The sequence below is a fragment of the Aspergillus affinis genome, assembly GCF_023601865.1.
Source record: "Aspergillus affinis strain CMG 70 chromosome Unknown NODE_54_length_210522_cov_88_772862, whole genome shotgun sequence".
In the NCBI taxonomy this organism is placed as follows: domain Eukaryota; kingdom Fungi; phylum Ascomycota; class Eurotiomycetes; order Eurotiales; family Aspergillaceae; genus Aspergillus; species Aspergillus affinis.
In genome coordinates, this window is record NW_026515835.1 from 1 (window position 1) to 69,319 (window position 69,319).

The 69,319-nt window shown below is 48.3% G+C and overlaps 16 protein-coding genes across 16 annotated transcripts; 9 read left to right on the forward strand and 7 right to left on the reverse strand.

The window, feature by feature from the left end:
• On the forward strand, positions 1-567 carry KD926_008365 (WD40 repeat domain-containing protein; the record flags this gene model as incomplete). Its single annotated transcript, XM_053101081.1, has 1 exon — positions 1-567. A coding segment is annotated over one exon (567 nt), but the record flags the coding sequence as incomplete, so codon positions are not given.
• A 3,884-nt stretch (positions 568-4,451) lies between these two features.
• On the forward strand, positions 4,452-5,042 carry KD926_008366 (putative Catalytic activity: biphenyl-2; the record flags this gene model as incomplete). Its single annotated transcript, XM_053101082.1, has 4 exons — positions 4,452-4,634; positions 4,697-4,816; positions 4,868-4,959; positions 5,024-5,042. 4 exons carry the CDS (start codon positions 4,452-4,454, stop codon positions 5,040-5,042), a joined length of 414 nt encoding a protein of 137 aa, XP_052955257.1.
• Positions 5,043-8,680: 3,638 nt separating this feature from the next.
• On the forward strand, positions 8,681-14,004 carry KD926_008367 (OPT oligopeptide transporter; the record flags this gene model as incomplete). The annotated part of the gene is made up of 10 exons (XM_053101085.1): positions 8,681-8,962; positions 9,027-9,587; positions 9,656-9,772; positions 9,831-10,112; positions 10,165-10,428; positions 10,485-10,662; positions 10,719-11,008; positions 11,075-11,310; positions 11,916-12,000; positions 12,370-14,004. 10 exons carry the CDS (start codon positions 8,681-8,683, stop codon positions 14,002-14,004), a joined length of 3,930 nt encoding a protein of 1,309 aa, XP_052955258.1.
• Positions 14,005-14,383: 379 nt separating this feature from the next.
• KD926_008368 (putative secretory lipase) lies at positions 14,384-15,862 on the reverse strand (the record flags this gene model as incomplete). Its single annotated transcript, XM_053101086.1, has 1 exon — positions 14,384-15,862. The coding sequence occupies one exon, from the start codon at positions 15,860-15,862 to the stop codon at positions 14,384-14,386; it is 1,479 nt and encodes a 492-aa protein (XP_052955259.1).
• A 686-nt stretch (positions 15,863-16,548) lies between these two features.
• On the forward strand, positions 16,549-17,370 carry KD926_008369 (germin family protein; the record flags this gene model as incomplete). Its single annotated transcript, XM_053101087.1, has 3 exons — positions 16,549-16,688; positions 16,747-16,889; positions 16,943-17,370. The coding sequence occupies 3 exons, from the start codon at positions 16,549-16,551 to the stop codon at positions 17,368-17,370; spliced, it is 711 nt and encodes a 236-aa protein (XP_052955260.1).
• A 920-nt stretch (positions 17,371-18,290) lies between these two features.
• KD926_008370 (ankyrin) lies at positions 18,291-24,480 on the forward strand (the record flags this gene model as incomplete). The annotated part of the gene is made up of 2 exons (XM_053101088.1): positions 18,291-18,423; positions 18,491-24,480. 2 exons carry the CDS (start codon positions 18,291-18,293, stop codon positions 24,478-24,480), a joined length of 6,123 nt encoding a protein of 2,040 aa, XP_052955261.1.
• A 1,260-nt stretch (positions 24,481-25,740) lies between these two features.
• Positions 25,741-29,347, forward strand: KD926_008371 (uncharacterized protein; the record flags this gene model as incomplete). The annotated part of the gene is made up of 4 exons (XM_053101089.1): positions 25,741-27,594; positions 27,675-28,012; positions 28,070-28,333; positions 28,381-29,347. 4 exons carry the CDS (start codon positions 25,741-25,743, stop codon positions 29,345-29,347), a joined length of 3,423 nt encoding a protein of 1,140 aa, XP_052955262.1.
• A 272-nt stretch (positions 29,348-29,619) lies between these two features.
• Positions 29,620-31,316, reverse strand: KD926_008372 (cytochrome P450; the record flags this gene model as incomplete). The annotated part of the gene is made up of 3 exons (XM_053101090.1): positions 29,620-30,572; positions 30,636-31,020; positions 31,080-31,316. The coding sequence occupies 3 exons, from the start codon at positions 31,314-31,316 to the stop codon at positions 29,620-29,622; spliced, it is 1,575 nt and encodes a 524-aa protein (XP_052955263.1).
• Positions 31,317-33,162: 1,846 nt separating this feature from the next.
• Positions 33,163-35,653, forward strand: KD926_008373 (terpene synthase; the record flags this gene model as incomplete). The annotated part of the gene is made up of 5 exons (XM_053101091.1): positions 33,163-33,399; positions 33,455-33,921; positions 33,974-35,222; positions 35,281-35,477; positions 35,560-35,653. 5 exons carry the CDS (start codon positions 33,163-33,165, stop codon positions 35,651-35,653), a joined length of 2,244 nt encoding a protein of 747 aa, XP_052955264.1.
• A 129-nt stretch (positions 35,654-35,782) lies between these two features.
• Positions 35,783-38,230, reverse strand: KD926_008374 (putative oligoxyloglucan-reducing end-specific xyloglucanase; the record flags this gene model as incomplete). The annotated part of the gene is made up of 1 exon (XM_053101092.1): positions 35,783-38,230. The coding sequence occupies one exon, from the start codon at positions 38,228-38,230 to the stop codon at positions 35,783-35,785; it is 2,448 nt and encodes an 815-aa protein (XP_052955265.1).
• A 587-nt stretch (positions 38,231-38,817) lies between these two features.
• KD926_008375 (zinc-binding alcohol dehydrogenase family protein) lies at positions 38,818-40,068 on the reverse strand (the record flags this gene model as incomplete). The annotated part of the gene is made up of 5 exons (XM_053101093.1): positions 38,818-39,000; positions 39,055-39,428; positions 39,486-39,689; positions 39,746-39,880; positions 39,936-40,068. The coding sequence occupies 5 exons, from the start codon at positions 40,066-40,068 to the stop codon at positions 38,818-38,820; spliced, it is 1,029 nt and encodes a 342-aa protein (XP_052955266.1).
• Positions 40,069-43,271: 3,203 nt separating this feature from the next.
• On the reverse strand, positions 43,272-44,292 carry KD926_008376 (uncharacterized protein; the record flags this gene model as incomplete). Its single annotated transcript, XM_053101094.1, has 4 exons — positions 43,272-43,658; positions 43,725-43,817; positions 43,910-44,017; positions 44,068-44,292. 4 exons carry the CDS (start codon positions 44,290-44,292, stop codon positions 43,272-43,274), a joined length of 813 nt encoding a protein of 270 aa, XP_052955267.1.
• Positions 44,293-45,343: 1,051 nt separating this feature from the next.
• On the forward strand, positions 45,344-47,197 carry KD926_008377 (uncharacterized protein; the record flags this gene model as incomplete). Its single annotated transcript, XM_053101096.1, has 6 exons — positions 45,344-45,420; positions 45,472-45,603; positions 45,654-46,513; positions 46,571-46,833; positions 47,001-47,057; positions 47,114-47,197. The coding sequence occupies 6 exons, from the start codon at positions 45,344-45,346 to the stop codon at positions 47,195-47,197; spliced, it is 1,473 nt and encodes a 490-aa protein (XP_052955268.1).
• Positions 47,198-48,897: 1,700 nt separating this feature from the next.
• On the reverse strand, positions 48,898-53,275 carry KD926_008378 (uncharacterized protein; the record flags this gene model as incomplete). The annotated part of the gene is made up of 7 exons (XM_053101097.1): positions 48,898-49,209; positions 49,759-50,140; positions 50,245-50,416; positions 50,484-50,604; positions 51,552-52,514; positions 52,570-52,970; positions 53,023-53,275. 7 exons carry the CDS (start codon positions 53,273-53,275, stop codon positions 48,898-48,900), a joined length of 2,604 nt encoding a protein of 867 aa, XP_052955269.1.
• An 837-nt stretch (positions 53,276-54,112) lies between these two features.
• Positions 54,113-55,490, forward strand: KD926_008379 (epoxide hydrolase family protein; the record flags this gene model as incomplete). Its single annotated transcript, XM_053101098.1, has 3 exons — positions 54,113-54,349; positions 54,411-55,271; positions 55,329-55,490. 3 exons carry the CDS (start codon positions 54,113-54,115, stop codon positions 55,488-55,490), a joined length of 1,260 nt encoding a protein of 419 aa, XP_052955270.1.
• A 9,324-nt stretch (positions 55,491-64,814) lies between these two features.
• On the reverse strand, positions 64,815-69,280 carry KD926_008380 (uncharacterized protein; the record flags this gene model as incomplete). The annotated part of the gene is made up of 3 exons (XM_053101099.1): positions 64,815-67,422; positions 67,480-68,281; positions 68,353-69,280. The coding sequence occupies 3 exons, from the start codon at positions 69,278-69,280 to the stop codon at positions 64,815-64,817; spliced, it is 4,338 nt and encodes a 1,445-aa protein (XP_052955271.1).
• Positions 69,281-69,319: the final 39 nt, after the last annotated feature.

Here is a 69,319-nt window from a genome sequence, read left to right on the forward strand (position 1 = left end):
GCCACGGGCGCTCTGCAGCAGACGCTCGAGGGCCATACACACTGGGTTTCGTCAGTGGCCTTCTCCCCCGATGGCCGACTGCTGGCGTCTGGCTCGTGGGATAAGACAGTCCGGCTCTGGGATCCGGCCACGGGCGCTCTGCAGCAGACGCTCGAGGGCCATACACACTGGGTTTCGTCAGTGGCCTTCTCCCCCGATGGCCGACTGCTGGCGTCTGGCTCGTGGGATAAGACAGTCCGGCTCTGGGATCCGGCCACGGGCGCTCTGCAGGAAACCTTGAGCACTAGTGGTTTTGTCACGGAACTCGCATTTTCTCAAGATGGCTCCTATCTCGGCACTAACCTAGGATCATTTAAGATTCAATCCAGATGTGGAGATCCTATCTTCAGTACACCTATTATGAGCCCAGAGATATCTCTACAGCGTGAATGGATAGCTTTGAAAGGGAAACAAGTCTTATGGCTCCCTCCCGAGGCTAGGCATTCTTGTTCAGCGATCAGATTCAATACACTTGCCTTAGGACATGCGTCAGGCCGCGTTTCCTTCATAGGATTTCGGAAATCATAGATGTCAATCGAGTTTCATTTTCTTACTTCATATATTTTTTAGTATCTTTGCAAAAGAAGGGCGTGGGAGAAGGGTCAAATTTATCTCGACGTATTTCATTCAAGAACATGCTACTTGGTTCCTCTAGATTCCAAGACGGTGACAAATCCAGAGGGTGCTGTCGCCACAATTCTACCTCTTGGGTCAGACGCATTTCGAAACCCACAATGTCCTGGATTTCAACATCTAGAATAAGGAAATTACTTGAATATCCGTTTAATAATCTATACATCGGGGATCAGCGCTATACTCAACTATGTATTCTGGACAACGTACCTTCTTTGTGCTGCACCGTTATACCTCCCTCCGCACTTTCGTCTTTCTCACCAACGACTTGGACACATCCTCGAAGGAACGCATGAAAGCCCTGGCCAGGACTATCCACGAATGTTGGCCACGCTTTCTTGATGTAAGCCTTCAGCTCAGCAAACATCTCCTCGATAGGATTAAAATCCGGTTAGTAAGGTGGTAAGTAAAGTAATTTGGCTCCCGCATTAAAACATAATTCTCCGACTCGCTCTGAGCGGTGGAAGGAGGCTTCGGGAATCGTGTGTTCGGTAGGTACATAGTCGGAGCTCAGATAGCTTGCTGGTATATTAAATCACTACCCCAGGCACCTTTACTTCTTCCATTCCTGCTAAAAACTGTTGATCCTTGCCGGCAAACTGACAGACCACCTGCCAATTCGCGAAATAACCATCGTTTTCACTCGAGTCAATTACAATGATCACAAGAATACGGGCACCTCCTCGCTATATCATGGCTAGTCTTCTGACTGCGATGGGAGGATTTTTACTCGGGTCAGTTCACTCTTACACGGTATTATGCCCTTAGCAAGTCTTCAATAGGCTGCTTGAAGTAGTGCAGTTGACACGCGTTCTGCATCTATAGAGTCGATACTAGTATCATCGGTCCCGTCACCGTCATGCCGAGCTACATTGATTACTTCGGCTCACACAGCGCAAACATGCACGGTATCATCGTGTCCTCAGTTCTACTGTCAGCCTCGATCATTAGTTTTATTGCTGGTCGGCCCGCCGATACATTGGGTAGACCGTAGGCAATCGCTAGAGGCCGGTGCTCTCAGGCTAGCTATATTTATGGTAGGTCGCGTCATTGAGGGAATGGCGTTTGGACTGTAATTTGGGACATTAACGGTGTGCGTATCGTCCGTCTGTTGGTATTGACTGCAATAGCTGACGCGACGTGTTCCTGTCCGCATAGATATGTCTGTGAGATCTCGCCGCCGAGTGTTCGAGGGCCCCTGGCCACAGGCCCGCAGTTCATGGTCTGTCTTGGTCTGGTGGTGGGGTATTTCACTTGCTATGACACCGCAGAGATTCAAGGATCCATGTCCTGGCGGTTACCCTTCATTGTTCTCGTCGGCCTGGCTGTGGCATTTGTATCTTCGGTCCTACTCTAGTTCCCACCCTCGCCTAGATGGTTGCAAACTCAAGGCAACAATGAGGAGGCAGAGGCAACTTGGGAAATTCTCGGGGTTGATGTAAAAGATCGTGAAAGTATGGAAGATGTACTTGAAGAAAGAGTCATAGACGCGCCCAAGTCCGAAGGGGAGTCCACATCCTCGCTGTCGCCAACGCGCGGGGCTGTACAGCATTTCGCGACCGAGTGTAAACTCACAGACCTGTTTAAGAAGGATGTACGTGGCCGAACTACATTGGCCGTTTTCCTCATGGGCTTTCTCCAACTCAGCGGAATTGATGCCGTCCTATACGTGAGGCTCTTTCACGATTCTTGACCCGCAGTGAAAGACGAGAAGTCTGACAAACCGGTCTTAGTATGCACCACTTCTATTTCAGCAAGCCGGACTATCAAGCACCAATGCCTCATTCTTTGCATCGGACGTCTCCGGCATTGTTCTTGTCGTGGTTTCTGTTCCTGCCCTTCTCCTTGCCGACAAATGGGGGCCGACGCAGCAGTACCATCATCGGAGGCATCGGATTGACATCAACCATCCTGCTCATTGCTATACTGTACGCTTGAAACGCAGTGCACTCAAGTACCGGCGTTGCGCGCTGGGTTGTTATCACTTGCATCTACCTATACGCCGTGTTCTTCGCCTCAACATGGGCAGTGAGTATCAAGGTGTTTGCGCCAGAAATCCAACTACAACACACGCGTGCAAAGGCAACGGCCTTAGCGCATGGCTTCAACTGGCTTTGTAATTGGTTTTTGGCATTTATTTGTCCGATTCTCTTGGAAAGGACTGGCCTTGGTGCGTATCTCATGTTCGGTGGTTGTTGTGCATTGACTACCATCGTCTGCTTTCTTTTCATGGTCGAGACTAGGGGAAAGACGTTGGATGAGATCGATATAGCTTTTGCGCAGAGGAATGGAGCGCCTCATAAGGAAAATAAACTACCGATTGGATATCGACTGATGTGGTCTGGTCGACATCAGGAGTCTGAAGTCTCGTCAGTAGGTTGCAAGCAGAGTAGTTACAGCAAACGTGTGACCTAATTACTATCCGCGTGATTGAAGCAAAATTATGACCGGGATGCATGATCCTTGCCAGAGAAGGGCATAGTAATAATACTAATACTAATGATGATGTTACCCCGTTTGACCCCTGGCCATCCGGTCTATCTCGACATCTCGGCCCTACACGGTGAAAAGCCCGCCACGATGTTGCCTTCCTCGCTCTACATACATGTCTCTGGCACATGTGTGTTAGCATCAACCTTATCAGGCGTCGATTAGCCTGTTTGCTAGTCGGAGCATCGCGTTTCATTCGCTGTGTTCCTCCTGCTATGTTCGTAGGAAGGTCGCCTCTCTCGTCGATTCTACCACATTGCCGGTAGGAATGCTGCTACTAGTTGATGATGGTGGTGGCTCAATAAAACTGTCATCATCCACTATATGCTGACTGTGGGGTGTAAAGCTAACAATAGCTTCCAGCTCCTCAAAGCTTAATTAGTTGGCACCAAAAGAATAGCCAGGTCGAACTTGGGAATTTGACTCGGAGCGGAGGTACCAAGTCATTTTAGCTCTTCTTCTTCTTGTTCCTCCTCTTCTTTTGAAATTGATTGCTCTCTAGGGTCCACCTAGCTTTCATACATTCTAGCTATCCTTAGTATTACACGTCCCCTATACCCCATGGGAGGTCAGAGTAGGAGAGGTAGGTCTTTAAGGGTTTGGGTTAAGGGTCGTATGCCTCCGCCCCTTCTACTCCGGACGTTAATTGATATTACTACTACTACAGTGTAGTCTCCCGAATGAGTTGCTGATAGTACTATTCTCCACAGCCGTGCACTTCAATAATCACCTCTAAAGAATTCCAATTCTCTAGACAGGCCACAACTCTCGGAGGGACTCTGCAAGGCTTTGGATTTTATCTCGAGCAATACACGTGTTAAATGTGGTCAGAAAAAGAACTATATCTTGAAAGCCGAGTATGGTGTACATGATATTTTCTTTTCTGGTGAGCGGATCTGGTGTGGATTTATTTGATATGAGCTCACCCGCTGCGAACCCAACAGCGTCCGACACAACTAGTCAAAGATCGGGATAACCAAAATTTTTTATATAAATTCAAGTTAGCTTACTTATTGTATTAAGTATTAACGATAGATTAGATATTAAATTATTATAATTACTAAAAAAGCTTGTTAAATTTAAAATGAGTTTAATTGGTGATGAAGAGTCTAAGGCATCCAGTTTCCCCACATTTTACTCCCCGGACTCGGGATCTTCTTAACTTGCCGAGAAACACTCGGCCAAGAAGACCGAGCAGCTGTTAACTTGCGGGAACCCCCTCTTATTCGCAAATTTCATTCAGAACTCATCCCACATGATTTTAGACGATAGACCTCTCTACTCTCACAATGGCCAAACTTGCAGTCCGATCACTTGACCACCTAGTGCTCACCGTCCGGTCTATTCCGGCGACCGTCGCCTTTTACACTACCCATCTTGGCATGCGTCACGAAAAATTCACCTCGCCTGCCAATAGGGATGTTGAGAGGCATGAAGAACCGAAATTCACCCCTGTGGAGCGCCTACTAATGGTGCCTTTTATTGGAATAGGAATGCACTTATCTTTGGCTCTCAAAAAATAAACCTCCACCAGTTCACGAAGGAATTCGAGCCGAAGGCCCAGAACGTGCAGCCCGGAAGTGCTGATTTATGCTTCATGACCGACACCAATGTTGAGAGCGTGCTTCAACAATTCCGAGAAGCAAATATTCAGGTAAAAGACCTCATGATGAACAGAATTGCAGACGCTAAATGATTTACGCAGGTCCTGGAGGGTGACAAGGTTGTTGAGCGAACTGGCGCACGGGGCAAAATCCTGAGTGTTTATGTGCGCGACCCCGATGGAAATTTAATTGAGTATGTAGCCCTCCTTTTTAGGATTCTTGTAACTATGATATTCTTAGCTAATGAAATTCTTTAGGGTGTCAAATTATGCTTAACGGCACTTTTATGTGCTGGACGTTGGCCACGTATTAGAAGCCTATAAATACTGATATAACCGGTCAAGCAATGAACTGAACGAGTTATTCGATCAATTTACGCAAGAAAAGATCAGTAATTTTCGTATTAACATATCTCCATTCTATTTAGTAGCCGAGTTCCTGAATAAAGGTTGTGTCTGAGGTTTTCCAGCATCTCGGCAAGGGATGCTCATGTTAAATTGTTCGGAAATGGCGTCAAACCCCTGTGGATCAGCTAACAGGAAGACCAACTAGAGTATACAAGTGTTAGGCCATAAGCCAAGACCAGAACTTCCAACAAATGCTGATCCCGTTATCTGAGACGCATCATGTTCTACCGTCTGCAAGGTGTGACCGAATCAAGCTCCTCACCTCATCGTTGGAATCTTGCTGTTCCTGGGGTGAAGTGATCGGTGCTGAATGGTCCGCCGAACGACAGTGCGCAGCAAGTGATTGAATAATTCTAAACAGGCCTGTTGCGTCCATTGCCAGATGAAAAAAGCGTGCATCACGCATGACATTTGCCTGGAACCGGATCAGTGGGTAGGTGTCACGCCGTGTTATGTCTAGAGGGAGGGCGGAGAAATCATTGCTGAAGATAGCTGGGTTCTGAATGTATGATATGGCCTGTGGATGGACTTGCTTATGGACCATGGGACAATCTGCCGAAAACTGACGACTGCCAGGGCGGACTTGTAGGACGCTCCGATTTTCTGAAGTGTTCGTAGACACGGCGTTCCCACCAAAGAAAGGCAGGTTTTATACCAACCGTTGGACGCCATTTTCAAGCGTGGAGACGCCATTAGCGATATCCCGAAGTGCAAAGGACGTAAAAACGGTTATGTATATAGGCGGGATCAGATGGTCCTACGGGGACAGTTGATATGGCTTGAAAAGCGTCGCCATAGGGTGGCTTCTGTTACTATACTAGGTAATAAATAACAAAAAGTGAAATTCCGTTGGTTCTGGGGAGTGAACAGCAAGAAATACTGAGTCGAAGAATGAATACGCTGGTGTATCCAACTTCTCCAGTGCATTCTTATAGTTTTCGTGCACTGGGAAATCCTAGCCTGTCATTTGAACTCCTGCGAGTAATACGTCAATCAAGACATTCATAAGCGGCGTTTTACAGTCACTTTAAGAGAATCTATCCCACATAGTAAGAAGCGATCGCCGAGGCAAGCAGTTCATTGCAACATACACTGGTGATATAATTATGATCTGTTTACCTAAAATGGAAGGCTGCCGATGCCGACGCCGCGCTGCAAAACCAAAATAGAAAGATTTCCCAGAACTAAGGGGTTCTACGGAATGAACCCTTTCCTCGAACTCAACCAACGGTCTGAAGACCAGATCGTTCTATACAATGCGGCATCGGCAGTCACTCAGGCATCTGGTAATAGCGATGATATTTGCTCACTACATTTATAGGGCGCTGTAAGAAATCCAGCCCCAATATCGGCCGTCGCACGAATTTGTTTTCTGCTGCAGCCCACGTTCCATTTGTACACTGTGCTGGACCATTGCCTTTACCCCCTTGCATTAATCAAGGGGTTGAGCAACTTCCGAAATGTTGACGACCTTGCCAGCAAAAGTTTATTCCGCCTCTTGGCAAACAAGAAGGCAGAGGATCATGGAAAACTCAGCCGGGAAAGTAAGGTGACGTTATTCGATTTTGGGATGTCCAGGAGCACAGCTTGATTTCGGTCTGGATGGAAACGAGCCTGGCATTATGGGTCTATTCAGTATCCCTGTGAGTCCTATCACGTTGGATATTTCTCTAAGCTCTCCGTGATGGTATGCGTCTACTACTTGATTGGGTTGGGGCTACTTATGAGAGTAGAGGGGCTTTGTAGCTCACTCAATTCGGCCAAGTCAACGTGGGTTAATGTCTGCTGCGAGAACCTGCTAGTCATCACTTTAATAATGAGCGTGATAGGACACGAGAGTGCGCACCCAATAAACCGACCGCTAAATTGAACAAAGCACCCCTAGTCTAGTTGTGGCATAGCCTTTAGCTGTCTACCTTATCCCTATCCCTAGTTATAGTTAAGGGCCAGTTGGACCCCTTTGGTGCTCGTTTCGGCTTTTCGGAAAATGCGAAGCGAGATCCCACTTGAGGCCGAAGACTGGGTTAATATAGACGCAGATATGCTGCATATGGCGTAATTTGTCTTTGATTCTACTTTTAAGCCGACGCAATTTCCTGGGAGTGAGGGGGAGAAGAAATTAAAATGCGTACTTCGAGTACCGTTAAATCCTCGCGCGTAAGTAGACATTCACGTAGTTATTTCCCGATAGATTTGAAAAACCGGTTCTCTAGGGGTATGTACAACAGTGATGGGCTTAGAAAAGCCTATCGGGGACATTCTCTGAACTTGCACTAGCCTGCGTTCGGGCTGGCGTGCTTGTGGTGCCTGTGGACGTCGTAAAATTGAGGAGCGTAGCATGGGGCTTCGCTGAGCTAGCGGGGCTGTAAAATTTGTTTCTATTTAAACTTGTTTCTGTAGGGAGCACCAAAAACTCCCATACACTTCAATCGCCGTGATTTGAGTGGCTCGTGTCAATGTTGAAGCTCGAGATCCTTATAAAACTTTTACTTTAGTAAGGGGCATTGGTCAAATTCACAGTTTCAAAAGCGTTGTTATCTCTTTGAGATGTAGGAATTCCCAACTATAACAATCGTGGGACGCTAAAAGAATAGCTAGTGTGGTCGCGGGGCGTATACTTTTGCTTAGTTCACTAAGGGCCAATTTTACTGTGTATCCGCGCTGGATAATCCATTGAGGCCAAGAGAAAGATAGTTCGCCCTAGCTCTTTAGAATTAGGCTATTCATCCTGTCTTCATTGCTTCGCTTGTCTTCGGATACTATACAGATCACTAGATGCTGCCAGTATTGATTTCCTATTCCAGTCCTGAACTCCGACGCACGTGGACATGCAAAAGTCACCCACCAAGCCGATAAGACTAGTAGTATAGCATGGTGGAAGTGACCTGAGACATTTTTCCCTAGGCATATTCGCCCATCGCGTGCTTTTACCTTTCTTTACTCCGAAAACGGCCATTCCGCAAGTAGGGTTACAGTAGGTGTGATCGCTGCTCGGTTAGTTCCAACTAGCCTAGGATGCACTCGAACTAGCGTATTCGGTTTATTGGCCCGATAAGGTGTTATACAGGTTGTCCGACGGACTTCCATCCGAGTGACCATCCATGTGCGTTGGATCGGAGAAACAATCTAAGCTAGCGAGTCAAGTTATGCCCGGTCATTAAGGCTGAACGCCACCGGATAGTACATATCGTCGGTTGCAAACGTCTAGTTTACGATAAACTCTGTCTAGTCGATGCAACACGCCACTACTGTAAACCGAAGCGAGGATTCGACCAAATACTATAATCTCTGGACTGATAACCAACAAGGGACATGGCGGTAAAATATCGGTTCACGATTCAATTGGGGGCCCAAGCCCTGGTGCGTTACAGTGAATAACTATGGCAGGCACAACTGGAGTGTTTGGCGATAAGGTCATCGAAGTAGTGAATGGCATCACTTATCAGTCCATTAATATATAAAATCTGCCTCATCTTCCCAGTCTTCTAGATTGTGAACCAAGCCAACATGTCACCAATTGCCCCCGAGGTCTCAGTTGACGCTCACTCGGACCCCAAACAGGGGTCTCTTGATGAGAAAGCCGCGGTCAGTGTGGCGGCAAAAGGCGAGGCGACCACTAGCGATGAAGACGACCGAGAGAGCGAAGATGTCATTATCGTGACCGGTGCCGATGCAGCGCGGCACTTGCTGCCTCTGCGGGATGACTTTGACAGTGCCCTCACCCTTCGCAGCATCGTGCTAGCTTCGGGCTTTGCGTGTTTCCAGGCCGTGATGAACCAGATCTACCAGGTAACGGAAACCATTTCACTTGCAATTTGCAAATTGGCAACTAACCTGACATGTATTCTTTCAGTTCAAACCCACCTTGGTTACAATCACAGGAACCTTCATCGTGTTGCTTTCCTACTTTGTCGGGAATGCCTGGGCCAATCTGTTGCCCCGCGGCGATAAGCTTGAGGCTCGCTGGAGGGCGAAAGGTAATCAAGGAAAGCTTCCAGTTTGGCTATCAGTTGTCAAATTCATAAATTACGGGCCCTGGTCATTGAAAGAACACTCGATATGCGCGATCACTGCAGCATCTGCCTCCAACGTTGCCGCGGCTTCAACCGTCTTTGCCGCACAAAACCTCTTCTACGATCTCCCTTTGAGCGCAGCGACGGTCATTCTTAGCACCATATCGATCGGGCTGTTCGGGTATGGGCTATGTGGAATGATGCGACCGATCACCGTTTGGCACACGGAGGCAGTATACTGGAGCACTTTGCCGACCGTGAAGACTTTACAGGGACTACATTGGCAGCAGGTGAAGAGTTCCAAGCCACTGAGATATTTCTGGTATGCGTTCACGGGCATGTCACTCTACGAAATTATCCCGGCCTACATCTTCCCGTGGCTGAACTCGGTTTCTATTCCGGTACGCAAACCACAAGTTTATTCCGAAACCAGTTGGTGGGTTCGAGTCGCTAATGCGAAATTTTATAGTGCCTGGCTGCTCAGAAGGCGACTGGAAACAAAGCTGCCGTGCTAACAAACCTCTTCGGTGGAGCTACGAATAATGAGGGTCTTGGCCTTTTCTCTCTCTCTTTCGACTGGCAATATGTAAGGCAGTGTTTCCATCAACCATCATACAACAAGATAACAAAGCTGACCCAACCAGATCACGTCGTTCCAAACATCCCTGCCTTTGTCACTTCAAGTTCACCAAGCGTTAGGATTCGGCGCCTGTTTCATTTTCATGCTTGCTATTTACTACGGGAATGGCTGGGGTGCACGGTCTCTCCCTTTCATGTCAACAAAGCTGCTCAATGCCAACGGAACATCATATCCTGTGGAAAGCGTGTTTCCGGGTGGTGTTCTCGATGAGGCCAAACTGGTTCAACATGGAACTCCACACCTCACAGGAACATTTGCCTGGTCGCTATTTTGCGCGAACGCTGCTGTAAGCGCTAGTTTCTATAATTGAACGGATGAAGTGTCGCTGACCCTCTCAGATTGGAGCTCTGATTGTCCATTGCATTCTCTTTTGGGGCAAAGATATTCGACGGGCCTACAATAGTGCAAGGGAAGGCCGATATGACGATCGGCACCATGATCACATGGCCAAACATTATAAGGAAACGCCGTGGTGGTGGTATGCTTTCGTCCTTCTCGGCAGTTTCATTCTTGGCTTGGTCGTGGTCATCAAAGAAAACATCACACTGCCTGTTTGGGCTTACATCATCTCACTGGTTGTTGGAATTATCATTGCGCCCTTCGTGAGTACCCCTCAATCCAATTCTCGATAAGCACTGTGGCTGAGGCATTACAATAGAGTACCATTCTTTACTCACGTTATGGCAACGGCATTGCCACCAACAACCTTTCGAAGATGTTAGCTGGTTTGATCATCCCCGGAAAGCCAGTAGGCAATATGTACTTTGCTGCCTGGTCCCACAATGTGATCTCCAACGCCGTCAATCTATCCAATGACCTCAAAATGGGCGAATATCGTAAGCAAATCTACTCCCCTGAAACATTGCAACTGGAATCTCACCTATCAAATCAGTTAAAATCCCTCCTCGAATCATGTTTCTGACTCAGATGTATGGCACTATCTTGGGAGGGTTCATCAACTACGCCGTCATGATCTCAATCGTGACTTCCAATCGAGAACTGCTGGTTGATGGCAACGGCAATTCCTCCTGGAGCGGAGCCACGATCCAGGCTTATGTCAGTAATGCCACTTCCTGGGCTCTCTCACCCTACCTTTACAAGATTGGCGGCCACTATGCTCTTGTCCCGATCGGTATCGCGGTGGGCGCAGGCGTCGTCATTGTACATCGCTTCTTTTATCAAGTAAGTGACCCCAAGCCTTTATGTGAACCATCACAGTGACTAACGACGCGTTTTTTCTGTACATAGTTGCTTCCCCGCATCGGAGGCCTAGATGTGGCAGAAATCAACATGGCCCAGTTCATCCAATACGCCGGATACGTCCCCTACAATCAGAGCCAGACCTGTGTCATCTTCAGTTGGATTCTCTGCGGGTTCTTCATCCAATACTTTCTCCGCAATTATCACCCACGCATATTCAAGGACTATTCGTACCTTGTGACGGGTGCTTTCGACGGGGCTAGTCTCACCGTGCTCTTCATTCTGTCATTTGCTGTTTTTGGGGCCGGTGGAAAGTCACATCCGTTCCCCTCGTGGTGGGGCAATAACGTCGATGGAAATTACGACTGGTGTCCAGTTCCTGATTCTTGAGCTCCAGAACCGACTTCGTGGATTTGAGGGACAGGGACGGATTGCTAGGCTTCAGATTTAGTTACATGACCTGCTGTTTTCAGAGGCGATCTGCTCTAAATTAGTACACAATATAAGGCGTCTCGACTTCTTCGATATGACGTTTACTCGGTTATTCTGAGCACTAGATGTCCATCAGGTAGAGGATTCCATGAACCCCAAGCAAAAAAGGAAGATCATTTTCAAATTGGTGTAGGGTCATGCAGCGCCGAGGCAGGAACTTAAATATTTATTTCCGAGGCTAACATTATTCCAAGTACACTATTTTGATGTTATGTCAGACCGGAGATTCCAAATCGATGCTACAAAAATATATCGTGGCAATCGAACAGTAAGCACACCGAAATATGATTCCACATTTCCACAAACAGGTCTCTTGAAGTAGTACGTCATTCTGGAAAGCCAGAGCCAGAACCAGGCTCGTCTACTTCAACATCTCATTGTCGCTAACTTCGTATAGATCCATGGCAGAGCGTCAGCCTGGACTAGCCCTAAACGGGACACGAATGACAAATACTTCAAACGCCAAGACTCTCCGCCACACCGTTAGTGCTGATTCCGCTCGGCAGTCGGGATCATATTTGGGCAACGAATATCAGCCTCAACAGAACGCCCTAGAACATTGACAAGACTTCTCTGCAGAAACTAAATATATGGCTATGACACTTTGGATAATACGCATCGATCTGCCAGTTGAAAGAGGACAGAATTAATTGCGCAGGAATTCGTGCGAGATCTCGTATCGTCGGAAATATGCCTAGTGATACGCTTCTAGAACTCCAGATGAGCGGATACAGACTCCGCAGAAGACACGAGAAGTCAAGGAATGGTTGCCTCAGATGCAAACAACAGAGAAAGAAGGTAGGCAATGGCTCCCTTCTGATAATAATGCATGTTCTGACCATATCTCCTAGTGCGATGAGTCGAGACCAAGCTGCTCCAGGTGTAGCAAGTTTTCGTATAGATGCCAGTATCAAGCTATACTTAATGACGGCAACTTGTCGGAAGAGCAGGAGACCGCCCACCTCACAATTCCCGATTTTCACGTCCCACCCACAAGCCCCAGCATTATAGCTTCAGGATCCAGTTCGCCGCCTGCACTCCCAAGTGACCACCTTTCGATTCCCAGTCCTTCGTCTATTGAACAACCTGCCTCCTTTTCCGGTTCTGGTACGGATGAAAAGCGTCTCACGCCGAATGCGCCATCTGCCGGTTTTCTCGACGCGACGGAGCTCAGTCTACTGAGCCACTATATTTCGCACACTAGCCAGATCATCCCTGTCGACGACCTCGATCTCTATGCTCTTTCGGTCGGAGTGCCAAATCTTGCATTCAACTGCAGATGCGTAATGTCGTCCCTAATCGCCTTGGCTGCAGCTTGCAAGTCGCACGACATCGCCAAGAACTCCCAGGTTCCATTGAACACGCAACAGATAATCGAGATCCAAGAACTACTCGCGCTGGCGGAGGTCCATCACACGGCTTCCCTTCGCCATATTCAAGCAGCCGTGCAGAACTTGGACTCATACGATCATATACTCGCCAACGCGGCATTGATGGTCTTATACGCTTCCGCGAGCCACTCCATCCGAGTACATCTCGCGACTACTGCGAAGAGAAGTGGGCAACAGCTACCACAAGGGATATTGCCGCAACATTCACAGTGGATATCCTTCACACGTGCGGCACATATGGCGTCCAGTGCTGTTCTGAACGATATTGTCGATTCCGCGCACAATACATGGACGACCACCACGAGTCCGATTATGAATACAGGGCCGGAGATACCGAGAGCGGGAGTGTGTAGCTCAGATCTCTTATCACCGCAGGACGGCCCTTCGGAGAACACGAAACGCTTGTTTCTCCCTCTAGTTGCATCTACATATAGCCGGGCGCTCGAGGGGCTACGCAGGAGGGTCGAGTCGACAGTGGCTCAATTAAAAGAATCAGAACTAGACCCTAGCCATCGCATGCAGCTTGACGCATCTCTGGAAACCATGTCTGTACTAGAAAGATGTGCATTCTCAGCTCTATCCCCGAGAGAGAATAATGCCAACATCCAGACTTCCACAAACCAGCCTATATCGATCGACCAACTGACCCGGGTTTCACCCTGGGTAGCAAAATACATGATCAGCGTCACATCAATGGAGTCCCCGCAGGTACTCAGACGAATCATCATGTCATTTTTGAACAAAGTGGCAGTCGAGTATCTCAATCTCGTCCAATCGGTCCTCGACTCGCCGTACATCGAAGGTAGAGCTGACAGCTGGATGACCCGAGACTCGGAGTCTCCCGGCAGCGAGGTACCGACGCTCAGTGCAACGCATTTGCTAGCCATGGACATCTTTGCTCATTGGTTGGTTCTGGTCATGTTACTGGATGGAGTGTGGTGGATTGCCGTTATTGGACAGTGGGAGCTAAGTCAGATCATGACATTGATGAAGGCTCAGAATCCGTTGGGTCAGGCAGCTGATACTGGTGAAACGTGGTGGCCTGAGACTATGTACTTGGTTAAGCGGGAGCTTACTCCCTATGGTCGAAATTGATACTTCGATATTTACGTTACTAATTATAAGGATTTTTTGAGCGACTTTCAGTGGGAATCAAAATGGCGCTTTCGAACTGCCAAGCCCAGTATGACTGGTGTTGGCTATGGGTTGCATCGAAAGGGCAAACCTTAGGTCTATGCAGTTTACATTGAGGTATTAAATGGTATTTTTTTTAACACGATAGCATCTTGGGCAATGCTTAAAATTCTTGAATATGCCAAAAATGATTTCATAGAGTCTATATACCGCGTAAAAGAAGAACATGTAACCATGAATGAACACTTCAAGCACAACGACATCAGAAGTCTAAACCAAGTCGTCTCGCACCGCAATCAATCACACCCAATATTCCCTATTCCTTCTCTACTGTTCGAACCTACAAAGCAGTCGGCAACTCATAAGCCCACTTAGGTTCACCAGCCCACTGCAAGAATGAATTCCCAAGTCCTTGGTAATGATCCAGAGGCAAGAGGCTGTCCAGTCGGGACTCAACACAGCCATGCTTAGTCAAAGGTTGGTGCTCAAATCGATCTTCGATCCACCGTAACCAGCTCTGCTGCGCCGCGCTCATAGCAGAGAAATGACTTCCTTCCGGAACAACCAAGACTTCTAAATCCCCGGGATACTCGTTGCATGTCTGTTTGGCGATAGTCGTGGTCGTGTTGAACGGCACCGTCATGTCACCTGTTCCGTGGACAAGAAGAACAGGACCATTAAAAGGCATGTGTCCAGGGTTGGCTAGCTTTTCGAAGTCTTTCGCGTAGGATGTTACATTCCAATCAGGCTTCAAGAGCAGCTCATCAGGGCCAAACATGGCAAACGTAACCATCTGGGACCCTTCGACCTCGTTAAGGAGCTTGATTCTGTTGATTCCTAACGGAGTGAACCAGTCGCTGAGGTTAAAAGATGGATAAATCTGATCAAGATCTTTGGCAATCCAGGCGAGGAAGCCGGAAAACGCAGACCCTAATGCGTCCGCTGGAGGCGCAGCAAACACAGCACCAAGGTAGCCCTTCGCAACGTCCTTGAACCTGGAATCATTCCGAGCGAGGATTTCAGACAGACCCCAAGCAACTGCGCCACCCTGACTATGGCCCATGACGACATAATCGGTGGAGAGACGCTTGGAGAAGGATTGACGAGCGGCCCGGAGAGCGCTCAGAGCGTCATAAGCACCGGCTTCGCGAACAAAATACTGGTGTGGGATGTGAGTTCCGTCCCAAGAGGAGTCCACGCCAAGACCGGCATAATCAGGGGCGATGACTGCATATCCGGCCTTGGCCAGCGCGAATGGCACAATGTCTGCATAGAACAGGTCACGTTGCGTCGAAGGAGCTCCATTGGCGTACCAGCCAGAGGTCCCGTGGGTCCACAGGACAACAGGAGCAGATGACCCAGAGGCTTCGTTTCTCCCGCGAATAGCCCGGGGGTGGTAGGGCCACAGGATGTAGGCGGAAGCGGGAACCAGAGTACCGTTTATATCGGTCGTACTATAGACGATGCGGGACATAGCGGTCCTTGCGGGGATGGAGAATGGTGAAGGATCGGTGAACTCTTGAACTCTGATTGCTTTCCCAGGCTCCGTGGGCCATTGGTCTTTGGGGAGGTTCTGGATGTTGTAAAAGTCATCCTCGTGTGCACCGCCGTTTGCGAGCTGAGACCGGTCAAACTGGATGATGGTATTGATGATGGTTTCCATGTCTCCGGTGAGGTTGGCTAATTTGATCTGTTCGTGGCTGAGCTCGAAGCTAGAATTCCATGCCGTCGATTGCGTTTCTGCAGCTGAGATGAGCTGGCCTGTGGCTAACTTACTTCCCACAAGCAGCGAAATAAGATATTGAAAGTATGTCACCATCTTGTGTTAGAAATTGCCGACGATTGATCTGATAGACTTGATAATTTGGAAAAGCGTTTAATGATCATCCACAACGGAATTCACTCATCTTGCTGGCAGCTTTATACTCGAACCCATCGCGAACAAGTTGGTATATCCAGAAAGATTCAAGAATCTCACATCATATTATGCTATGACTGGAATAAGAATGACTGTCTCAAATCACCACCAAGTTGTCAATACCCCTGGTTTCTAGAAGGAGTTGCGCTGCCCGGGGTGAGCCTCCAAAACAATACAGAAGGGATCCACTGTCGAGATACGCAAAAGTGGGTCCCACCCGACTGCCGCGTCGTATGACTAATACGCTCGATCGGCAGTGTTTACTCTCCCCGGTTTGAGGCTCTGGTCATTCAACGTGGCTACCGTCGCAGTCGTGTAAGCTGGCCCTACTCGAGGCCAAGAGGCTGAGCAGTGCGTATGCCAAATACTTCGTTAGCCGACCAGCAAGGCTGAAGCATACCAATATTTGTAACCCAGCGTCGCAGTGACTTGAACGATGATGTCCAGAAAGGGCAGATTCATGAGTATATAAGGACCTCAGGGATCCAGCTTTTTGGCTCTTCATCACTCAGTAAGACCAGGCCATAAATACATTCAATACCACTATCTACCAAAGCCAAATCAATCTTCCACAGATCCCAGCCATCATGCTTTCCCAGACTATCGTGTGCTCTATTGTCGCGGTGATGTCCGCCTTGGCCCTTCCTGCAAATGCAGCCCCTCAGCAAATTACCAAGCGCTCAACCGCCGAGCTCAGCAAGTCTGCTCAACTGAAACTCGCGGACAAGTAAGTATCTTAACGGTATCCTCAAACAGAAAGCAAAGGATCTAATTGAGATATCCAGCTCCGCTGAGCGTTACAAGCTCCTCCCAAATGATGAAGACTTTGTCTTCAAATTTGGCTCAGATGCCTTGCCGATAGCCACCAGCGAGAACTTCCCAGTCCTGACTGGCACTGGCGTCTCTCTCAGTATCGGGGATTTGCCAGGTACGCTGGCACCCATCTCCCTAGTCTTTCTGCCCTACTAACCGATTCAACAGGATGCAGCATGAGCTTCGTCCACCTCCACCCTCGGGCTACCGAGCTCTTCTCCCTTTCCTCTGGACATGTCTTGTCCGAAATGGTACCCGAGGTGGCTGCCGTTGATTCCGAAGGCAAGCAGCGAACTATCCGCGTGGAGCTCGAGCCCGGAATGGTAACTGTCTACCCAGCCGGCTCATTCCACGCGCAGATCAACCCGGACTGTGAGCCTGCTAACTTCACAGCTGCCTTCAACTCGGAAGAATTTGCCGTGGGACTAGTGGCCAAGCAGACGTTCCTTTTCAGCGATGACGCTATTGCTCGTACATTTGGACAGAGTATTGCGGGTGAGGATATCGAGAAGGTTCGGGATGCGATCCCCACTGATATGGCCCTCAAGGTTGAGCAGTGCTTGAAGAAGTGTGGTAAAGAGAAGCGCGAGGCTTGATCGATTCGATGGTTAGCTGTGGTATATGGTGGAGTGATGGAGATGCTTCGAGGGGATGTCAGTAGTTGGCTGTACTAATCGGTTGCGACTTTTAGAAAGAGGTGGTGCTCATAGAGGTTTCATAGAAACATTTCATTTATGGCGGAACTCGGTTGAATTAGTTTGATTCTCTCTGTAGGGCATCCGTTCACACATCTGTATCCATATTGCACTTTCTTAGTTTACGTCATTTGAGCTTCGCGGAAGTTAAGATATATAATTTCTTCATTCACTATTCCATAGAAATCTACATTTTGCCTGACCATCCATTTGAGGAGAGAAGGAAAGCGATTTTCTGCAGTTACACAGTACCAACGATATTAACTAGATTTCTATTCTCTGTTTGTTACGGGCTTGGCAGTGAGTAGGTGCGCTTCTACCCGCCAAGACCGTTTAGTAGGACAGTTACCAACTGAGCTACTAAAAAGACCAGAATACCAAGTCGAAGACTTGGTATGCGCATCGCTCTATATAGTAGGCCTTGGTCAGTTCGTCACACTGTTTTGGTTGGGAGGACAAACAAAAGCACGGACATGTCCAGCATCTTGGCATTCACCGCCGATCGGTCAATCATTTCTTTCTTTGGACTTAGGTGATTAGTTTTTAATTGGGTGATTCACAGACACGCTCGAGACATATTCTTGGTTACTACGGAGTAGCGAAATAGACATTCATATTTGGCGGTAGCCATAACTTCTGCTAGGTATACTTTTGTCATTTTTCCATCATACCTACAAAGAATGCGGTGGCTGCGAAGAGTGGCGAGATGAAAATTTTCAAAAATGTCTTAGAAGTCTGACGGATTGGGCCAATCACATGGCCAGGATATGCATAGTGTTGGCATGAGTCAACTAGCTACGCTCATGACTAGTTAACTTTTAATGCAAGTGACACTCTTCGATAACGGCGAACTTTTCACTGTTTTCTTCTCAACAACTCCTTCAACATTACCGATTACCATGTCTGATGAGTCTGAAGACGATACGAAGGACTATGTTGTGATCCCCCGTCCTGGTAGGTAGTGTTGACATTTGACAATCTCCAGCCTTCCAGTACCTTGTCGCTAACGGAAGGCCCACAGGTACCAATGTCAAGGACCACGGCGAACCGCCACATGTTGTCCAGGAGATCAAAACATGGCTATCTCCAACCGATACGGCTTCGCCAGCGAGCGAGTATCGTAAGCATCTCAACTCCCATGCGACTGGCACGGGAGAATGGATTCTAGAGACCGACCAATTCTGTCGATGGAGCGAGACCGACGAAATCGGCGACCTCTGGATCAGGGGCATTCCAGGAAGTGGCAAGTCAGTAGTCGCGGCCAGTATGGTCAGAAGGTTGCAACAACGAGGAGACGCACCGGTCTTATTCTTCTTTTTCCGAGAGATCATCGAGGCAAATCGAACGCCACAGTCACTGGCACGCGATTTCTGCCACGGGCTGTTGGGTCATTCTCCCACGCTTCAGTCGATGTTAGAGAAATTGAAAAGCAAAAATCGGGACGTGCAGGCGGTCCCATTCAGTGAGCTCTGGAAATGCCTTTCCTTGGCTCTGGCTGCCATGCCCAAAGTCTACTGCGTCGTGGACGCTCTAGATGAAATGGAGTCGGGCCACGATCAATTTTTGCAGGACCTCCTCAACCTGGGGCGAAAGTCACCGAGTTCGATCAAGTTGCTCTTGACCAGTCGTCAGTTGCCACATTTGGAAAGACATCTTGGAGGCTCGTGTCTTCTTGATCTTCGGCTGGATCGCCGGAACGTAGACAGAGATATTGCCACATACATCACCCAGAGGCTGGAATCCGAGGTCAACTTGACTGAAGAGGAAGCAGAAGAAATCAAAAAGGCAATATGCGACCGAGGAAAGGGTCTGTTCTTATATGCACGCCTTGTCACCGATCAGCTACTTCTCCACCCGACGACCATTGTGTCCCAATTGAACCAACTACCAGATGGTTTAGGAAGCATGTATACGAATGTCTTGCGTGATCATGCTACTCGGTCTCAAACCACAGCGGAATTCCAGCGGTTGGTTTTGGAATACATTGTATACTCAGCGCGACCGCTGCGTTTGCTGGAACTTTCAACCATGATCGACTCATTGCCCGATCGCGGTGGCCTCTCCATGGACCAAACTGCCAAACTTGCCATCCGTAGCACATGTGGCCCTCTGTTGGAAGTCTGCGAGGATGGGGTGATACAGATCATTCATCACTCACTGACCGAGTTCCTACTTAACCGCGACGTGAGCCACATCCAGCAAGCAGCAACTGAGAGAGAATTTGCTGTCCTTGATCCCCAGGTTGCCCATGAGCATATTGCGCGCGGTTGTGTGAATTATGTTACTTTTTGCTGCATCAGCGAATTGAACCAACTCACTAAGAAAACATTCCCTGACCCCAGAACCCTGTGGCAACGATACCCTTTTCTTCAATATGCGGCAAAAAACTGGCCATACCATGCTGCTAAGTTCAATCCAACAGAAGACTTTTTATCTTTTCTGGATGCATTCTTCGATCAATCTGCCACTTTCAAATCGTGGCAAACGCTGTGCATTTACCTAAAACCAGTTGAATATAACGACTCGACTCCTTTCCATGTGGCGTCACACAGTGGTCTACATTCTTATGTCGAGCATTTACTTGCGAACGGGGCAGATACTGAAGCCCTTGATGGATATAATCGAACGCCTCTTACCCATGCCGCTATGCAGGGACATGCTGGAATTGTGCAGACACTCCTCAACCACAAAGCTCGTTATGACTTGGTTGATGATGATATGATGGCTCCCATACATTACGCTGCAAAGCAGAACTACTCAGAGGTCGTGCGTGTTTTATTGGCCATGGGAGCACATCCTTGTGCTCCGGTACAGGCAAAGACGCCAATGAAATCAGGCGCTTACAGGGGAACGTATGGCAACCACGAAAAAGGAGAAACACCTCTCTCATACGCATGCCGACTGGGTCACTTTCAGACCTTTGAGGAGTTACAGGGTTATGTTGACCCGTCGACATTGCGCCAAGGATTCCTTCATCTTGCGGCTCGACACAATCAGCCCCATATAGTTGGTCTTCTTTTGAACCACAAAGAAGTGCGCCGCGGCATTGATGATTACGATGACACAGGAAGCACAGCCTTGTATACTGCTGCTAAATATCAAAATGCCGAGGCAGTTCAAGAGTTATTAGAGAATGGGGCCGACTTCAACATTCGATCCCTAGACAAGTGCTTAAAACGCGATAAATCTAGCCTACCACAGGAAATGGACATACAGCAGATTGGTTTTACACCCGTCCACGGTTGGGCGCAACTCTGTGAAAACGACCATAGGAGAGGGGCCAACTGTAATAGAAAGCGTGAGGTGCTAGAACTTCTCGTCAAGGCAGGCTGCGATGTCAATGCTACTGACCACAAAGGACGGACGGCACTTTCTGCGTGGGCTGAGTTCCACAGTGACAACATTAACAAAAAGACCGCGGCCTTTGTTTCTGCGCTTCTTGAAAACGGCGCTGATCCTTCGCTAGAGAACCTACATGGAGGAACCGCGCTTCATGGGATTAAATGGAATACCCAGCTGGAGGAGTCCCTGAATTTGTTTGTGCAGGCTGGAGCTGATATTAATGTCGTCAGGAAAACCGATGGGATGACACCGCTTCACATAGCTGCCAAAGAGCGATTTGCGTTAGATCCGATGATCTTTGCGCGACTCAAAGCCGATTTCACGAAGCAGGACCTACATGGCAACACCCCTGTACACTATGTTTGTCAGAATTGGTGCAGACCACACGTGGTGAAACACGAGGAGTCGTGGGTCTCCTTGAGTGACTTGAGCATCCGGAATCATGCCGGACGGGCAGCGTTTTCCGAGTTTCTCGAGCATTTTTCGGGGCAGGGTCAACACGAAGACCTGGGCCTTTTCCTGAAACATGGAGCAAATTTAGAGTCTCGGGACCATCGTGGTCGCACGGCTCTGCTCACGTTGCTCTCTAGCGTAACTAGCCGTCGACGGGAATACATACCTGACCTCTTGCGGCTCGGTGCGGATGTAAAGGCGAAAGACTTTCAAGGAAAATCAGGTATGATGTATCCAATTCCCAGTGGTCGCCAAAAGTTAACGAAGATAGTCTTACATTACGTCGCAAGCAGTAACAGCATTGATGGACGTGTCGAAGACAGAATTTCGCTTCTGAAGATGCTTATTGATGCGGGAGCCGATATCCACAGTCTTGACCATGACGGTAATTCGGTCTTTCACGATACTACACTCTCCTTTTGGCGAGCGGCAAGGTTTAACATAGAGGCTCTCATTGAATTAAATGCACCTCTAAATCTGCGCAATCATCAGGGAAGAACTGCCCTTCACCTTGCTGCTGCAAATCCTAACACCGGAGCAAGGAACACCACAAAGCAAGGGTTGGTAACATGGCTCGAGTTCCTGCTGCATCCCGAGCTGGGCTTTGATGTCAATGCGCGAGACTATGAGGGCATTACTTCTCTACACCTTGCAGCTGCCACTTCCGACTTTAATACCCTGCAACTGATAGACAAGGGCGCAGACATCCACGTAAAGACCAACCAGGGACGAACAGCTCTTCATGACGCTGCAGAAGCAAGACACTCAAATACCGTAGGCCTCTTGATTGAGGCCTACGCGGCCCAGCTCTTAACCGTGGATGATTTAAGCATGAAGGGTCGAACAGCGCTGCATGAGGCTGCTAGATCTGGGAGATACGAATCAGTTAAGCTTTTACTTGATGCCGGAGCGCGACCCGATGTCTGTGATAGACACGGAAGAACACCGTTGCATGCCGCTGCCGAATTCGAAAAACTCTCAACTCCGAGCAGGAGGAGGAAGGTATATGAGTCTACGGAAACGCATGCTCGAAAGCGCCCGGACGACAAGATCGAGAAGCTCGAAGATGTCGGGCTTGTGATAAGCAGCGAAGAAGACTCTCTATCAGCTCGAGAGATTGTACAGCTTCTCCTTGCTGCTGGTGTCGATCCTGCCCAGCGAGACAATGATAGCCGTACAGCGTTGGACACAGCATTATTTCTTGGCTCATTTGATGTTGTGGATGAGTTAACAGCATTCATGGCTCGGACAAACAGTTCGACTGATGATAGCCAAGGATTGTTGGCTGCAGACCCCATTGGAGAAGCTTTATTGATCTCTTCTCGTGAGCGCTTGTCTAAAGTTCTCGACACAATGCCAGGGGATAATCAGGCTGTTCTAAAGCGCGTGATTTCGACTGGAAATGTGAGGCTAATGGAGGAGTTCCTGCGCTCATCCGATGTTAATTTGACTGAAAATGATAGAACGTCAGCTCTTCATTTTACTGCGCAATGGGGTTGCTTGTCGATGGCACGGTCTTTGTTGCCACACATCCAGAATTTGCACTGCGTTCTGCCGTCGCTTCTTGACAGTGCTACTCAGCGACATCTGTGCAACATTGAAATGATGAAGCTGCTGATACAGAGTTCTGTGAGCATTAGTTGTGACAAAAATTGCATCATTTCTGAAGGAAACTGCAAGAGGTTTGACTGCTCCGTTGCCCTGCATAGACTCGCCACGGGTAAAGAGTGGTGGTACCCTCGAGCGCTTGCCATATTACTCGAGACAGGGGCAGACATTGAGCTCCTTAACCAAGGCAAAACCCCATTACAGACTGCATTACGGGCCGGAAGACCCGATGCGTATGAAATCGGTCCCTGGTGTGATGAGGCCTTTGACATATTGGTCAAGTTTGGGGCAGACGTCAATGCTCCTTCAGCTAAAAGTCCAACGTCACCACTCGAGGACGCCTTAGAGTGCAAAAGAGACATATCACTTGTTCAAATCCTCTTGGATCACGGTGCATCAATCACAGACAAGCCCGTGGTAGCTTCCGCGATAAGGGCTCAGAATACCGCGGCGTTAGAGCTACTGCTGAAAGCGGGAGCTGATCCTAACGTCATGTACACAACCAATGAGTTCTATCAATCGAACAAGCCCGAGACGCCACTCAAGCAGGCCTCTGGGAAGAATGAGGCACTCATGGAGATTCTACTTACGTACGGCGCAAACCCGCATCAGCCCCTTCACGACGGGACATCGTCCGTCCTGCACGAGATCTGCTCTTTGAATGCCCGGGTAAACCCCATTATCAAAGCGGGCCATAACATCGAAACAAGAGACCACAAGGGCCAAACGCCTCTTTTACGAGCCTGCGTCGTTGAAAGGTACGAATTTCGTCTCGCCAGAAGTGCACGGCACGGAGAGGGTTCCGCGATTGAGCTAATTCGCGCTGGTGCCGACATCAACGCCGTCGACAATTCAGGATCAACAGCTCTTCACTATGCCATCTGCTACGACTTGTATAACATCGCCGCAGAGCTTTTGAATCGCGGCGCTTCCCCCACAGCACGCAATAACCATGGCCTAACGCCTCTTCATTCTGCCTTGACTGGCCTAACCAATCTTTCCGAACCCCAGGAGGAGGACTACCACATGCCTTCTATTGAGCTGGTCCGAAGGCTACTCGCCGAGGGAGCGGATCCACTCGATCATCTCCTGGACGGCAGAACAGCGTTACATTGCATAATCCCAGCATTGATGCAACACGGCGAGGAAGACAGATCAGCCAGAAAAGCCCTCGGCAAGGAGAACGAGAGCGATGCTTTATTCCTCGAGTACAAAGCACTCTACCAGACCTTCATCGACGCAGGATGCAGCCGCGAAGCTCGCGACAACGAAGGTAATACCCCCATATTCGCATATGTCAGCAGAATAAAATGTTATCATACCGACGTGGAGGATCGCATTGCACCTGATCTTGATGACATGCGGGATATCTTCGCAGCGCATGATATCCATGCTGTGAACAATGCTGGAGATACTTTGCTGCATGCGATTGCCAGTCGAGAAGAAGATTGGGGAGATCTTCAAGACCACGATGTCATGATTTTCAAATTGCTGGTTGAGTTAGGGCTGGATCCGACGACGGAGAATAAGGATGGAGCTACGCCGTTGGATGTAGCTGATGCTTGGGGACGGGATGAGATTTTGGCATTATTTGCTCGGGATGATTGAAATGAATTTACGTTTGTTTGTTTGGGTTTCTGGCATTTTAAACCGGGCCATCCTTGTTAGTCGAAGCATGATATATTTCTACATACAGATTGCATGCGAAGTTGGCCAAAGATTTTCCAGACTGCGGTTTCTTCTGAATGTGGAATGAATACTTTTCGCTGGAATTACTAAACGAGCATTAAACCAAAGGGTCACCTGGCTTACGGCTCTGTGTATGTGAAGTATCAGTGTGTGTTTCTTGCGTGTACTTCTTTGGTGCCTGAGGCTGTCAGGCATCCACAATAGGTAAGGCCTTTGGATGTTTGGGGTGCCTGAAACGCCAAGCATTTCGCTACACCTCCATGATGATAGTTTAACACATTTGAAAGATCTGACGGTCATGAAGTTGGATACGGATTATATAGCCCTTAGAAAAGAAGCCGCGTGTTGGCCGTTTCTCTAGGCGTAATTGCTAGTAATGTTACCCATAGGAATATCGAATAATGAAGGTCTGATTCTTTCAATCTAGCTGCACACGGTGGTTTAAATACATGAAAAATTAATAAGCAATCTAGCCTGAAAAAGGCAACTAGAAAAGATATAACTTTTGAACCATGGAAATAACAGAAAAATCTGCATAATCCTCGGGGATCGGTGTTACCAATACCGATATCCGGAATAGGAAGGTTTCCTATGTGACTAGCGGTCACATACGGTTGACACCGCGTCAAACAGTATTATCTTGTTGAAGAATTGCTGGATGTCCTCTGGATTCATACGGATGGACTTTGTTGTTGTGAGGGGTCGCGCGTTTTGCGTCGCGTCGCGTCACGGGAAGATCCGATAAGCCAGGGCGGAAGGCGGTGATGGCAGAGGGCAGCGCGGCAGATTAACTGACCGCCTTGCCATGTGGTCATCTGTCAGGGGAATTGTATCATAATATCAACCTAGAACCAATTATAGAGGCCCGTCTGAGACCCTTCCCATAGGACAAGCAGGCGAAACCGATCTCTCCGACCGCAGTGGATGTATCATATTCTACTCAGCAAATTGTCGTTTCGCCAAACCGTCCCCACGCGTTTCGATGATAAATTCAAGCCTTGACGTTCTCATCAGTTCCCCTTCAAACAACTCCTACGAACGAGGGTTTGCAGAAAGCAAAAGAGAAAACCACAAAGCACTCTTCAGCTTGTTGCTTGCTCCAAACCAAGAGGTCCGCAGAGAACCAAAGACTCCGAAAATGGAAACAAAAGACGATGGACTGACTCCAACAGTAACCCAATGGACGATACTTCCCGACAGTTGGCCGGCCAGGCATATAAAAGTCTACACGAGAATGCTTGGCTCAATGGCCTCCACATTCCGGACGACGAAATGGACGCTATGCGCAGAGTCCAGAATACTTACATCGTGCAGCTAGATAGCTCCCCGGACATGGGATACAAATTCAGGATCCATCTAATCTGGGACTATGATAGGATCTGGGGGATGTTCGATTTCGGGTGGAGTCGAGGGGTGTTCTTGATTGATCCAGGTCTGAAGCCAATAGACTGCGATGACGACGGCCAGCTTTTGCCATTTACATGGCGTGGTGTGAACAAAGCTTCTCCAGAGAATCCCTACGGTTATGAAGCTGAAGCAAAGGGAGAGATCTGCATAAATGCGTTGGAGGAAACTCTGGAAGGTTTCTTCGGGTTCATGGCGGGTAATGGCAGCGCCGGCTCTGATACAAAGTGTGCTTTTCACGCAAAGCGACATTTTGGACCGCAAGTGGTCCCCAATTCCTTGGAGAACATTGTGAAGGAATGGAACGATTATTGTCCTGATTTCAGGAAAGAAACAGTGCGCCAGAATCAGCCAGACTCGGCTTTGGCAGAGTATCTTGAGATCAACAACCAAGTGGTGATCAGAAAACCCCTACAGGCCGCCCTTGACGACATTCAGGCTACCGGAGCATTTATAACAGGTGGCAGCCAGGAAACTGCTGTCAACCCGGGTCTTCATATTTCAAATGTAGGCAACATCCGGCTTCCTATTTTCGCCGAAGAAGCAAAAGCGATCATCAAGTCCTGCCGGCTGAGCCCCTACGGAAAGGGAACCGAAACCCTGGTCAACGAATCGGTGCGAAAGAGCTGGCAACTTGACGCCGATCAAGTTTCTTTCCAGAACCCCCAATGGAATGCGGAGGTTGGCCGTTGGGCTCACAAGGCGGCCACTGGTCTCGGCCTTGAGAAGTCTGCAGAGGTCAAGGCGGAGTTCTACAAACTGCTTGTATACGAGAAAGATGCTTTCTTCTTGTCACACCAGGATTCGGAAAAGGCGGATGGGATGTTCGGCACGCTCGTCATATCCCTCCCCTCAAAACACGAGGGTGGGAATGTGATCGCCTCTCATAGGGACAAAAAACTGGAATTTGCAACTGCGCCAAAGTCGGAATTTGGCTATACATGGGCCGCTTGGTATGCTGATGTCTCACATGAGGTCAAGCCCGTCACCTCTGGATATAGGATTGTTCTCGTTTACAACTTGATCCATCGTCCGTCCGCCGCACTCTTGCCATTTCGCAGCAACAAGGCAGAGTCTCTCACTGATTTGCTCAAATCTTGGGCTCTGGGCGCCAAAAGGCCCGGGCAATACCTCGATGGCTGGGATGAGTCTGACTTCCGCGAAGCCTGTCCACCAGCCCTAATCTATGTTTTCGAGCATCAGTACACCGAGGCAGAACTGAGTTTTGCCCGCCTCAAAGGAGTTGACCGACAGCGCTTTGCAGAGCTACAGAATGCTTGCCAGAAAGCCGACTTTGTCATTCTTCTGGCCAACATTGAGAAAAATGTGACTGGTGGGGTGGACGAAAGTAAGGGTGATTATTACGGTGGTTATTATGGCGGCAGTGATAGTGATGGCAGTCCTAGCGTTAACAGTGATGGGGTTCACAGCATTCAAGACATGACTGAATGCAGTCTTGAGCTTTCACACGTTGTGAATGCTGAAGGCCAAGTAGTCGGAACACATGTACCCTTTGTTGAAAACATGCTGGTTCCAGCGGATGTTTTTGACCGCAGCCCGGATGACGAGGACTTCGGTGGTTATACGGGTAATGAGGGCGCCACGACAACTCACTTTTACAAACAAACTGTAAGTTTCGCGATACGAAAGCTCAAAGCTTTCCTACCTTCCTGCCCCTGTCCACAAAATGGTCTCACTAACTGCTATAGGGTATTTTGATTCTCCCAAAAGAATTTGATTTCCTGTTTCAACTGCAAAAGTTGAGGGGTAATGATGATGAGCTTCAACAGGCTCTTAAGCAAGGCCACCGTGTCATAAAAGAAAACCCCAATGATACGACGACCAAGGAACGTCTAAGGCGGATTTGCAGAGTCGCGCTTGAGTCGACATATTTGACAGACTCAGTTATGGAAATCGCTTTTGAACTGGATGACATGCCGCTTTTTTGCCGGAGCATGGGCAAGTTCAGGGGTCAATTCTCGATCCCTCAAAGCTCTCAGATTGCCAAGATAATTTTCCATCATGGCCTGGACGCCATTTGCTCTGCGTAAGCCAATGATTTAACGCAATGTGCTCCTCTCGAATCGACTAACTTGTCTTGCAGACTAGATGCTTATTTCTCGAGAAAGTCCGGATACATGTATAAGGTTCTCTCGTTCAGTGAGCAAATAACCTCGATATCTCGATTGGCCGCAGAATTTCAGTCGATTTGTGAGAGACAGAACCAGAAGCCATCAGCGGAAGTAACGCAGTGGTGGAACGGCAAACTGGATACTATTCTTTTGACCGAACTTAAAGGATTAGAATCCGAAGGTCCCATTCTGGCAGAAGCTTTGAGTGAATCCCCGGCACCTGGATTTCTCCAAAAGTATGTCACCACTGCTCGCAAATGGACTCGAGCGCTGACCACAACAGATCCGTCACCTTCCTGGAGACAAACATGTTGCAGAAACCGTTAATCTTGTCATTCATTGTCTCGGTTCATGAATTCTCGAAAACAGGAAACATAGACAAGGGCGAGGTGGGTCAAGCGATTGATCGGCTGTTCCCAGCGGTCATCAAGAACTTTAAGGTGGAAAGCACAACGCCTTTGGATTATCGAGACATTTATCTCGATTGGTCTCTTCACGCCCATCCACAGACTTCCCGGGTGTCCCCGGACTGGGTAATCAAGCTGGTTAAGCTAGCGGATGCCACAAACACCAATTCCACGGGAATTATGGATAAACTCGTCGAGTATGCGGGAAACGTCAAACAAGATGACACTGGAAGTACCTTCCATGAATTCCTATTCCCCATTGCTGGCGGCATTTCCGAACACATAGCAACGACAAAGCGTCCCGTTTCGCCCGGTGAACAGAAATTCTTCACGTGGTTCCTCAAAGCTTACTTGACTGGCTACATCAAAATTGCGCCTCCACCACCGCCTGACTGGAAAGAGCGTACTACTATCCGCTGTACCTGCGATGACTGTGGTTCCCTGCGCCGATTTATCAATGACATAGATGCTCCAAGCAAGGATTTCGGGATGGCAGAGAAACGCAGAAAGCACCTGGACCAGCAAATCGACAAGTCCTACTTTTTCACGAGCACCATCAAATCAGGTACGCCGCATAAACTGCGTGTCGAGAAAACCAGAGCCCAGGAAGTTTCCAACTACCTTGGATGGATCAAACGCGCACGAGCCGGGCAAGCTCAACTGGACCGGTTGTCTCAACAGGGACCCCTGCAAGATATTCTGGCTGAGAATTACAACTCGATTGTCAATCACAGGAACCTCAAAGTACCGGAGAACTTGCCCTCGTCCCTTTTGAGTTTGACTCAAGAGAATCTCTCAAAGGGCCGAAGCACTGTGCCGCAGAAACGTGGTTACCGAGGCTGAGAATGGAGTGATGATTCTCATTTGAAGGACCCGTGCGCATGTATACAAATGTTAGCATTCATAGCGTTGCGAACTAGCTACAATGAGTTTACATTAGGACACAAATTGATCGACATGTCGACAAGATACGACAACTATCTTCAGGAAAAGCCTACTATCTGATGCAAATCTATGAACCATTATGTTGCGAAACATCAGCTAAGCTCACACCGAGTGTCAATGGGGAGGGCTATCTCCCATAAACAGCTTAGCGGTTGGACAAATTGCTGTCCTTAACAGAGTGCCTTTTTCTTGAGTCGAACTCTCCCGTTCTGAGGAGGAATTTTCAAATCAGTGATCCACATCGCTGGCGGCCGCTTGCCGCCGTACTCTACCGGCAGTTCAACCTCGTAATGCCTGAAAAGATACGCAAGCAGCATTTTCAGCTCCACCGCGACCAAAAAGCGACCGGGACATCCATAGTTCGCGTGCCCGAAAGCCAGAAACTCCGACGACGTGACTGCTAACCTCTTCCCGTCGGGCCCAGCAAACCGGAAAGGCACGAACTTCTCGGGCTCGGGGTAGATGTCAGGATCTGTCTGGACCGTCCTGGCTAGGAGAGACACCGTCGAGCCTTTGGGCAAGGTGTAACCATCAGGTGTTTTGAGACCATCGACCATCACCTTTCGTGGCATGCTGTGGCTCACTAGGGTGTTGATTCGGAGTGACTCTCGAAGGACACTGTCTAGCTTGATCAGTCGGGATGCGTCATTTCTGGTCCAGCGAGGCTCTTCTTGTCTGGCTTCGCCAAAGACTTCATTCAGTTCCTCCTTGGTTTGCGATATCGTTCCGTATTCAGCGTCTGAGTCTAGCATATCAAAAATCACGTGCGGAGAGAGCATATACGGCTGTACCGCGGCAGCCAGCATGAAGATCATGATATGAACCGTGATGAAATGGAGATTGAGATCGGGGCTATTGTTTTCGTAGAGATGTCGCATGATCTTTTGAAGGAAGTCTTGTGGTTCCCCTTCCGGTCCTTCTCCATTTCTGAGCCCCCTGAGACGCTCCTCGTACGTCGGGCGCAATATGTTCTTCAGTTTTTGGACCACAATAATTCGCGGAAGTGATAGAACGCGACCGATGAATTGATGAAATATCTCAGGAATGGGTTTTAGGACTTCACTAATGGGAGTGATGACCTCCATAAATATGAGAGTCCATCGGAGAAATCTTGGATCGGAGCCTATTCTCGCATTTAGCATTAGCGTGACGCGCTCCACAAGCAGCAGCAACATGCAGAACGTACAGAGCGGAGATCCCACGATATATCGGGCAGTGGACCGAACGAGGATATGCTTGATCGACTTGGCAAGGTTGACCTCAGTCCAGTTCGTTTCGTCACTGCCGAACATACTGAGTATGCTCCGTTCAAGTTCCTCCTGGAACCGCGGGATCTCAGTGTCCATGAAGGAGCGGATAGAGCGCTTCAGAAATGCCGAATGCCACTCTTCGGTAAAGTACCTGGAGTGACCGACCGTCCATCGGGCCTGGACTGTTTCTACGATTGCTTCGCGCGAGCCGAGGACATTTTGCGGCTGGGCCAGCATCCATCGCATATAACAATTTGGCAGGATGACCATCGTCCCGAAACTCTTATCCGGAATCCGGCATGTTCGGCCATGTTTCAAATGCTGCTGGATATTAGCGACTGGGTTGTCATATTGAGAGAGGGTTGAAAAGGACCGCTCACCGTATCATAAGCCTCTCGAAACACCTCGTTGGCGTTGAAGAAATATGCGATGAATGTCGACAGTGAGAATCGCTTTTTGCCCGTGTCCCTCACCAAAGGGATGCCAGTATCTTCTTGTAGGGTGAAAGAAAGAATGAACAGGACAGTGAGAACCAGAACTGTGGAACATAGAGGGATGGGAAGCTCGCCATCCAGACGCAGTCGCATCGCCTGGATGACATCTGGAACTGTCGACATGCTACAGCAGAAGACGACCAGTTTATTGGGATGATGCAAAGGGGGGGGGAGCACAGGAACACGAGAGCAGGCCTAAATGAACCCGTGCAGGAACAGTGTGATTCCAGCTTATTCCGGGTTCAACTTGCTGAGAGCGTCACCAACATCGTCGATCCATGATCTCGCTAATCGCCCTACTCGGCGACTCCATACAGATTCTCGGGCCCAGGCCGATGGTGCAGGATCTTATGGTGGAGACCGAAAACCACTGCCAGGTGGGTCCCGGCTGAACAGAAGCAATTTGTGGCTGCGGAAGATGACTAAACTGCTTATATCATCGCCTTTCTTGGCCGATTGATTCATTGCAGTTTTATTGCATTTATACGGCATTTTTCGGGACAGTATTATCGTGATATGTCGCTTGTTGTGGCGATCAGGAAGCCTCTCAAATTGCATAAAGACCGGTTTCTTTATCGTGCAGTTAGTTGAATTAAGGCCTTATTCATTTGAATATGATCATATAAAATCGGTTGAATAATCACTTCTTCGGTAGACCCACATATTTCTGCAACACAATTTTCCCGGCTGAGGAATCTATGATTCATGATTGGAATCGAGACCGGCGAGTTTTATGAAATGCGCAGCTGCGTGAGAAACAGTCAAAAAGCTCGGTGACCCTAGCAAATAATTAATTGGTCCGGTTCAGAGTTCAGACTGACAATGTAACGCCGCCTGATAGACCGATCACGACAGCAAGTACGGATAGGATCCCGGTCAGCAGCGGCTAGCCAAAGGCGAATTTAGGGTGGTATCTCACACACCGAGTCAAGAGCAGTATTCACTTACCTTGTTTGGATTCTGTGCCAGGAGCCTGCCAATAAAGCCGTGACAGTGGGTCATACTGCTCCCAATCGAAGGTCGGTCGATCTCGGTGGCACGTCAATGATCGGCATCAGCCGGCTTAAGCGGTAAGCATCACACAAACGTGGATTTCACGAGTACCCGATCTGCTTTTCGGCTGTTTTAGTGAAGTTGCACTGCTCGATAAGCACTAGCAGTGATGATCGTGTTCCCGAGAACGTAGGGGAAAACAGATTTCCGATCAAACTCTGTCTCACTCACCTCATTTCCCACTGAGACAGGGAAAAATCAAAAATACCACGCTGAGGCTGCCACGTCTTTGGCTGAAGATGCGCCCTTTCGCTCTAAGGGTATTGATTATGACGATCGAGTATTGACTATTGTGTGATCAATCGTGCAGGCCCCAATGATCGACGCTCCTGCGCTACCGGAGAAAATCTATGATTGACCCGAGCTGCTCGAACGACAATGGAGTCTCGATCGAGAAGGCTTTACTCCATACCGAGAATAGGCCCGATATTGTCAAACTATGCACCTCGTAAAAAGGTCAGTGTGTGGCGCTTGCTAGATCTCATAGGACACGTCATCGGTGAAGCTGAAGCGGCAGGCGCTTCATCTGAACCGGGTTAATGCCTGATATGTCCACCGTACAGTCCGACCACGGATGCTACACAGGAGTTCTCCGTAGCGCAGTGTTGCAATGGTCCTTTATTCCGTGTCGGGCTCCACTGATCATTTAGTCTAGACTTGGGTTCCCACCTCTCGAACCCTTGAGGGGGAAAAGAAAAAGAAAAACCATGGCAACCTGTTACCTCATAGACAATACCCCTCCCGTTCGAAGCCGAAGGTGCACCGGGCAATTGGCTCCGACCCATAGTCAAGCTGATCATTTGAAAGATCTTTTGCCCCAGTAAGAAACAAAGGGTATCGGTGAATACTTAACCTCCCACCTGCCCCTCTGTCATGCCCTTGATCACCAACCGGGCTGCTTCTCGTCACTCGGAAAATGTGCAGCGAGTACGCCCTTAGGACTACGAGGAGGTTGAGTCCTCAGCCTCAGCTGGAGGCCGAACAAGAACAAGATTATCCATTCTCGTCCCGCGCGACGAGCCTCGATGGATGGCGGCTGACTGTGGAGGATGATGGGCTGGGACGATTAAAGTGGAAATACTTGACAACGGATGAGGAACGCGATGCGCAACCACAAGATAAGACGTCGAAATTCTTCCTTGACATACCTTTTGTCCGTCTTTCGTGCTTTGGTTTCCATTCTAAAAGCAGCCCACTGACATCCGTAGACCGAATCTCCAGACCGCAAGCCCGCCCAAAAGCCATCGGAGGCCGCTAGAAATGGGGCCTTGTTCCATAGTCAACTTCAATTGAACGACCTGGGCTGTTGGGCTGCTGATTTGAGCTGCATCTTCTTTGTAACTCCGATGCTTATCATTTCCTGGTACATTACACAATCCTCGATCGACGAGGCACACGCTATCGAACTTTCCAATTTTATTCTTCGAGCCCAGAACTCGGACGGCGGATGGGCCACCTATGGAGGCCAGGACACGACGCTTATGGGGACGATTCTAATATATGTGGCGCTGCGCCTGATGGGGTTTTCTGCAGAACACGAGCGTCTAGTCAAAGCCAGAAGATGTCTATTGGACATGGGCGGTGCCGTCTATCTACCGGGTTGGGCCAAGTTTTGGCTTGCTCTCCTGGGTCTATACAAATGGGAGGGCACAGATCCGTATCCCGTTGAGATGTGGTAAGTAAATCATCCAGCGCAAAGTTATTCTTTGTCATCTTACCTCCGTTAGGCTTCTTCCGGAATGGCTACCAGTCAGTCCCTGGAAATGGTACATTATCCCTCGGCACGTGTACTTGGTTATGAGTTATCTCTCAGCGAAGCGATTCACTATGCCGACGAACCCTCTCCTAGAGCAACTCCGGACTGAGATTTTCGTTCAACCTTACGAATCGATTGATTTCGTCGCGTTCCGGGGTGTGACCTTCCAACGCTCTCGGGAGGTGCGCAAGAGCTGGGTACTCAACGCACTAAATTGGTTTATCGACAATGTTTGGATTCCTTGGTTTCGTCCCCGTGGTCTAGCCGAGATGGGGGAGAGAAAGGTATGGGGAATTATCGAGGAACTAGAACAGATCAACAACTCCGTCGGGATCGTCAGCGTGGATGCATTCCTCAATATTATCGCATTCTATTGCAAGGAGGGACCGGACTCTAAAGCCTTACAGCGAACTCAGAACGCCAGCCTTGAATATCTCTGGATGGGACCTAAAGGAATGCAAGTGATGAGTATTCATGGCGGGCACACATGGGAGACAGCTTTCGCACTGCAGGCTTACGCCGAGTCGGGACTTGCGAATAGCCCTGATATCCAACCGGCTGCTCAGCGCGCGTACAAATTCTTGGCCGACCAGCAATATCTCAACGACTGGGACGAGAAGTCGTCTTGTGATTGCTTTAGCCGGCTGGGCGGCTGGCCATTTTCTACTGAATACCATGGATTTTCGTGTTCTGACTGTACAGGGGAAGCGCTCAAGGCGATCCTGCTGGTTGAAAGGAACACAGAGATTCCGCGGCTCACAGACGAGCTCAACTTGCAACTTGCGGTGAACAACCTGATCATGATTCAAAATCCGAGCGGCGGGTACAGCAGTTTTGAACCGATCCGCGGAAGCGAGCTCCTTGAGTGCATGAATGGCACGGAGCTGTTCAAAAATGTGATGGTTGAATTTGACTATGTCGAGTGTACATCGTCATGTATCACCGCCCTCGCATTATACCGAGACTACAATCCTACCTACCGCGCTCGGGATGTCGCTCGCACAATCGACAAGGGAATCCAGTATATCCTGAGCCGCCAGGGGCTGGACGGCAGCTGGCTTTCATCCTGGGGTATTGCATACACATACGGGGCATTCTTCGCTATGGAAGCACTAGCTTGCGTCGGAATGACCTATGGAAATAATGATGCCACTAGGCGAGGTTGTAACTTTCTACTAGGGAAGCAGCAGGCTGACGGAGGATGGGGGGAAAAGATTGATGTGAGTTTGACCTAATCATCTCTAGTTCAACCCGCAAGACTAATCTATGACGACTTAGTCTATCATGACCGAATCATACGTGCAAGCAGACCAGCCGCATACCGTACAAACTGCATGGGCTTGTCTGGCCCTAATGCATGTTCGCTATCCAGACCCAGAGCCTATCCGGAGAGGCATAAGGCTTATTATGAGTCGCCAGAAGGCAAGTGGTGAATGGCAACAGGAGAATGCAGTAGGAAGCGGCATTGTTACATGGTATGTTAAATCCACCCACGCCCTTAACTACTGCCCATGTTACCCTAGATGACCGTGTGCCGAATACTGACCTGATTTATAGTGAGCTTCTGTACCACAATTACATCTATTCTTTCCCGATACGGGCTCTATCGATGTATGCGGAGCGGTTTGGGGATGATGTCATCATGGAATAATGTTTGGCATTGGTATAGTTATTTATTCATACATGAAAGATAAACAATACATTTCACGATTCTCAATCCCCTTCATTTAAGCCATCATTGCACAGCAAGGCCCAAACAGGTGTCATGCCACCCCATCTTCTAAATTCCTCCTGTTCCGGGCACATTCCCTTGCTTATCAGAACGCCCACGTGCAATATCTGCATACAAAATGCCGCGTCCACCAGTGCCCAAGTATACCCGCCCGTAAACTCTAGGGTCACCTTGAATTAGATTGAACCCCCCATATCGATGAGTGTCATCATCAACGCGATCCCATGTCGCACCTCCATCATCCGAGCGGTATATTCCGTGAGCTGACTTGGGCGTGCGAGCTGGACGGCCCCGAATAAACAAAGCAGGCTGGTTCTTCTTCACCCCCGCGCCAACCGTTATGAGTTCGGCTACTGTTCCTCGATCTGAGACGCGCTTCCAGCGACGGCCGAAGTTCGTCGTATGATAGACTCCCTGGTCCCCTAAAGCGAGCCAGATCTCACCTGCTCGGTTGAGGTTCACCACTGGGACTGCACCATCATGTTCAGGAAGACCTATGTTCTTGGCTTTTGAGGCCTTGAAGGAAACCCCACCGTCAGTACTAACATACCACACACTCTCCGTGAATACGTAGAAGGTCTTTGGCTGAACACGGTCCGCGCTGAGGTATGGAGTCTGGACTGTTAGTCCACGAGGCGATTTCCAGGTCTTGCCCCAGTCATGCGATGAGTACGGCCCCGAGTCGGTAGCTGGGACGTTGGGACTCTGCAAGGTAGGAGCAACAACCGACATGGCTGAGGTCCAGACGACGTATTTCCCTGAGGCGTCCAGAGTCATCACACCTGGGTTTGTGCTGCTGGTGTTGACGCCCGGGATACATGTCGCAAACTTTACCCATTTGTCACCTCCGTCCGTAGAATATGCCGCTTGTCCGCAGCCATCATCATATTTATAACCAGTGGTTCCGCCGCGAACTATGATGTTGGGCTTCCTCCCAGCCCAGTCAAGGGTGTTGAGATTTGATAAGGCAGGAAGTCCAATCATGGACTGTGGGGTATCGAGATTGTCGTGACGAAATCCATTAATATCACCCACTCCACTAATCAGGTTCGCCGCGCCAGATGGAGGGCTAATCAACGCGAGAGGCACGGTCTCTTCAATACCTTGTGCTTGAATGTACCACCCTGGTGCTGAGTCTTTATGGACCTGTGAGATATTGTCCGTTGACCAAATTGTCGCACCGGTGGCGTACATAACATGGTCCGAATCACTGGGATCGATCAGAACGGCTGTCATCCACCATCCGAACTTGGTCAATCCTTTGACAGGTGACGGAGCTCCGTAACCGCCCCATTGAGGTCCCCAGTTGAAGCTTAGCCACTCGACTGTAGTGCCGTTTGCGAGAGCTGCATCCTCAATCGGGTGTCCCCAGTATCCTCCGCTGCCGGATGGAGTAGAGAGTTGGGAGACGTCCTTCCATGTGCGACCAGCGTCCCGCGAGAGATACATGCTGTCAAGAGCTGGGCCGGGATCTCTGTCAAGCGAGACCACGACAAGGGTGTCGGGATCATCCGTAGCGACGCTGAGCCCGCAATATCCACCCGCAGGGAAGGCCTGGGGCGTAAACGGAGCCGGTGAAGTGTTTTTAGCAGACGGGGTAATGTCAGTCCATTTCGAAGACGTGGTGTTATAGACATGCACGGCGCCATACGAAACTCCCCAAGGACCCGGAGCGTCCGCATAAGTCACATAGAGGGCACCATTTGACGCGAGAATTGCTTTCATCGGTTGCGGCGCAGTGCTTTGTGGTTGTGTCTCATCAGGATAGATGAGCAGCGAATCGTCCCATTCTTTCGGCTGCCCAGGCAAGGCATCCCAGGTCTTTCCTGCGTCCTTGGTGACATACAATCCACCGGGAACACACGCGCCGACGTAAATAGTTCCATCATTCTCCTGATCAAAGATCACAAAGGTTATTCCGATGCCGTTGGCAGCCGCATCCGGAAAACTGGTAACGTTGGTCCATGTTCTCGCTCGATCCACACTCTTCATCAACCCTGCGTTGCGAGTACCCATCCATAGCTCATTCGTTTTGAACGGATTGACAGCCAGCCGCTCTCCATTATTCCGGCCCAGCTCGTTCGCGCCCATTGCAAACGGGGCCTCATGTCGCGTAAAGCTCGCGCCTCGGTCATCCGACACAAAAATTGCTGTCTGGTTGGAATTCAAATATCGGCCTTGTGCCAAATAGAGACGATCAGGATTCGTGGGATCCATGGCAACGCTCTCGGTGCCCATGAGGTTCTCGTCCTCCGGGCCAAGAAAATCGGTCAAGGGAATCCATTTGTTGAGCTCTTGAGACCAGCGATAAGTGCTACCGATGTCTGTCCGCGCATAGAGAAGGTTTTTCTCCGTCAGATGTCCGACAATGCCCGTGATGTATCCTCCACCTGTAATTGCCACCGAATTGAATTGATACGCATGCTTCGCAGTAGCTGCGATGGTGCCAGTGGTGGCACATACGGCCACCGTCAGCCGTTGAAGCCAGTCTTTCATGGCGAGAAATAGTATGTCATCCTGGGGAGATCAAGTTTGGGCGACCTGACCACTTTATGAAGTCTGTAAAAACAGGCCATAATTTCACGCATCATGCGATTACCCCGGCTTCCGGACCGTTTTGGCCGCTAATTAGATCCCTCCTCTATTCAATGGAAGTTATTCGCAAGGAGCGCCCACCCCCGCACATTGTTAGCGTGTTGTATCGGAGAAAAATATGACGCTATACAAGCCGATTGGTGGTAAAACTAGTAAAGCATGGGGTCTCGGCTAAATGAGATAGGGACCGAACTCTCCGGAGTTTAGGTATTCTCTAGGCACTGCAGGATCTCGATAGATTATCTACTGCAACTTGGGGCAGTCGATATTGTAGGCATTCTGGATGCCTGGGGCATCAAAGTGCCAAGTCGACCCTTCCAAGGCCCTTAGCTTGCGGGAGTTTACTGTAATATATATTTCATGGGAGATGTACAATATCATCAGAACGCGGGCGGTATGGCATTTTCAGTACGGTGCATGAAGGAGCATTGACACTAGCATCATATAAAACAGCGACGCAACTTTCTTTTACTATTCCCCTCATGCTCTTAGACCTTGTACACGATCTTGTAGTTGGAGATGACCCCGTCATGGTATTCCTGGAACCCTCTTGACACAGAGTCGAGTCCCCCGATGAGCTTCGGGGTATTCGGCTTGATGATTCCAGAAGAGAGCAACTTGGGCAGTTCCTCGAAGAACTTCGCCGAAAGCTCGTGATCCCCCTTGTGCGGCTAGGAGTCCGATTAATAAATGACTTTAAATGTTCAATCTCAAAGATGACTTACCCGCCAGTAGAAATCCTTGTACTTATGCTCCTTCAAGAACGCCGTCCAGACAAGCACATCCGTCACCTTAGTCTGCTTGGTCACATTCTCGGTGAAAGCCTTGCCCGGACGAACAGTGCACAGGCCGCCACCCTGTTTGGAGATTGCCTGCGATGCAGTGACCGAGGACGAGTCGTTGCCGATGGTGTCGAAGACGTACTTCAGGCAGGAGTTCGTAGCGGCCTTGATGCTCTCCACCACCTTGGCGTCGCGGTAGTCGAAAGCGTGGCTAGCACCAAGGGACTTGACGAGATCGTGATGTCGGGGATTGCAAGTCGTCACAACGTTGAGGCCATAGTACTTCGCGATTTGGATGGCGTAAAGTCCGACGCTTGCTGCAATTCGTGAGTTTCTGTGTTATTGATACGCCACATGCCATCAAATCGACTCACAGCTTCCGCCCCAAACGAGAACAGTCTCTCCAGACTTCTGAGGGATATTGAGACAGTCCTTGGAGAAGAGAGCGAGTAGTGCTGTGCACGCGGCGAGAGGCACTGTGGAGGCTTGCTCGGGAGTGACGTCGTCGGGCAAAGGGAAGCAAATGCGCTCATCGGCGAGGGTGTACTCGCTATAGCCACCCAATCCCTTGATTTCACCTGCTCAAACAACAGTTTATATGATAAATAGAATGAGGACCAAGACGGTAACTGACCTCCCCAAATCAGACCAGCAATCACGGTGCCAGTCTTGATCCTGCTCACTTTGTCGCCCATCTTCTCGACTATACCGACAAAGTCACAACCGAGAACCGCATCATCGCCAAAGGCATTGGCGTCGAGTGATTGGACTAGACAGAGACTTAGCTTCAATGATCACAGAATGGGGGCGGAAACATGACTTACCATCAGTAGGGTTCTGGGCGACATGAGAAATCTTCACTAGCATCTGATGTTCACCCGGAGTCGGCACAGGAATGGTTTCCTTGGACAGCTTGCCGCCTTTAGTGACGAGAGCTGTAGCGGTGGTAGGAGTCATTTTCGATGTTTCTGGGTACTATTCTTGTCGAAGGAGGTCTTTCTTGTGCTGTGAATTGCTTTCCTGGTCTCAGCAACTGCAGCTTTTATATGCGCCCAACGCCGCCGAGCCGGCTTTCTAGTGCCTGTCTATGAGGATCGTTCATCCACAGTGAGTAAGACGGCGATGTTTGTATTTAATCTTGATTTCGTCAGAGGTGCATCGCCCTAACGCAGTGAACATTAAATTAGCCTGAGAATTTCTTCGAGAAATGGAGTGTTTAATGTACAGATTTGGCTTTAATGTATGACGTTGGCGCTTGCAGATGCCCGAAACAACACCAGCCGCGCTTGGGCTTTCCGTTTGCGATTGGATAACTCTATTTCAGTCGTCGAAAATGCCAAGACGCGAAGCATATTGGAAATATCCTTGGCAAGGTTAGGTCACCTTTTAAATTTTTTTTTTTTGTCGAGACAAGGCACTGTGCGTATTTTAATGGCTGCCTCCGTTCCTCAGCAATTGGAAAAGTCCCTCAGCCCCACAGGCCATCAGCCGATGCGACGCGCTGCCACCTCTTTCTCCGGCGCTACCAAAGGGTTTGGAGAAATTTGTCGGCAAAAATCGCGCATCGGAACGCATCAACTGGCGGCTGACCGCTAACTAATTCGCTAGGGGAGACGATTGTCGAGACACCTTCCCATAGTAATTTGGGTTGGTAACTATCGTACAATAACGGGGCAAAGATCCGGCAGGTATATAAAAATTAATTCCTTTCGTCCTCTGATATAATAGAGATACTACTCGACCTGGACCAGGTCAGGCAATAGCTACTGATATACGCACTGCCGCCCAGGACCTGCTATCTAGTGGCCGTGATCCGATAATTCAATGGGTCCCAGGACATGCAGGTATAGAAGGAAACGAAAGGGCAGATCAAGCAGCAAAAGAAGCCGCAACGCGAACACCGGGACCAGGCTGCAGAGAGATCTCACAAGCTTTCACTCGCAGAACCCGTACAGAGGCGTTAAGAACAAACACACAACACTGGCTAGAGAATAGTCTTAACTGGAGATCACAATCAACACAGAGAACCTATAAATCTGGAAGAGGCTGGCAAGTGGATCCTATAGCAGCAACAGCTACTAAGGGCCTAGCTAGCCGATACTTCCAGATGAAGGTAGGACATGCAGCTATCGGATCATACCTACACCGCATAAAATCTCGGAAAAGAGCGACCTGCCAAAACTGCCAAGCTCCTAGGGAGACAGTCTCTCACATACTAGTCAGCTGCAGGCAATGGCGACGGCAACGAGAGGTGCTATATACAGCTCTAGATAGAGCGGGAATAGCAAGGCCTTCGGTGCAAGAAAATCACCCAGAAAGCAGGCTATTCAAGGAGCCTAAAGCTACTAAAGTCCCACTGGACTTTATAGCTAATACAGGCGTGGCTCTTTCTGGAAAACAACACCAGAAGGACCAACACAGGGGCAGAGAGAGATGATGAAAGGGGCCTAGAAACTCTAGAGGAAGCTGAACGGACCGGAGAAGACTGTTAGGAGGGTGGCCTGGTCACATCTAGGCGTCACCCACCCTGCTAGAATCCCAAGGAGAGCAAACATGCTCAAAGGCCCTGCGCAAGAAGGCGGGATGGGCCGAGGAAAAGGAACAGAATGTATGCAAACGAGGGAATAGCCCTAGGAACTGATAGGGGCCTGAGGCTAGGCCTCAGGCCGACGACACACGGTCTGTCATAGCCCTAGGGGCTCGGTATGGACAATAAACTTGATTAAATAAAAAAAATACAGATACTACTCAAATGTATCTTCCCACTAACCAGTAACATTTTGACCCGGCAACCAACCCACCTTTTTAGGTTTCTTCCTACACCTCCCCTAAATCCGTTTTTAATAATGAAAGGAGTTCAAAACGTCGCAAAACGTCTAAACTATCTACTGAGCAAAGGTCAGCTATTATCTTTGGCCTAAAAACGGCATTTCGCAGTCAAAGCTAGCGAATGAATTCGAATGTAGCCGTCGGACGATCTACAACACGATGAAACGCTTCAAAGAGCATCAATTGTTAAAATGCCTTCCCCGAACCGGCCGTCCTCCTAAGCTAAGCACTCGAGCTTGCAATTGCCTCTATCTTCAAGCGGGCCGGCATCCTTTTTGGACTATAAGCAGCTTAGTGCTGTGCCACCGGGTCACTCTTCCTGGTCCACCATACAGTGGATTTAAAGTAATTCGGATTATCGAAACGGCACTCGAGACGGAAGATACCAATTAAGCCTTGCAAGGAAATGGCTAAGGTTTGTGAACAAAATGGCAGTGAGAAAACTTTCAATCGTGGATCTTTTCGGAAGAGTGTTCGGTGCAACGAACCTCAAAATCTGGACCACAATGGTGCCTTCGTACGACTCCGATGGCCTTCGCCGCGAGCATGTGAATGCGAAGGTACACGTTAAAGATATTTCACAAAGGGTTTGGGTTGGGACCTCAGGACCTGGCTAGCTGATAGAACAGAATTAATTATTATAAACGGGACGAAGACTCGCCTTCGGGGAGGGGTTATACTTATTCCTTTCGGAGCCCTAGCGGTGCGGCTTCGTTCCTGGTCTGGACGAGCTTCATATCACAACGGATGAAACTAAGTTCTGCCCGAGATTATTCCTTATACTTAGACCTGTCTTGACCCTAATATAGTTAGTGTCTTCAGGCTGTAAGATAAACATTTCCTTGCTTCGTCTAGAAATGTTAAGTCCGGTGTATGAATGATACGAGCGTTCAGATGGCTTCCATATGTACAATTTTCTACTTTAAGAATAAAGGTGAATGTTCTGTGTAATAGCAGTTTTTCCTTACTGCCTATCACTTGAACGTCTTCACCCATCATACCTCATATCGTCAACCTCGCGCAAGTGTTGGCCTTGACGAGCGGGTGACCACCATTCATTCAGTCCTAAATTATGGCAGAGACTAGGTGAACCACATTATACCACAAAGCGCATTGGAATTGGTGGCCCGAAATGATAAATAATACTTATATCTCTCTTTCCATTGACTCCTTCTATATCAATACACTTCGAGCATATGCAAATAAATCGTCACATTAAGCTTGAGAAAGACAGTCTATACAAAGTGAGGTTCCAATGAAAACCAAGAGCAGCACCTGAATATTCTTTCTAACACAGGGCCCAAGTAAGCGGATCCATGTGCTTGGATCAGCTACTCTGCCTTTTCGCTCTTTAGCTCAAGGAAATGCTCAACAACACTCTTGACCTGTTCTTCAAAGCTGAGGAATTTCAAACCCATAACTTCCTCTGACTCCTTCGCATTCATCCCGAGCTTCCAAATAGGTTGTAAGCCATTATTAGGAAGGATGCCCTTCTCCACTGCTTTGAGGAAGTGTTCAGCAGCAATCCCTGTCACATTCTGCCAAACAGTTCCGGCATAGTTGTCAGAATTGTCGATATAGCTTCCAGCTGGGACGTTAGAGTCAAGACCTTTGACATGCATGAATGCAACATCATCAACATGGATACTAGGTCCAGTGAGGGAGGTATCGGGATTGGCTCCCAGGACGGGTGCAATGGCGAAAGCGTTTGGCTCCGACTGTGATGTCTTTGGCGTCTTTCACAAGTCCATTTCTGCCAATGACAAGAGATGGTGGATGTTTACCACATCGAAAGTGGGCTTGTGGTCTCGAACAAAGGCCGTGGTTGCCTGAAGAGCGGCAATTTTGCTCGCGTTATAGGCGTGGAAGAAGGCAACCTGGATTTGTGGTCGATAGCTAGTCTATTAGGGGCATCTTTTTCAAAAACGCATTCTCTGGGAGCGATTGCAACAATAGAGGACGTGATCACAACGCGCTTGATACCAGGCGAATTGTTTGTTGCTTTCAGGACATTTTCTGTTCCCGCAACGGCAGGCTCAACAAGTGTTGTTTCATAGTCTTCCAGTTTATTTCTCCCCTGAGAATGATGGGTGACGCAACGTGAATGATATAATGTACTCCCTTTACTGCCTCATCGTATGCGCCATCAACCGTCAAGTCTGGTACAATATTGAAGGTAAGCTTGTCCGTTAGATTGAGGGCTTTAATGGATGGCGCAGAGAGTATTTCATTATTTTTGTCCTCGGAACGAATTCCAGCTCGAAAGTGGTAGCCAGCCTTCAGGGCAGTGACAAGGGGTCTGAATCCAACATGTCCGGTGCCACCGGTGATCAAGACAAGGCTATTAGACATTTTAAATGTAGCTCGAAATAATTGAACTTTGAAATAGGATGGTTATGTTCTGTATAGAAACAATAGACGAATACGAGCGAATATTTATACTGTAGTGGGGATCAGGTGACCAGGTGGTCACCTCCATATACCCTGCAGACCGCTACTTCCATGAACCAGGCTTCTTCTTCTTCTTCTTCACACTCCCCTAGGCCTCCTCTCCAAGTAGACCTCACTGCTCCCAGCGGCGTACCTGGTTCGCAGACAGGTTCCCCGCTTCAATACTTATTTCTACTGAATAATTTCCATTACTTATGACCAACCTTATAGCTGTTGAAATGAATCTAGAACCAATGAGAATGCCACTCTCCCTCAAGTCCGCATTTACGATAATTCATCTGAATAAGCAGTGGTTTTCGATTTAAAATCAAAAGAGGGATCAGAATGCGTAGAAGTTGAGTTAAGTATAGTAACTCATAGATAATTGGAGAACGTTGACATATCTACCAAGCACGCGGTTATGGTTATCTTTCAGAAAACCATGATAATTAAAGGTAAATTCATGTTCGAAGTATTTTCATCGAGTCAAGCGTAGAGGGGTGAATTGTTTTCAGCTAGAAAAAACACGCCAGATAGGAATACATGGGGACTGAAAGGGAGCCACATCAATTGTCTCAGGTAGTGGAAAATTGTTTTCTTAATATAGGTGTTAGCATGACTAATGTTGCCCGTTTTGAGCAGTGTACATACACCGGCGGTGTTCCTGGAAATTGCTTGGTGTGCTCCGATCAGATCTCCACCTGGGGTAATGGAGGGCCGCAGAGTGGATCCTTTTGAATAGAAACCGAGGGGTGTCACCGGCTTTATCACTTATTGGGAATCCGAGAGCACGGGTAACTAGTTAGTTAAGGGGTTGACGTCATCACTTTATAGTGCTTATGTAAAGGTAGCAGCGCTTACACTTTCCTCGTCTGAGCGCCGGCGTCGCCGCCAGTGCCCTTGGTTTCTCGTCGCCTGCGCACCGACATACAATGTTCCACATCCCCTGCATTTCAATTGTAAACATTGTGCCATGGTATCTTCCCCGGATAGTGGAGATGAGATAGGTGCGAGTCATCGCCCAGTCCGGAAAAGGACTAGAACCGGCTGGTGAGCTTTTTGGTCTGCTTCCTTGAGACTAAGTATTGACGAGGGGTTTAGCATCCAGTGTCGCAGCCGCCGTCGCAAATGCAAGTCCGATCTACTCTTCTTTTGTAAGAATGCGACAGAAGCTAATACCATGCAGGCGATGGGGCACGACCACGATGCCGTGGTTGTGAAGTTCGAGGCCAAGTCTGTCAATGGGGACTTAAGGCTTCGTTCCATCCCTCACGTACAATTAGATTGTCAAGTCATGAAGCGGCTTCCTTACGTGAAGTAGAAGAAGGGCGAGGGAGGAGGTCGAGTCGGCATCAGAAATTCGTTGATGAGACCAACGCCATCATCGACGGATACTCGACACCTGATCACCCTTCCTGTGGATCTGATCTTCCAGCCCACGATGAATATTTGCCTAGCCATGACTCTCGCCCATCCTCACAACTTATTCCTGGAGAATTGAGCGTTGCTGATTTTTTTACACAGCAACCGGCTTCTGACGTTCCAGCAAGCCCAAATGGTAACCATGACCTATCCCCGCTGATTCAGTCCCAGCGGATTCATTTAGTGTCCAAGCCTACAACGACAGATACACAATCTCATCTATACCCTTTCCTGCTAGGCCAGGCTAGGACAAAGGATGCAACCCCTCAGCCAGTTCCGCAACTTCCAGTCACAGATGAGGAGAAGCTTCAACTTATTTCCGCCTTTACACGGGAGACAGGTACCTGGTGCGAGACAACTGACTCCCAAATGCATTTTACCGTGAAAAGCATCCACGAAATGATGAAATCATCATCCTTTGTCGCAGCTGCGCTATCACTCGCCTCTCGCCAGCTAGATTATCTTCAGAAGCGGCAGAGACCTGTGACGTTAGAGCTATACCAATTCACCATTCAGTTGCTTCTCGGCCAGGATCCCGTACAAGCCGACACGTCCATTTTGGCTACTTGTACTCTTCTCTGCGTTTACGAAATGATGGCCTCGCGAGTCGAAGAATGGAGACGGCATTTGAAAGGCTGTGCGGGATTTCTACGGGCCCAAAAGTGGAATGGGTCTAGCGAAGGCATAGTGAAAGCGAGCTTCTGGGCCTTTGCTCGAATTGGTAAGTAGTCTCATGAACTTCAGGCAAGAGCCTAATGGCTGATTTCGTTCGTAAAAGATGTATGGGCAGCCTTTAATAGCGGCAAAGCGACGTTAATCCCAACAGAGTCTTGGGTAGACAATATGTGTATCGATTATGTTTTGGCCAACGGAGACTTGGATGACTATTGCAATCTTGCGATCTTAATCTTCGCTAAGATTGTGAATATTCTGTCAACTCCCCAGCAATATAAAAGAGAAGTGAGGGCAGCTAAATTAAGGGCCTCAATTTGCACCTTGTGGGACGAAATGCAGGAGTGGTACCAATTGCGACCATCAGAGGTCTGTCCGCTGCTAAGAGAGTTCCCTCCCACAAAGGTTTTTCCAGAAGCGCTATATATAAGATCTGCTCCTAGTAAGGTCTTACCTCATTGAACAATGAAACTGCAGCTGACTTCCTAGACTGCGGTAACACGTTCTACCATTCAGGCTGTATGCTGCTTCTGCAGACCGGCCTCGTTACGCGGGGTCCGGAAAATCTATATACATCTTCCCAAGAAGACATTGTGAGTCCGGTTCTGCTCTTGAAATTCATTGATTCTTTTAGCTCACTAGGCCTCAGGGTAACATTATCTGGCACGCACGAGAACTGGTCGGAACCTCCATTTCAAACCCATCTCAGTATGTTGAGCTGCAATCTTCCTAGACCTTTATAGTAGGCAAAAGAAACCAGGCTAATACTTCTCCCATTTCAAGTGCCAATTGGGTTAATCAGCTTCAACCATTGTTCATCGCCGGGACAGTATTTGGAAGTTCCGTAGCCTCCCCATCCATCCGGGATACTCTGTCCGTGTCTCCAGGTGACGGACCCTCGGTCACTGAAAATTATGATTTTGATGAGTTCTGCTCTGAAAAAATCCTATTATTAAAACATCTAGCTAGAATTGAGCGTGAGACAGGCTGGAAGACCTCGGATCGGGCCGCTGAGCTAAGAATGCTTTGGGGATTCGTGTGATACAGTAGACTTCGAAAACAGATTACTCCCCGGACACATACGCTTTCTTTCCCGGCGCCCCACTCCGATCGCACTAGACTGTATTCGGTCAGGAATAGTCCCACCATCTGTTCTTCAGTGTAAATCATCACCAGATTTACTCTAATTACAGGTTCTGGCATTAGGCAGACCGTACTTGCGGGAACGCCCCGCGGCCACACGACTGAATTCGAAAGATGCCCCCTCGACACTTGCTCTTCAATTCTTGAGCCGTACCGAAGCCACACTCATCCGTAGTAAGGCAGGTCGTATATAATCCTTTCCTAATAATCGACCATTTTTCTCGTAATATCTTCTAAATGGCCTTAGTGCTGCGTTTTTTAATTGTTTTCCATAGCCAAGATTCACTAGACTACATCAAAAGTGGCGTCACGATCTCTGTCTCAATTATAGCATGGAACCAGAATTTGAATAATTTGTCAGGATGAGGAATTGATGTACTGGCTAGTACTGAACATGTCTAATAGAATCAGATGATTGATTGAAGGTCCTAAGATCGGTTGAGCGATCTCAGGGGTCTATAATCGAACTATGGCGTGTATGACGCCATACTGGGGGGAAATTGGGTGAACGATGAATAAGCCTATCTCGAAGCGTCCTAACTAGTGGTATTTAACCACTCCCCTAGTTTGTCATTACGTACAAATACAAATGAAACACAGGGATCCAACGAACAATCGCGTTGTTAGTAGCGAGTCCGTTCGACAGCTAGGAGGCGGGCAAGTGGTGTGGAGAATCGCACGTGTGGCTTCTATCATCCAAACCCCCAACGGGGAATGGAAGGGGAAAGACACTACACAGGGAGAAGAAGAACATATTGAGAAATGAATCATTGACGGAAAATTAAATGATTGTGGCGAGCGCCGGATTACTAGTGAACTGCGGTTGGCTCAACTACCGCAGGTTATTTGTTTCAGGTAAAGGCAGATTATTGAGCACGCACCACCTGTCAAGTAGGTCGCACCTCCATAGATTCAATAGATCTATCAAATATCCGGTCAAAAACCTCATTGGTCTACCACGGTGACCAGCGCAATGTATTCTCTAGAATGGGTATATTGACCTGTGGTGCGAATTGTTTGATAGACGTCACGCATTCACAACGGCGAAGGGCGGTATGAGAAGCCTATTACTACATCAATATCTAACTAGCCAACATAAAATCTATCCCACGACCTTGAACTCTCAGAATTGCACATGAGATTTTGCAGAAGTTTATCATCCTCCATAAACTATCATCCATTGCGACAAGTACACTGCTACTTTCCAATCAGATTTCCCATATACATAGAATATCTTCCGTTCCGAGCACCTCAATCTCATCGGAAGAGCGAATGAAAACCGAAAAAGGCCTAAACATTTTCGCAATGCTCCTCCTCGCTTTTCTCTCTATGATTGACGCGGGAATGTTCGAATCCACTCCTGATATCCTCAGAGATGTGGCCAAACCTCATGATCTCCTTCGCCATGTTCCGAGCCTTTTGCACAGGATTACCAGGCCGCGTGAAAATGAGATCAACCTCTTCAAGTCTGAGATTGCTGGTTTCCGGGAAGAAGAAGTATAATGCAGGCACAAAGGCTGCATTACTAGCCATGAAGATAAGATATGCTTTCCAGTGCAGCCGGTTGATGATTACAGGTGTGATCATGACGACCGTAAAATTCTAAAGCCAGTTTGAACTAACGCCGATTGCCGAACCACGTGTGCGCGCGTGCAAACGTAGGATCTCGGGCACCGAGCCCAGGGAACGCAATTAGCAGTCATACCGAAGATAAGCATATAGACGAAAAGGAATGTAATGACACCGATGGCGCATGCATGCCCATTGGAACTACCAGAACGGGGAAGAAAAACAGCAACCATCAGCATAGAAATGCTCAGACCAGTGCACCCCCATATCATTGTTCTTCGCCTACCCATGCGATCTAGGGTAAGTGTAGGTATAACTGAGCCGAGCGTAAACATTAAGTTGATGAATCCGGCTAGAATCTGAGCAAGTTTTGCTGACATGCCGACATTTTGAACAAGAACCGCTTGGTGAACACTCGGATCAGTTTTATACTAGCAGTCATTCAGGTCCAGGTCAGAAGCGGGACGACGGTGGGCCTCGGAATTACTTAGCATAATAAACGAGATTGATCCCGCCAGCGTGGTTCATAAACATGACCCACCAGGCAAGGATAACGCGGTGCCTAGTTTTCACACAGTCTACCTTTAGTAGCGCTAAGAGGCCCTCAGTTTTTGTGCCTCTTGACTCAATTTTCAGTGCGGCAAGAATAGCATCTCGCTCTGCTAGGATGTAGGAATCAGAGGGCTCTTTGTCATACATTCTGCAAAGAACATTCATCGCCTCTGCATGTAGACCGTGTCTATACAGCCAACGTGGCGACTCTGGGAGTCCTATGACTGGGATCACCACGACAAGAGCGAAGATTATTTGAGCGGCCACGGGTAGGCGCCAGGCAATGGCGCCTCCAACATATGACATGCCAAAATCGAACCAATATGCAATCACTATCCCGACGTCGACAAACAGCACTTCTGCTGAGACAAGGCGACCACGGGATCTCTGATCGCAGAGTTCAGATTGGTACCTGTGTATGGAATTATTCAATCAGTATGGGATAGCATGATATGATCCAAGATGAAGATCAGAACATGCTAAACTCAGCGCCAAACGAAACTATATAGAACTGACATAGGCACAGTCGATGTCTTGATTCCAGTACCAACGCCTGTTATTAATCGGCCGACGACAAGATGAGGTACTGTAAAGGCTGAGCTTTGGAGGATAGCTCCAACAGTTACAAATGCCATGGCCAGCCATATGGTTCGACGTCTCCCCAATATTTCCCCAGCCACGTAGTTCACTAAAGGTGTCAGTACTAGGATGACCCAGGCGAGCCCCAATATGGCTCTTTTGGATTGTAGGTATACCGAGACACCCAGCAAAACATCCAAGGTTATGGCAGCTGACGATGATACCAGTCTGTGAATCCGAAGGATGGTTGAACTGGCCCAGCCAGTCTTCATTCTCCAATATTCCACCAAAGACCCCCTGATCATAGCCAAAACAGTACAAAGGCCATTAAGCAGCATCCTGTTAAGCGAGCCCGGAGGGTCTTGCCCCGACCGAGAAATGAACACATAGTGGTATGCATGATGTGAAAGGGTTGGCGCAGAAGAAAGGATGAAATTTTGATTAATTTTAGGAGAATAATGAATTATTCAGAGGGCGCGCAGGTCTTTATATATTTACATCACCCCGCAAGTAATGAGTTCCCCCAGGAAAATGTTGATGTCTGGGGTGATTCGATCTGTGGTTAGGGGGTCGCGGTCGCCCCTTCTCTCCTGTCAGTGCAAAAGGTTAGAACGTAGTTAGTGTCCAGTCAGGCTTACCAAGCAGAATTGGGGAACTCGTGAGTGGGGCAAGGCCCGATGAATCTAGAGTTCGTAGAATATCAGCGCCTGCGCTTATTATAGCCATTCCAGTACAATCGCCACTGAAAGTCAAGAATTCACCCATTCATCCGCTTGGCCGAGAAAGCCACCGACCTGAAGAGGAAATCCTTATCAGAACAAAAGATAAAAACCTGCAACTACCTGACAGTAATTCCGTACTGCATAATATAGAGTTACCCATCATGGGGTTTGTAAGAAAGGAGTATCTGGCTAACTTAACTCGGAGACAAGTATCTTTCTATTCAAGAAATTGAAATCAGCGCTTGATTCCAAATTTAGTGTAGAAAATCAGATCTATCAGGGGTGATACCGAGTGTTCCGGGTAAAATGTAGTACACTCAAACAGTTGCACTGTGTAATATTGACTCTTGGAAGTCTGACAATTGCCGTCAGTTAGGTTATCCAGCCGTAAGGAAAGGAGGCTATAACTAGGCTGTACTGTGAGCTTTAATTTTCAAATCAATCCCTATAATTTACTTATGGCCCTCATCGTCCTTAGCAACATGCCCCCGCCGCAATATGGCTGGAAATTCCTTCTGAAACCCAGGACCAAGCATCGTGAGTGAGCTTGTCCCCTCCTTGCACGCCAATAGAGATATAGCCAGTCAACCCAACCACCACCAGACAGCCTAGAACGAGATATCTCTTCGATGGTCTCTCGCTTTTGCGTAGAGTAAAGTCTGACCAATTGGGAAATATAGTGCGAAGCCAGTACTTGTACATGGGATCAGGGTAGATGAAGGTATTCTTCTTGGTGACGGAGTCCATCCACCAACTTTGGCAACCGCTGTTAAAGACAAGGTGCTGCAGTTTCCCATGAACCCAGGAGAGGTCGCGCCTCTGAGCTTCGGGTTTGACCATGATTGAGTCAGTGTTGCCTTTGAGTACGGGGCGCAACAATCGGCACGAGTAGTTGATTTGACATTCGGAGTGGAATATGACAGAGTGCTGCCCAGTCGCGGCGTTGGGGCCATACAGAATGAAAAAGTTAGGGAAGTCAGACACGACAGTCCCCTTGTAGGCTTCGGCCCCTCCTGACGCGTCCCACGCATCGTGAAGGTCCTTGCCACCGATACCTCTGATTCTTATGGGGAACAACCACTTCTGTGTTTGGAACCCAGTGGCGTAGATAATCGCATCCGCTGGGATCCGTTCACCCCCTCTAGTTTCGACATAATTTGGACCAATTTTGACAATAGCATCCTTGGTGAGCAACATTTGTGGAGAGTGCAAGCATCTCAAATAGGTAGCAGTGTTGACTCGACGCTTGCAGCCAGGCTCGTAATCCGGCTTGAGGATTTCTCGGTACCTAGCTGGTGCCTCTTCCTCGATGTACGAATAGGTAGCTTCCCGAATTTTTTGCCGCATAGCTGCGCCATTGCTGTCCATGTAGAATGAAAAGAAAGTGCTTTCAAGCTGCCAGGCCAAAATGACACGGTACAGGCGTGCGGCAAGCGGTACGTACTTCAACGTGAGCTGGAACGCTTCGGAGTACGTGGGATTTCCCTATTTTCATACTGATTAGGATAAAAAGATAAACAACACGCCAAATCCCACTTACTCGCTTTGTCCACCAGTGGGAACTCCGGACATGCTGGGTAACTTTACCCCTGGGCCCAACTGACTTTACAAGCTCGGGGACAAACTGTGTAGCTGACGCACCATTGCCTACGACCGTTATTCTCTTCCCATTAGGCTTGAAGTTGTCAACCCACTCGGCGCTGTGGAACGTCTCCCCTTGGAAAGTATTGGCTCCCTCGATAGAGGGAATGGCTGGACGATCAAGGGTTCCAATCGCACTAACGACAACAGGAGCCTCGCGCTTGAAGGTCTCGCCGGAGTTGGTGTCCTGGAAAGTTACAACCCACAGAGAGCGGTAATTGTCCCACGTCATGTCAATACACATGGCATTGAAGCGACAGTGCGGTAGGATGTTGAATCTTTCGGCGACCGAAAAGAAATCTAATTACCCATTAGCTATACGCTCTATTCTCGACGATGGGAATGTCCTTACAAGCATGGAGCTCATCTCTACCAGGATACATGGTAGTCCAATCATGCTTCAATGCAAAACTGTAAGAGTAGAAATGACTCGGGATATCACATGCACAAGCAGGATAACGATTGTGCCACCACGTTCCGCCGACATTGTCCGACTTTTCATAGAGGGTGAAGTTATTGTGCCCAAGAAGACGTTTCAACTGGACTGCCATTCCAAGACCAGAAATGCCTCCCCCAATAATGATAACCTCTTTCGATCGATCCATAATAGCCGACTTAGACTTCCCAGGGATTGAAAAATGATCAAAATGGCTTATTGGCTGATATACTCTCATCGATTTCGTCCGCAGGAAGAAAGAGGTATTTAAGCCCAACCTGTGTTTTACTCCGTAGTCACTGGGTGAATACAAAGGACTCAAGGAGTGCGGCTATACTTACCGCTTGTTCTCCATTCAAGCTTATAGTTATATCATTTTCCCCGCGAAATCCAGTGGCCAGACTCATTGGCCTTTGATCTCATATACGGCGGAATTTTGGTTTGCATTTTGCAGTTGGCTTAGATTTGGGCACGCTCCTCGAGTGTGGAAAGCCCCACATCGCGCAAAAGTGCGGCGCTTGCGCTTGCCCTGCTTCCCCCAGACGGCTCAGCTGCCCCGTTGTGAATCTAAAGTCATTCCCAACGCAACAAAATGGGCAGGCGTAGGACACTCATGGGATGTGTTGTGGGAGTTTGGGACCCACCCTGTAGCCCGCCCAAAGAACATATGTTAATTGAAAGGAGGAATTCAAATCACGCAGATCTCTCTCGTCACTAAGGTCTACAGTACTACCGCGGAAGCGCAAGCGCCACTTTGACCGGAAAGCAGCTACCGGATCTAGAGAAACTCCTCATGCAACAAAAGGGGCAGGAATAGGACAACAATGACGATTGGTACAGGACCCGCCCCGTAGTCCGCCCCGGGAAGGTGAATTGATTCAAAAGAGCCGACTATGCCGAACTCAGGTAGTACTAAAGCCTTTCTCACCTCCCAGAAGTCCTCAGCACCGCCCCTGGCTGCTTTGAACAGTGTAACCCTTTGAGCTTCTCCGCTTTCCTCTCCAGCATGGTACTCAAGTCGCCCATTGCACTGGACCAATTGAAATTCAACGTCCCCGTGCCCTACAAATTGCACGTAAACCGAGAGCTGCTGGATGTCACCAGGCAGAAGCTGGCGTTGGCGCGCTACCCTGAAGAGCAGTCGGACTTCGGCTCAAACAATTGGGCTCAAGGCGCTAAGGTCTCCCGCGTGAAACAGCTTGCGAAGCACTGGCAGGACAAGTACGACTGGGACGCCCAGGAGGTAATAAACGTCTCCCGCAGGACTATGAAGTCTACTTCGATGCTAAGACTTGTCTCTCCAGAAATTACTCAACGATGCTTTTAATCACTTCATTGTGAAACTTGATGTCCCTGGATATGGCTCTCTGGTGCTACACTACACTCATACACGGGCTTCCAGTAGCAAAGCAATCCCTCTCTTGTTTTCGCATGGCTGGCCAGGGTCTTTCGTGGAGGCACTTCGAGTCGTTGAGCCGTTGAGCAAACCGAAGAATACCGAAGACCAAGCTTTCCATGTTGTCGCCCCTTCAATACCCGGTTTCGGCTTCTCCCCAGCGCCAGTCAAGTCCGGAGTTGGACCGAACGTTGTCGCTCGCGCCTATAAGATCCTGATGACGGAGGTCTTAGGGTACCCGAAATTTGTCACCCAAGGAGGAGATTTTGGATCTTTCATTACTCGCTCGGTGGCCATCCAGTATCCGGAGTTAGTCAGAGCTCAGCACTTGAATATGTTCCCCGTGCCTCCGCCAACTCTTTTCTCGGCACCCGCCGCATATCTCCGCTGGTGTTTCTCCGCGTTCACGTACTCGGCCTTCGAGCATAAGGCCCTTCAGGTGCGAAGAAATTTCGAGCATGATCAGAGTGGCTATCTAGAACAACAAAAGACGAGACCTCAGACTCTAGGCTTTGCTTTAGGTGATTCGCCGGTGGGTTTGCTCGCCTGGTTCGTGGAGAAGATCCACGACTGGGCCGATGTGCATGATGCGTTCAGCGACGACGACACGATCACATTGGTTATGATGCACTGGATTCAGGGAGCGACCCCTGCTCTGCGATTTTATAGGGAGGCGTTCGGCCGCGGCATGCACGAAGCTGAAAAGACGTTTGAGTCATATGTTTCTGCTCCAACCGGCGTTAGCATGTATGCGAAGGAACAGCTCCATGTAAGAAAAACACCCGTGTTATCTTATTTTCCGAATTATGTTTTAACGATTTGACAGTGCCCACGCGACTGGGCAAATCAGGCCGCCAACATTCAGTTCTGGCGTGAACATGAGAAAGGTGGTCACTTCTCATCCTTGGAGCGCCCAGATATTTTCGTGAAAGATATCCGAGATTTCTTTTCATCCGAGACTGTTATTAATTCGTGGGCTCGCGCATAGCGCCGCGGCTGCTGCTGGAACCCCGCTGAAGATCTCGATAAATTGTGCTCGCATGGGCTGGATAGCGAAATCTAATTTTGTTCTGCAAGGCATAATGCTTGGCTTTAGATAGGTTTTCAGTTAGGCTATTTCCAGCGGACGTGGGTATGAATTGACTCGCTAGCACTTGTGGTTACTTTAACTCCTAGAGTAGTATTCTTTGCTCCGTAGCTCTCTCAAGGCAAATTCTTTCAGTTCGTCAGCCGCTAAATCCTAGCTAGACGCTTCAGCAAGAGGCTTGTACCGGCACAGGGAGCGAATGTGAAACACCAGCCGGATTTTTGCGAAAGTGTGAACTGCCGAGTAACGATTTAGAATACATGGAAGCGATCGCTCTAGTATACCCATGATGCGTTAATATCAGCTCTGCTACGTGAACCGACCAGCGGTCCATCGGCCCCACTTGAATTTGTTCGGATTCCATTCCCACCAGATTTTCATCCAGCGTGACTACGGCCACGACTAGGTGGTCTTCAAGGCCCGAGCCATCCGAATTTCGCAGTTGCAAAAAATTAAGACAGTGATCGGTCGTAGTAGGATTTTGACCGATGTGCTGTAAACAACAATAGAAATACGCAAACAGTGATTCTAGGATCCTGGAAAGAAGCGGGTCGGTTCACTTTCCTAACATAATTTTCACTTGCTTATGATTACTTCTTCTCACTTAAAGTAAGACGGACTATCGGTATAGCGTCTATACTAGTTACCGAGAGTTAGTTAGTTAGCTAGTTACTAGGTTTTGCAATTACAAAACAACGGGAGCGGCAAGTAGGCCACAAGAGGCCTTGATGAGGCTCTGAGTTCGTTGTCAGGAAGTGGATCGCTCTATATGTATACACTCGGATATATATAGTGAAGTGGGACAGATGCTCAAGGCATTCTGGCAGTGCAGACGGGTCGAAGCGACCATGCAACCACACACACACACTGCACGGCACCTAAGGAAGGAGCGACAGCATGGGAGGAAGGTGCTACGGTTGCTACCGGCGTAGGACCCAAGCACTGCGTCCTGTAGACAGCGGATAGTCAAAAAATGAAAGCATGAAGGTAGTTGTATTGTCTATATCTTCCTAGTGACCATCTTGAACACTACATAATTACAGCTACCGCAATCCTTGCTGCCTCGGGCACTAAGGCAGAAACATCACTAGGAGTAGCTGAATTCCCTACTAACAATAGTTGTTAGATCCTGCATATCGCTTTCAATTGCGAGGGATCAGGGTGAATGAAATCCATCCATCCATCCATCCATCCATACTGTATTTGGACACAAGGCTACTCGATCCGAAATATTTGATCTGTTATAGAGCCATAGAATACAACGAGCACTGTGAAGACTTTCTAGGAGGCATTTCCCAGTATGGATCTAAAAACTCAACAGTAATCCACTCTAGAGCAACCGTACCGATATAGACATAGATGTACTGTAAGGTTGCGGACCCACTAAATGCCTGTAAAACGCACTCGAATCATTATAAATCGTCACTTACCTCCCAATATGGCTTACGGAGTGAAGAAAAATCGCATCTGCTGGTCTCTACAAACAAGATGACTCTGGATAGAAAAGTTTTTGATCGGGGGAAGGGATTTATAATGGAAGCATCTGGAGAAGGAATAGACCGTGGAGGGGCGTTCGCAATATAGATGCTATGGATTCGCAGCTGATGTCGCAAAGATGATATTTCATCTAAATACAAGAGAAAAGAAATTCACAGGAGCAAAATAATAAAACGGAAGAATTACATCATCCACAAAACATAAAAAGGGCTCGGCTTCCTGGCCTGCCATATCGTTCAATATGGCTAGGCGCAGGCAAAGGTTGACATAGCAGACGCAGTGGACGAGGAGCTAGAAGCTGTAGATGACGAAGGCGTCGAAGTCGCGGGAGCGCTCGAAGACGGGGTTGCGCTTGTGCTGGTTAATGACTCAGTGTCAGACGTGGTGCACGATCTGCCAGTCTTCAGCCCATTATCCAGTAGACATTTAGCTTCATCACCATTCTGATTGAAAAAAGTGACTTCCCCGGTCCGGTCGACCTGAACCAAAGCAACAATTTTGCCGTTCGCTTGGCCACATGCCGCAACATCAATAGTAGCGAGGTCTATGCGGGTGCCGTGCACGACGACCTCGCTTATCTCTGAGATAAACTTTGATCAGCTTATCGTGCTGGAATAAAGCTTGACCTAAAGACTTAGCTGAGCAATCGTCTCCGTTAAGTTTCGCAAATGATGCAGAGTAGCCGGTGCATCCATGGTTATCGTTAGAGTATATTTTACACTAGAGGTTTTCGTCGATGACCTGGAGCGTCCCTCCTAGGGAGATACGTATAAAAACTCCAACAAGAACCGCGGGGATTGAAGGACGCATATTTTTGGATTCGGCCTCGATGAAAATAAGCCGCGCGATGCCGTGTGAGAAGTGAAGATCATCATACGGCCTTTTATATACTGACTTCAGGTGTTCCCCCATATGCGGTGATATAACACTGCGACACTATTTTCGATCACCCCGTCTGCATCCTTTTTGGTTGGTTGGTGAGAGGGGAAAGCCATTCGATTCGTTTCTCTCAGCTCACCCTGAAATTGTACTAAGCGAAAATTTATCCTGCGACACCATTGAAGGAAAGAGAAGAGAAACGAAGCCGCCGAAATATAGAGGGCTTGCTCCGGGAACATCAAAATCAGCAACCATCGAAAACACGTCTTTTTCTCGCGTCATTCGAATCGCAGAGGCCTCTAGGCCCTAAAAAAAACCGCCATGGAGGCCCTGGAACCCTATGGTAGTGGTGTTTCACACGCGTCAACTCCGCGAGCGCGACACGTGGCCTCTCAATCCCCTGAGATCCTAGGGGCACCAGATACTCCAACACCCAGCTACCGACACTCCCAAGGCTACGTACAGCCTCATACAGCTCTAAATAAGCTAGAACAGCTAGGGCTACCCCAATCAGGGAGCCAAGGGTCCCCAGAAATTAGGGGCTCGAGCAAAACATCCGGCTGAGCGGGCGAAACGCACAATGCAATTAAACGACGGAAAGCTCTGCAAAGAGAGCCAGCAAACGGATATAGACCCATACAGAAATCGATCAAGCAAATAAATGCCTTAGCAGGAGCTCTCGAGCTGGCCCAATATGAAGGCCTAGAATGTATACGATCGCAGCTAGCCGAAGAGCTGAACAGCTGAAAAGCCCAACAACAGATCCGGGAAGACCTTTATCACGAACGCATTAATATTCTAGAAATAGAGGTCAGCAAGCTTCGGACAGAGCTTACAGCAGTTTAACTACCTTAAAACGAAAAACAGGCTGTACCAGCCCAGTACCCAAACCAGAAACCTGCAAATAATCAATCCACTCGAGCTCAAAGAAAGATAACATATGCAGATCTGGCAGCTCTGTTAGCGACAAAACCAGAAAGCCAAGAATGGCAGGAAGTTACAAAGAAACAGAAGAGACAACTACAAAAACAGCCAGAACAGCTAAGCTTAGGGGATATTACGCCAATGAAAAATGGCCCTAAAGAAGCCCGAAGACTACTATTCTGCAGAGAAAGTGGAACAGAAGCGCCAAGAGCTAAAAGAGAAAATGTAATTCTAGAAATTAACTAGGCACTTGCAAGTGCAGGCTTTCCAAGCTTCATACGAGTAATCGATACGGGTTATACCAATACAGGGGCAATCAGTATCTTACTAGAAAAAGGATCTACTGGATCAATACTGCTAAACTATCGAGACCTACTAGTAAAAGCAGTACGTTAAGCTGATCCAACAGTAGTCTCAATAGAACTTCCGGAGCAATAGTATCGGTTGAAGATCTATAGAGTCTCGGTCAAACGATATCTGAGCTGCGGGCTCAGCTTAGCCCGAGAAAAGGTTGAACTGGGAACTGTCTTTCAGCTGAAACGAGATCCTACATGGCTAAAGAGCCCTAAGGAGCTTAAAGATCAAATAGGTTCTACAATAGTGATCACTGTAAGATCTCTAAAAGAAGCTCGCAAGCTTCTTACTAACGGAATCTGTTTTGGTAGAATCCGATACCGAGCAGAGCAGTACTGGAAGATAGGATCAGATACGGTCTGTCCCTGATGCTGCAATTTAGGTTATCGAAGCTTTAGAGTCTGCAAAGATCGAGGACCATGTTATTTTATATGTGCGGGCCCTCACGAAGGAGCAAAGCATATATATAAGATAATAAACTGTACAGTAAGGCCAGGAATTGCCTGCCAGCATACACCAGCGAAATGCGGAAATTGCCAGGGCCCGCATATGGCCACTACAGAAAACTGTCTAGCAAAACGAGCAGCCAGGAAACAGGAAAGGGAAAGAAGAGCTCAAAGAGATAACCCGAAACAGCATTACGCTCAAGCCAGCTAAAACCTACAGAGGCCGGCTGTTGCGGAAGTTAACAAAAATCAACAGCCCAGGCAAACAAGAAGCAGCTCAGTACCGGCCAGCCCGCGAACTCCGACGGAAGAGAAATCCAGTTGATACAAACCCCAACAGCCAACCGCAGGAATGATATAGACATGGAAGAGTATAGGACCCCCCGGGGGCCTACTACGGAACCGAATAGCTTCTAATGCTGGTAATATAGCATAACTGCCGCAAGACGTACCCAGTCACAATTGCGACACTAGAAGTAGGGCTAGAGCTAGGGGTAGGCCTAGCATACCTACAGGAACCCTATGTTGATACAAACTTTCGACACGGGGCATATCAAATATACTGGCTAGAGGCTGGTAAACGCAAAAAGCAGAGAGTGGCAATTGCTGTCCGCCGGGATCTTCTAAATAGGCTGGTGATAGAGGCCCGCACGGACCTAATAAACCATCCTTATCTGATGGCCCTAGATATCTGGGAGCTAGATAGGGGCAAAAAGACCTGAAGAACCCGGATAGTCAACTGCTATAATAACTGGATTGGCAAGAATTACTGCTGGCAAGGTATCAGTGAGCGTCAAAGAAGAGCGATAGAAGATATTCGGTAAAACCAAGTTTTAGAAGGAAGATGCCTATTACTGGAGGACTTTAATGCGTATAGCTCTCTATAGAATCCCCAGGCAAGAGTTCTAGTGAATGCAAAAAATCTAGAAAAGCTGATTGAGGACCAAGGTCTCTATATCAATAATGAGACAGGGGTCGTAACAAGACCGAAGATAACTCCAGACATTTCTATTATTGATCTAAGCCTCACTACACAGACCATGGGACCACTGCCAATGTGGATAGTAGCTCGAGAACATCCTACAGGGTCAGACTATGAACTAATAGTAATGGAATGGGTACTCCTGGAGAGAGAGTCCATCAATACCTCAGCGGAAATTACAGGCTGGCAGATTTACACTCTACAGGCAGACCCAGAAGCCTTAGAGAAGACAAAACAAGCTTAGAGCCATATATTAAGCCGGAAAAAATAGCTTGATGACACTTGCTAACATGATCAAGTGGCTTAGGAGGCCTACTGAATCCAAGAGAGTCTTACAACTGTACTAAATTAACAAGCAAAGAAACTGAGGGTAACATCTCGATCAAAACGATAGTGGAACCCAGAGATAAAAAAGGCCAGACAAATCTACGCCCGAGTAAAGCGGGCGTAGACGACACAGGGTATCCAGGACAGCGAATACAAGGTAGCCCGAAACATCTACTACAGCGCTATCCGAAAAGACAAACAGGAATGCTGGGAGGCTTTCCTAGTAGGGCCGCAGAATGGGGAGACAGACCCTAGCGAATCGGAGAGGTGCTGGCAAGCATTTCGATACACCAAGATCAGTGGGGCTAGTATTACACTAGTCTTATGAGGCTCAGAGGGCCAAACAGCAGCTACTATCGATAAAAAAGAGGCCTTAGTACGAGAAACAGCATTCCTACCGGCTCCGGAAAGAGAAGATCCCGAGCGACTACCACCAGGGACCTAACACACCCAGATTGATGAAGCGAAGGTCAAACAGGCACTGTTTCAGCAAGCTATTCAAAAGGCTCCCGGTATCGATAAGCTAAATTTTAGAGCTCTACGGTTACTATAGGACTGGGACAGTCCCCGGCTAATAGCTCTAGTAAGGCAGTGTTTCAGGCTAGGCATCCATCCGGAAACATAAAAAATAGCTAAAGGTATTCTGCTGCGGAAACCGAATAAGCCAGACAATACAAAAGTTAAGGTTTACCGGGTAACCAGTCTACTCAACTGCCTAAAAAAGGTAGTAAAAAGGTGGCAGCAGAAGCTATAGCTAACTATCGCGAAATTACCCAAAGCTTATACCCGGGTCAAATGGGATCCAGAAAGGGCCGAAATACTATAGATGCTATAGTCTGTCTGATACAAAGAACTCATCAGGTGTAAGGCCTGAAACAGCTAATAGGAGCCCTCTTTCTCGATGTAAAGGGAGCGTTTGATCAAGTTAACCTGGCCAGACTGATAGCCCGGATGATGGAGCTTAATCTAGATAGGGGCCTCATACGCTAGGTACAATCCTTTCTAACTGACCGAAGGGTTCAGCTAGTTATCGATAATATTCTGTGTTTGGAACAGCCAATCAACTCAGGTGTCCCTCAGGGATCACCAGTGTCCCCAATTCCCTTTATCATCTATCTCAGCTGGATCTTTGAGGCTATAGAAATAGCAGTACCAGGGATTCAGGCCTTATCATTTGCAGATAATGTAGGTCTTCTAGCCCCAGGGTATTCAGTGAAAGAAAATGCGAAATGCTACAGCGAGCAGCAGAAGTAGCGATCAGTTGAGGCCAGATACATAAAGTTCAGTTTAACGCAGAGAAGACAGAGGCAGTCCTCTTTACCCGAAAACGGGACCAAGAATTCAGAGCCCAGAATCAACGAGCCCGCATAGTGGTCGAGGAGCATCAAGTCTCATTCAACCAAAAAGCTAACCGGTAGCTAAATTTATAGCTGGATACAGGCCTTAATCTAAAAGCCCACTACAATACGTGCCTACGGAAGGCCCGCACAGCGGAAATCTGGGTGCAGTCTCTGTGTCGCAAACAGGGCTTATCCCCAGGCCTAGTACGCAGGATCCAGGTAGCTGCAGTGCAGTCAGTAGCTCTATATGGGATAGAGCTCTTGTAACAGGGCCAGAAAGATCGGCTCGAAGGGGTACAGCAACTACTTAATCGACAAGCTCAGGCAATTACGGGAATGCTCAGAATTACCCCTATCGGCCCCCTTATTCGGGAGGCGGGTCTAACACAAGCGGAATGTCTACTAGAATCTAGACAGCTAGAATATACTATCCGGCTTCTAGGTCTACCCGAGAACGACCCAGCAAGGCAAATTCTTCCAGTCAGCTTTAGAGAAGGGGATCAGCGGGTACAACCCGACGAACAGCCAGAAGAGGACCGAAATTGGGCAGAACCAAGCCGGGGACCATGGTCACTAGGCCCACACCCACCTAGCACGCCAGCTAAATCAGATTCTACTAGTTGACCCCTCAGGAGGTTTTGAAACCTCAATACAGATCTCGAAAAACAGCTTCCCAGGCCAGATTATTATTGAGTCTCCGGAGGAAGCACTCCAGGCAGCTCAAGCAGCCCGGGCAACTCAGACTATCTAGATAGATAGATCTGGGCTAGAAGACGGGAAAACTGGAGCTGGAATAGCATGGCAAGCCCAGCAAGGCTGCTAGAAGCCAAAAACATCCCCAATAGGAAAAGGACAAGAAGTCTTCGATGTAGAGCTTCTAGGAGTCTACCAGAGACTACAGCTAGCGAGAGAGATAAAAAGCTAAAGACCAATTACCATACTACTCGATTTCTAAACAGATATACGCAGGCTATAACGCAAGACCTGGATTAGGTCAGACAATAGTTACTGATATACGCACTGCCGCTCAGAACCTGCTATCTAGGGGCCCTGATCCGATAATTCAATGGGTCCCAGGACATGCAGGTATAGAAGGAAACGAAAAGGCAGATTAAGCAGCAGAGCAAGCTGTAACGTGAACACCGGGACCAAACTGCAGAGAGATCTTACAAGCATTTACTTGCAGAACCCGTACAGAGGCATTGAGAACAAACAGACAACACTAGCTAGAGAATAGTCTTAACCGGAGATTACAATCGACACAGAGAACCTATAAATCTGGAAGAGGCTGGCAACTGGATCCTATAGCAGCAACAACTACCAAGGGCCTAGCTAGCCAATAATTTCAGATAAAGGTAGGACATGCAGCTATCGGATCATATCTATGCCGCATAAAATCTCGGGAAAGAGCGACCTGCCAAAATTGCCAAGCTCCTAGGGAGACAGTCTCTTATATACTATTCAGCTGCAGACAATGGTAACAGTAACGAGATGTACTATATATAGCTCTAGATAGAGCGAAAATAGTAAGACCCTCCGTACAAGAAACTTACTCAGAAAGCAGGCTCTTCAAGGAGCCTAAAGCTACTAAAGCCCTACTAGACTTTATAGCTAATACAGACGTAGCTCTTTCTGGAGAACAACACCAGAAGGACCAACAAAGGGCAGAGAGAGATGATAAAAGAAGCCTAGAAACTCTAGAGGAAGCTGAACGGACCGGAGAAGGCTAACAGGAAGAGTGACCTGGTCACATCTAGGCGTCACCTACCCTGCTAGAATCCCAAGGAGAGCAAACATGCTCAAAGGCCCTGCGCAATAAGGCGGTATGGGGCGAGGAAAAGGAACAGGATGTATACAAACGAGGGAATAGCCCTAGGAACTGATAGTGGCCTGAGACTAGGCCTCAGGCCGACGACACACGGTCTGTCATAGCCTAGGGGCTCGGTATGGACAATAAACTTGATTAAATAAAAAAAATTGATGAAAGAATTACACGTGCTGTGTGACGTACTTTCATCCACGAATATTAGAATACGCGGGAGTAAGAGAATAATAATATCTCAAAGAGCTCGCTCTCGCTACTGGTCCCGCCTTCTTTACCGAGATTAGGAGCCAAAGAACTCTTTTTTGCTATATGATAAATATCATGTGATTACATTCCCGGGAATGGCCGGCTTTAAGTAGCCTCCTCTCTCCCATAAGATTTTTTTAACTGGCATAAAATCATCAAGGATGTCCTTTACAGAATCAGAAAAGAGGTAAGCGGTTTTGTGTGGAGACAGGCCTAACTCTCCGCGACCGTAAACGTCCCAAGTTCGAGACTGTTACGCTAATTGGACTCGGGGGACTTCTAGCTGAATAATTATTATCATCAACGAACTACTGCTAGTGAGGCAGAAATACACTTCTGAGAGCGGCTTTTGCGTACAAAAAATCATTCTTTCCAATTGGAGTTTCGAGACACATCCTGCATTCCTCATAAGTCCGAGCGCATAAAAACTTCAAGAACAGCCAAGGTGGTGTTTGCTGTCGCGTTTGCGAGCTTCATTGCCTTCTCCTGAACCCGATAGGCTTCGAGGATTCTCATGTCTGCAAGGAGGAGCTCCACGAGATGCGCATGTCCGTTTCTTACGGCAAGTATCAAAGGACCATTGCCGTTCGGGTCTTCAGAAACTGGATCAATATGCCGTTCACGGAGCAAAATGTTCACTATGTTGGCGTGTCCATTTTCGGCCGCGACGGAGAGAGGGGTTCTGCCACAGGCATCACTGGAATTGATTGACAAACCATCGAACGCGAGCAAAAGTTTCGGGACCTGGTCGTGTCCGTTTTTAGCTGCATGATGAAGCGATGTTTGACCGTTTTGATCTGTGAAATTGACGTCTACTCCCTCGTGCTTCAGAATCAAGCTCACAATGCCTTCTCTCCCCTCACTAGAGGCCCATAAAAGGGGACTAAAGCCCATTTGGTTTGGAAAGTTCAACTCAAGTTGCTCCTCACTGAGAAGCAATGGAACTATTTCAAGGTGACCATTATTGATTGATTCCCAAAGTGGGGACTCGGCGATGTGCGTATATTTGCAGTCGAGATTGAATTGACGGCATCGCAGAAGCACTTCCACCATCTTCAAGTGACCATGAGCGGCCGCAAGAGATAGAATACTCCTTCCGTTACGATCTCGGTAATCCGCTATGCTGAATCCTCGTCCGATAAGAACGTCTATCATTGCTGAACGCCCGCGACTGACTGCCTGAAAAAGAACATGAAGGCCCTGATCCTGAAAGAATTGAGGGCCAAAGTGCAGTTTTTTAAGCATTTCTGACGCCTGCTTATCATTTCCTTGTAGTCCTTTGAGCCACACCTTCACGAGGAGAGTCTGAAAGTCTTGGTCATTGAGTCTCGTGACATCCAGGAGTGAATCAAAGCAACCTTCACATCCATTGCTGGCTGCGCATAGGAGCGGTGTATTTCCGCAATGGTCCACAGCGTTAGGATCAGCACCATGAGCGAGCAAAAGGTTTAGAATATTAATGTGTCCGGTTTTCGCGGCAACATGGAGTGGTGTGAGTCCGCCCTTGACTCTGAAGTTGGTACTGGCCTTGAGGTCACAGAAAAGCTGTACAGCCTTCTCATGACCACTTTGCACAGCTCGAAAAAGAGGTGTCTGATCACGAAGGTTTCTTGTTTCGTAACCACACCCAGCCTGAATCAGACGCCGTGCAAGCTCAACATCTCCAGATTCTGCCGCCAAATGAAGTGCTGTGTTCCCAAGTTTGTCTCGGTGGTCTGGCTTGGTGGAGGAAATTTCCAGTAACAATTCCACGGCATAATGAAACCCGTGAGTTATTGCATGAAACGACGGTGTTTGGCCACGGCCATCTATTGAATCTGGTTGAGCACCATGACCAAGCAGTAACTTCGTGACTTCTGCATGGTTGTAGCGTATAGCCAGGTACAAGGGTGATTTTGAAAGATTTTTGGACACAACAGTGGCACCACCTCGTAGTAACACACCTACAATCTCAGCGTTACCATTTTTCACTGCCAAAGACATTGTTGATTGGCCTAGAGCATCTGCTGTATTCGGAAGCGCATCCTTCTCGAGTAGTGTGCGGACGATGTTGAGATGCCCATTTTTGACAGCCCAGGATAGAGGCGTTCGACCCCAATACTCGTCCCTGAAGTTAACATCAACACCCTTGGTATGGATCAAAATCTTGAATATTGCCTCATGGCCCTGCGTAGCTGCCCAAATTAGTGGTGTTCGGCCAAATGAATCTATTCCATCAGTAGATCCTTCACGTGTTACTAGACGTTCTGCCACTTCGCTTAAGCCATAAGCTGCAGCAACATGTAGTGCGGTTATGACATTATGAGGCCATGTTATACTCAAATTCGACTCATTATCCCACCCATTCTCCCACCAATTCTCCCACCAATTCTCCCACCCATGCATAATGGCTTGGATAATCGTCGGTGGAATTGTCAACAAAAAATTTTCAACCTCCGTGACCAACATAGTAGCATGTCGTGCATGGTGACCCCAGTTCTTGGTAGCGTATGCATACAAAGGATCATTTCTGTCACAATTTTGGAAGGACAGGTATGTCGTGCAAGCCTCAGCTATAAGCAGTTCTCCATCAGGAAGCATTAACCCTGTCTGGGTTTCTTTCGTTTTCAAGAATTCTTGTGCAGTGTGATGAACCAGTCGAATAACCTGGCTCTCTTGATCAACAACGACAAGGCCAGCACAGATAGAAAGCATATCTTCGATATGTGGATAACATCGACTATCAATGCTAGAACTCCAGGGCTGAATGGCTAAAGCATAGGAAAGCTCTCGCGTGGTCAGTGGCCCTTTGGCGTGGATGATCCATGAAAGCATTCGTTTTGCCAGGCTCAATTGTTCGGGGTTCTGATTCCAAATCCTTTCCAATATGCGATTATATGCTCTAGACAGTAACTCATATTTTTCCCCCGAGAGACTTGCATACTCAGCGCGAATTTCGGCAAGTGTGTCATCAACTTTCTTCTCCGTTGTACTTGACTCGATGGCCTCCACGTACAGCTTAGCTAGAAGAAACCTGTTTGAAAACATTAGAAGTCAATATCTGCTTATATATTTCGGGTTTAACAAATACATTTCACCGACTATTCCAGCTATTCCAATCCTGATTCTCTCTTTGAGTGCTGAGTTATTTCGTATTACCGCTGATGATGCAAACTGGAGCTTGGTGTTGATATATACAGCCACATCTGCTTCTTGAGCACGGATTTTCAAATTGATGCAGTCCTTGAACTTCTCAGTGAGACTCTCAGTGAATCTGGATGTGACACATATGCTTGCTCTATGCTGCGTTTGAAGTTGGAAAAGAACGTCAAGTAGTTTGATGCGGTACTCATAGGTACTGCATTCATCCAGGCCATCGATGACGATAAACACGCGCAAGAATTGGGCGAAAGTCGAGGATAAGGCCTTATAGATCTCTTCGGAAGCGGGTCTTGTTTTCTTCTCGGTATGTTTTAAGAAAAGGTTTGTTGCTTCGTTCTTTGATTGAGCCTGGCTAATTAGTTGCTTTAGTAGACTTAATACCGGCGCGTCTCCGCTGAGTCTGTCCTGCTGATTATAAGACAGATACATGTATGCGATACCATATTGTTCGTTCACGGTACAACGCGTGAATAGATCTTGGATCATGACGGCGCCGATAATCGTCTTTCCGGCCCCAGGAATCCCCTGACAAAATAGAACCTGTCCGCTCGTTTCCAACCATTTTTGATACTCCTTTGATTCTAAGATCCACTGACCGGTGCCAGCTTGGTGCGTTTGCAGGTTGCTGTAGTGTTGGGGACCATAGTCGATGTCGGTAATCCAATCCAGCACGTGTTTCTCTTGGATATCCTTGAGTCCGGATCGAATTTGCCGGACATTTTCTTGCGTATCTGAAACGGTCGATAGTGCTATACAGACTTTATCAATAACCCACTTGTCTGCTGAGGAAGTAAATACGAACTTTTGTCAAGTACGTCCCTTATCCTTTCAGATGATTCCACATCCTGGGGCATGATGTACTGTAAAAGCTCTTTGGCGTACCCCGCTGCGACGATTGCCGCATAGTCACGCCAGGTATCGTTCTTGGTTGAGTCCGCATAATCACATATTCCCCTTATTACGAGACATGGAAAGTTATACAAGAGGCCCGCCGCTTCCATTTCAACACACAGTATCTTGTCGTTGAATCTTCTGTTCAATTCATCGCGAAAGCTCCTGTCTTTGATCACTTGATTTCCTGATGCGATAAGGCCGTAGTGGATCTTTGGGATATGATTTTCGGGCCCTTCGTCTTCGACAACGGAATTCTCTCTCGGTTCCCTCCATATCGATGAAGAGTTTTCTGCGGGTGGGGTGAAAAGCTTCGACAAACGTGGCGCTTTCTTTCTCACCCCTTTTATGAATTCCTCCAGCCTTGGCCACCCGAGGTCTCGGCGAGCATTCAACGTGGCTGCCGCAGAGAGCAAGATATTGGGTGGAGTATTCAGTGCACCAGTCGGACGGAATCCCGTGCTCTCTGCTTTACCCAAATCGCTTTGTACGACCCCCGGATAGACATCATCAGGTGTCCCAACCACTACATCTCCCAGCCGGATGCCTTTCTCGAAGATCCCGCCACCAATCCCAACCAGCAAGCCAAATCGAACGGACTGGAAGTGCTCCAACATTTGAGTTCCAACGGCCGCGGCTGAATTTGTGCCATACTTACCCAAAGGTAAACATGCAACCACAATGTTGTGCTTTCCGATCGCGCCTAATGTGTATATGTTCCTTTTTCCAGGGAGGCCTTTGTGTATCTCGTCCAGCATGACCGTTGCTGCCCTCAGCTCTACATCCAAGGCACAAATCCATCCGATCGTATAATCCGCTTCCGTGAGCTGTTTAGACATTGCGGGTGGATTTGGGCATTTCCTACCATGCCAGGTGGA